The 72,089-nt window shown below is 35.0% G+C and overlaps 3 protein-coding genes and 1 long non-coding RNA gene across 4 annotated transcripts; 3 read left to right on the top strand and 1 right to left on the bottom strand.

Annotated features, from left to right (window-relative positions):
- Window positions 1-28,272: 28,272 nt before the first annotated feature.
- LOC139893488 (LOB domain-containing protein 21) lies at window positions 28,273-28,921 on the top strand. The gene has a single exon (XM_071876648.1). The coding sequence runs from the start codon at window positions 28,281-28,283 to the stop codon at window positions 28,767-28,769; it is 489 nt and encodes a 162-aa protein (XP_071732749.1). The 5' UTR covers window positions 28,273-28,280; the 3' UTR covers window positions 28,770-28,921.
- A 2,465-nt stretch (window positions 28,922-31,386) lies between these two features.
- On the top strand, window positions 31,387-32,343 carry LOC139893489 (large ribosomal subunit protein uL10c-like). The gene has a single exon (XM_071876649.1). The coding sequence runs from the start codon at window positions 31,487-31,489 to the stop codon at window positions 32,186-32,188; it is 702 nt and encodes a 233-aa protein (XP_071732750.1). The 5' UTR covers window positions 31,387-31,486; the 3' UTR covers window positions 32,189-32,343.
- Window positions 32,344-34,304: 1,961 nt separating this feature from the next.
- Window positions 34,305-44,960, bottom strand: LOC139893490 (clathrin heavy chain 2-like). Its single transcript, XM_071876650.1, has 30 exons — window positions 44,916-44,960; window positions 44,200-44,404; window positions 43,596-43,684; window positions 43,422-43,500; window positions 43,207-43,334; window positions 42,726-42,824; window positions 42,498-42,606; window positions 41,975-42,051; window positions 41,664-41,891; window positions 41,188-41,253; window positions 40,866-40,982; window positions 40,552-40,749; window positions 40,342-40,458; window positions 40,163-40,222; window positions 39,944-40,030; window positions 39,751-39,834; window positions 39,540-39,674; window positions 39,399-39,461; window positions 39,214-39,318; window positions 39,029-39,141; window positions 38,666-38,918; window positions 38,134-38,270; window positions 37,758-38,036; window positions 36,601-37,603; window positions 35,649-36,134; window positions 35,387-35,557; window positions 35,126-35,311; window positions 34,749-34,871; window positions 34,566-34,676; window positions 34,305-34,460 (listed from the first exon to the last, which is right to left on the bottom strand). The coding sequence occupies exons 1-30, from the start codon at window positions 44,958-44,960 to the stop codon at window positions 34,305-34,307; spliced, it is 5,109 nt and encodes a 1,702-aa protein (XP_071732751.1).
- A 1,388-nt stretch (window positions 44,961-46,348) lies between these two features.
- Window positions 46,349-46,768, top strand: LOC139894222 (uncharacterized). The gene is made up of 3 exons (XR_011774856.1): window positions 46,349-46,461; window positions 46,569-46,622; window positions 46,699-46,768. It is a non-coding gene; the product is annotated as an uncharacterized lncRNA (long non-coding RNA).
- The last annotated feature ends 25,321 nt before the right edge of the window (window positions 46,769-72,089 follow it).

Raw genomic sequence — 72,089 nt, forward strand, 5'->3', positions numbered from 1 at the left:
CCCAACGGTATAAGATACTTGTCTTGATTGTTTGCGGATCATAAATGGTGATTGTTTGAAGTTAGGTTCGTGCATAAAACTTAAAAACTGCTAGAATTCTCTGCACAGGTAATGGCGCGGCGCGCCATATACCCGCGCGGCGCGCCATTCTGGTCTGTCCAACTTGGTCAATTTTTGAATAATGTTTGCTATGCTACGCACCTCCGATTCACATGTAACTTGTCCTAACATGCTCATACATGATTAAAAACCTCAGAAAAATAGTTCGGGACACGACCCGAACGTGTTGACTTTTTCGTTGACTTTGACCGACCAAAGTTTGACTTTTTGTCAAACTTAACCAAATGATTATGTAACCTTCCTAACTTGTTTATATACTTGTATCTTGCATGAAACTTGACAATTTGATTTCACATGCTAAATAATCGAGTCGTAACGAGCCATAGGACTAATTGAACATCCTTGACTTATCGTGTTTACCGTTATTGATACGACCTATTTGTTTAGGTCAAGACTAGCACTATCCTTCGCACACGTTACTTTGTGAAGTACTTTTCATACGTGCACTCAAGGTGAGATCATAGTCCCACTTTTTACTCTTTTGAACTTACTTTTGGGATGAGAAAACATAAACGATTCTTTTGAACTAAGTGAACACAAGAACGGGAAAACAAACATTCTACATACGAGTTTAGAACAAAATCCTCAATTCGATTATCATTAGTTACACTTGCCGGGTGTAAGCGAGAACTTATGTTATATGGCCATATGGGTTTGACAGCCCTCATCCTTGACGGTTCGCTACCGTCTACGGATGAAATATATTTTCGAGAATCAGTGTTTGTTCTAGCACTATGGATGGGGTATACAATGGATGGAATGTTAAGCTTTGATAATTGGGTGCTCGTGAAACAAACTTTTGGAATGTATTACTATTATTTCATTGATGCAAATCTTGTGGTTCACTTGTACTTACTTACTTAAACCTATGATTTCACCAACGTTTTCGTTGACAGATTTCTATGTTTTTCTCAGGTCCTTGAACGATACATGATACATGCTTCCGCTCATTATTTTGATACTTGCATTGGATGTCGAGTATACATGCATACATGGAGCGTCTTTTGGATACTTTTAAATTGTGTCGCATAAGTTTCATTTGTACTTAAAACTTTGTATCGTAACTTGTGGTGGAACTATTCTTGTAAAACTTGAACAACCTTTACATTTGAAATGAATGCGACATATCTTTTGGTCAAACGTTGTTTTAAAGACTTATGACCACGTAACGGGACCTAAGTAGACGGCGCCATCAATGACGATTTGGTCGGGTCGCTACAGTATAGAATTAAATGATCGGGTAGCTAGTTTAACCGATCGATCTTTTATTAGATTTTTGTTAGGAGGTTCGATGCGCCACATGTCTTTACTAGACATGGCTCAGGCTTTACGTATATATACGCCTGAGGAGTTAGCATCTGTCGATTGTAGAGGGTTGATACTAAATGGTAGAAAGATAGATGAAAATTTTGATACACATGGTGTATGGAGTCAAATGACAAGCCATCACCGATTCAAAGGGGGAAATTACTCTTATTTGGATATAGATAGAGCTGAATTAAGAGTGATTCATAGGTTTTTAGCTAATTCGATTACACAAAGAGGTAAGAACAAGGAAAAGGTAAATGAACAGGATTTGTTTTACCATATGTGTATTCGAGACCCACAAAGCACTGTAAGTATACCTTATTGTGTGGGTTATTATTTATCAGCTATGGTTAGGGGGATGAGACCGCATAGCATAATAGGAGGTGGTATTTTTATTACTTTGATTGCTGAATATCTCGGTGTGGATATAAGTCGGGGGGGATTATTAGTCGAAGAACCAGAACCCCGTGATACAATAGGTTTAAATGTATACCATGGTGCGAAAGTTTTGAAGAGGCGAAATAACGCCGCAGTACAATACCATGGTAGACATCCACAGGTTGAGAGAAACCAACAGCAAGGTAATGTAGGAGGGGGAAATGAAATGCAAGAAATGCAAAGGTTTATAGCTTCACAGGAGTACGAAAATGCTAGACAGAGAGCATTTGAAGATTGGCAAGTTCATCAAAACCAAATCATAGCTCATTGCCAACGTATAGGTAGAAACTATATTCCTACTCCAAAACCCATATTCCCTCCCTGGTCTATAGAGATGCAACCACCGTATCCTACGTATAACCCAGCCGAAGCATTCTATAGCACCTATGGTTATGCATGGAACCCCTATTGGTATCAGTATCATCCCTAGTCTACTTAGTTTTATTTATTTTGTAATTTGTAATGTTGATACGTTTAATACTTATGTTAATATTGTAATAGTTTTTATAATTTTCTAACTTTTATTCTTAGATTTTAATAATTTTTGAATGTGGGGTAATATACCAAACTTCAAAAATATGTATATATGTTTGCAGTTTATCTTATGTACACAACAGGGTAAAACAACGCATTTTCAAAGACTGGCATTAAGTTCAGCAAAAGCAACTAATTTTGACGACAAGATGCAAAATATATGTGAAATAACAACAAGACGGAATGAACAAATGATGTGCACCATTTATCATTCAGCAAATAAACGCCAATATATTTGGAAACTTTGGTAAAATTTAATCATTTTCACACAAATCACCCTCAATAATTTAAATTGTTACTGATTTCTTGCAAATGAGGGCATTGCAAGATCTTAAGTGTGGGAAGGGGTTAAATTCTTTCGGATTTTAAAATTTTTATCTTAAACACTGGGTTACCATTAAAAATACTAGTAAAGCAGTAGTTGTATTAGAATCTAGTGTTCTCTGATAATAAAGAACAGCCCTAGTCTTATATACTGACTACCCAATTCTAGTAAAAATTTTCAAAATTTTCAATTAAATGAACTCAAAATCTTGTTTATACATATTTATGAACGATAAAACTAGGTTTTAACACCAAAATTATTGTAACCTCGGAAAGGACATAAATTGAGAAACAAACCAAAATGTTAAAATTCATTTAAAATGGAATAGAGGACAATAAAAAGGAAAATAAAATCCAAGTGTGGGAAAATTCTCCAAGTTATTCAAAACATATATCACATATTTTTGTACAAATAACTGAAAATACTTTTGCTTTGGACTAAACTAAAAAGTTTTACCTGATTTACTGTAAGAAAGATGGATCTACACGATGAATCAATTCCATCATTAAAAGTAAGTAAAGTCTTTCGAAAAAGACACGCGCTTCTTGATTTAGGTCAAGAAGTTGTCGTCCAGACCAGCTGTAGGTTGACGAAAAATCTAGAAAAGTCATCACTAAAATCAGCAGGAAATCCACGGACCACAGCATTAAACAGGGTCGCCAAGTGGTCAGATTTATCCTAACCATGAGAAGGATTTATCTCGTAAAATGGGGGGCACCATGCAAATTAGCTGGATAAGACTAATGAATCAGATCCCCAGAAAGGATAATCTCCTTAAAAGATCAAAAATCAGCTTTTAAGCCTGATATTACTCAATCCTTGAGATTGACCTTAAAGATTGAGAATTACAAACTCATGGAATTCAATGATATCTAAACTCGACCTTGAACGAGAAAATATTTTGATCAAAATTACAAACCGATTTGTTTTCTGAAAACCCTATTTTCAATGCGTTCATTACCATTGAACGTAAAATCCTAGGAATTCACCTGAAATTCATTAGGTCACCTGAACTAAATCGGGTGTCAACCGTAAGAACGGTGGTTGCATAGTGGTCAAAGACAGGACCTTGTACCAGACCGAAAAATCATAAGGGTGAGCTTTACTATTGCTCCTACCAAGGATAGTAATTGCGTCTGACACGTTATAGACCATAATTAAAAGCATGTCAGGGGACATTGCCTTAACAGTTGCTTGTTCAACGCTTTCCTTTACAACCGGACGGTAGTTTACCGAAAGGTAATATACGGGACAAGTAAACTGGACGTGTTGCTTTCCAAATACAAGGTTAGTAAGTGGGTGACACAAAACCGCAAGTTTTGAGCTAAAATTTTCAAATCTGAAACCCACCAAACCCACAAAAATATTTTGCAAACACCGGTAAAGGGTTATTCCGGAAAACTTATCTAGGGTAAAAACTAGATTTAATAATCAAAAGATCAAATGTTTTCATAAAGATCCAATTTCCTTAATGGATCTAAATTTTTATAGTCATGTGGGACTGTAAACCATATCGTTACTACCATTGTTTATACCGCCGTATAGAAATCACTGATGTAAAAAGTGTGAAGAATAAAGAAGTGATTCTAGTATTTCAAGACGATATTGCTTGAGGACAAGCAACGCTTAAGTGTGGGAATATTTGATAATGCTAAAAACGAACATATATTTCATAGCATTATTCCTCAAGAAAGACAAGCTTTTAGTTGCAATTGTTCTATTTACAAGTGATATTCGTTTAAATAATAAAAGGTGAAGACAAAAGACAGATTCGACGAATTGAAGACGCAAACGACCAAAAAGCTCAAAAGTACAAAAGACAATCAAAGAGGTTCCAATTATTGATAAGAAACGTCTCGAAATTACAAGAGTACAAGATTCAAAACGCAAAGTACAAGATATTAAATTGTACGCAAGGACATTCGAAAATCCGGAACCGGGACCAGAGTCAACTCTCAACGCTCGACGCAACGGACTAAAAATTACAAGTCAACTATGCACATGAATATAATATAATATATAAATAATTCTTAAAAATTATATATATATTATATTAATATTTATAAACCGTCGGTAAACAAAGAGCCAAAATGGAGTGAGCTGTATTTACAAACTCCGCGACTCGCAGAGTTTGAAGGCAAAAAGGGCCGCGAGTCGCGGAGCCCCAAATTCTGAAACTCCCTATAAAAGCAAACGAATTCTGATCGCAAAAACCAACATATATATCCATCCTCTCTATATCTATACGTAAATATTTATATTTATATTTTAATTTTAATTTTAATTTTAATTTTAATCCTAATAATAAGGGTATGTTAGCGAATATTGTAAGGGTGTAAGTCGAAATTTTGTCCGTGTAACGCTACGCTATTTTTAATCATTGTAAATTATGTTCAACCTTTTTAATTTAATGTCTCGTAGCTAAGTTATTATTATGCTTATTTAATCCGAAGTAATCATGATGTTGGGCTAATTACTAAAATTGGGTAATTGGGCTTTGTACCATAATTGAGGTTTGGACAAAAGAACGACACTTGTGGAAATTAGACTATGGGCTATTAATGGGCTTTATATTTGTTTAACTAAATGATAGTTTGTTAATGTTAATATAAAGATTTACAATTGGGCGTCCCTATAAATTACCATATACACTCAATCGGACACGATGGGCGGGGTATTTATATGTACGAATAATTGTTCATTTAACCGGACACGGGAATGGATTAATAGCCACTAGAATAATTAAAACAGGGGTGAAATTATGTACAAGGACACTTGGTATAATTGATAACAAAATATTAAAACCTTGGGTTACACTCAGTCGACATCCTGGTGTAATTATTAAACAAAGTATTAAAATCTTGTTACAGTTTAAGTCCCCAATTAGTTGGAATATTTAACTTCGGGTATAAGGATAATTTGACGAGGACACTCGCACTTTATATTTATGACTGATGGACTGTTATGGACAAAAACCATACGGATATTAAATAATCCAGGACAAAGGACAATTAACCCATGGGCATAAAACTAAAATCAACACGTCAAACATCATGATTACGGAAGTTTAAATAAGCATAATTCTTTTATTTCATATTTAATTTCCTTTATTTTATATTTAATTGCATTTCTAATTATAGCACTTTTATTTATTGTTATTATATTTAATTGCACTTTTAATTATCGTACTTTTTAATTATCGCAAGTTTATTTTATCGCACTTTTATTATTCGCAAATTCATTATCGTTATTTACTTTACGCTTTAAATTAAGTCTTGTATTAATTTATTATTTTACATTTGGTTTTAACTGCGACTAAAGTTTTAAAATCGACAAACCGGTCATTAAACGATAAAAACCCCCCTTTATAATAATAATATTACTTATATATATATTTGTATTTTTATAAAAGTAAACTAATATAGCGTTAAGCTTTGTTTAAAGATTTTCCCTGTGGAACGAACCGGACTTACTAAAAACTACACTACTGTACGATTAGGTACACTGCCTATAAGTGTTGTAGCAAGGTTTAAGTATATCCATTCTATAAATAAATAAATATCTTGTGTAAAATTGTATCGTATTTAATAGTATTTTCTTGTAAAATTTAATAGTATTTCGTACACCCCGCTGCACACATCAATATATAACTGCCGAAATAGAAATGCTGCGAGATTTCAAAATACCAATTGTTGATTCCGCCAAAGGGGTAACGAGTTGCTGGTACATCTGCTGATAATGTCGTGGAATATAAAAGTTCCCTGGTAACAAAAGGGTAATCGTATGTATTACAGGTTATAATAAGGCTACTTCGAATGGAAAGTCGAGGTTGACTTGCTGAAACTGTGACAAAATTTTCTATTTTGAAAAGGAATCGCAAAGTTAGTTTTTTTTAATAAATGCTAAAAGATTTAACGCGGATACGTGTTAAATTATGTCCTTGGTATCGAGAGCTTTTCAGGTGCAAGACTGCGGGTAATGTGTGGTTGAATCATCATCTCGATTGTCCATTATTTGAAGTGTCTTCAGGAATTTCGAAGGGTTTGATCATAGATTGTAATTGTTAATATACATATGATGTTTTAGGACTTTGAATGATACAAATATTTTTCTGGGTTCCAAGAATCGAATGATGTTCTAGCATAATTTTGAAGTCAAAGTATAGTTTTGAAAGATGTAAGAGTCCTAAGAGTGATGTCTTCTGTTAAGTCTTGACTTGGATTTCTTTTTGTCGTAATCAAATTTGGATGAGAATGGTTGTTTTGATTTCTATGAAAGAATGTATATTATTGTGAAGGTAGTGAGTATAGTTGATGATTGTTGAATCAGAGTCGAAGAATATAATCATATTAATTGTGAATTTATATATCTCTCGGGTATTACCTACCCGTTAAAAAAAATTCACAAGTAATGTTTTGTACCAGAGAATTTTATTACAATCTTTATGAAAATATATGTACATATATATCTTCTTCAGATGTAATCATGAATTTAATAAGTCAATATAATATTAGACTCATTTGATTTTCGGTTTGAGCTAGAATAAGTAATCTCTAAAACGATTAGGAACCACATATTCTTCACAGAATATTAATGAAGTTATGGATCAATACTTCATTATTTATTCTTATATATATTTCCTTAGTGAATCATGCTGATACTCATTGAACTCTTGCTAACTTCGCAAGATATGAATGTTGTTTCCCAGTAAGCTTCGAGTACATTGAAGATGAAAGTGTAAAATCAAACATATTATTGAATAATACACTTGGTTTATTATAAAACGAAATTCATTGAATTGAAACAGGGATTGTAGTTAATGATGATTAAGTTGCTGACGAAGGACGTACATCTTTGCATATTTGTAGTATGAATTTAAACGAGTAGTATCTACCCTTTTTCAATTCATACTTAATAGCTTAGTACGAAAAGATTTATTTTGGTTTCCGAATTCATATATATAAAATATTTATATAAATTCTTCAGAACTTCATAACTCGTTGATGCAATATACGCGTTATTGATGATGTCCAAGGTGATTCTTGAACTGGCGGAGCTTGTGATGTTAAAGTTGCTGACGATTCTAACGATGTTGACAGCACTGACTGTGTTGGTGAGGCTAAGGGTACTGCTGATGCTGTTGGTAAAACAAGTCTAGCTTGTACCTTACGCATCATTCTTGTCGGCGTTTCTACTCTTCCTTTTATCATTTCGGTCCACTCATCTGATTTATGGTTAAGGCAGAAATAGGTAATCTCTATGTCTTTAGAGATTACATAATCACCATAGAATGTTTCTCCGATGAAGTTATGAATCAATACTTCATCGTTTGTTGTTGTTGGTACTTCTTGGTATCTATGATGCGTGTGACGTTGATATCTGAGGTACGGATGGTGATATTGAGGCGTGTGATGCGGATGTGATTGTTGGTGGTGGTAATGATCATGTTGATGTTGATGATGGTGATAACGTTGATGCTGGTGATGCTGCTGCTGCTTAGGGTATTGAGGCTTGCGATGTTGATGTTATTGACGGTACTGGTTATGCTGCTGATGCTGCTGATGGTGTTTGTAACCTTCGTACCGTATTCTCCAAAGCCACTACCCGAGTGCGAAGCTCGTTGACTTCTTCTATTACACCGGGGTGATTGTCGGTTCGGACGAGTGGATAAATAAAATCTAGAATTTGATGTAGTATATAATCGTGACGAGATACTCTGGAAATGAGAGAGAAAATGGTTTCTCGAACAGGTTCGCCAGTAAGTGCTTCAGGTTCATCGTCAAGAGGGTAATTTGGTGGATGGAAGGGATCACCTTCTTCTTGTCTCCAATGACTGAGGAGGCTACGAACCCATCCCCAATCCATCCAAAATAGATGATGACTGATTGGTTGATCCATTCCGGTCACACTGCTTTCGAAGCTTGAGTGGTATTCCATATCGGAATCCGAGGGACTTCAACTAGTGACGAGTTCCATTTCGTATGATTGAATAAAGAATTTTTCGATATGAAATGATTTTCCGGCTATCGGGTGGTATTCTAATTATATAGAATATCCACATATATAGAACAAAAGATCTCATAGATTACGGAGGGATTTACGGAATATGTCAGACAAAGTTTATAGTAACAGATACGCGTAGATATGAATTAGCAAATACGCTAAGATATGAATTTTGTCTATACACCATTCATGCAATGAATGCTATAAGACGCGTTTAGACTTAAGATGATAAGCAGGTAATTTCCTACAGATGATAAGTAGATGATTTTCAACACAAAATGATAAGCAAAATTTTGACATGCAGACACGGTCGAAGTCCAGACTCACTAATGCAACCTAACAACTTATCAGTTAGACACACTAATGCAGACCTGGTTCGCTAAGACCACCGCTCTGATACCACATGAAACGACCCGACCCAATCCATAGGGACGAATACAATAACATATGAGTACATCGCGAGGCATTTGACCTCTATATGATACGTTTTATAAACATTGCATTCTTTTGAAAAGATATACCATAAATGAATACTTAAAATTCAATGTTTTCGACATCTGATAATTTCTACATATAGACAATCACCGTAAATAACAGTTTACAAGAATACTTTCGTTGACAATGCAGTCAAAATAAATACACGGTGATGATTTTGTGAATGCAATGCTTCCTTGAATAAAACATGTATGACTCCATGCACATGGTTTTTCTAACATATATTCAAACAGCGGAAGACTTCTAGGAACCTGAGAATAAACATGCTTTAAACGTCAATATAAAGTTGGTGAGATATAGGTTTAATGCTAGCAGCGTTATAAATATAGACCACGAGATTTCACATACATAAACGTTTTAATAAAAATATTCTAAGTGGTTGAGCACTTGATAACCATACTTAACATTTAATCAATGTCGCATATTCCCTTTATTATGAAATCTCACTACACTGTACCAAGTGTAGTCACTGAAACGAAGTACTGTGCAACCGTTGAATACTGGCCGTCCAGTCCGGTTGGGGTTGTCAGGCTCGATAGATCTATCAACAGGATTCGCGTTTACAATACCACATGTAAATAGTAGTTACCAAGCTACAGAGAAGTATGCCAGTGGTACAACTCAACGTAGAATATATATTTTTTTCACTTGTGTCCATAACGTAAATCATAAAATGCATGTATTCTCATCCCGAAATATTTAGAGTTTAAAAGTGGGACTATATACTCACTTTTGCCTTGAAGGTATTTAACTCGACTTGGTCTCCGATAGATATCACGAACCTAACCATATATATATAATATATCAACATATTTTCTTTTCAAGTAATCGTTACATATATATATATATATATATATATATATATATATATATATATATATATATATATATATATATATATATATATATATATATATATATATATATATACTTATAATACTTTTAATATTTTCTTAGTCCGTAGTTAGCAGTCCAATGTTAGTGGTCCACAATTAGTTGCTCAATAAAATAAATAAAGGCCCCATCGTATTCGTATTGATCAAAATTAATCTCGACCCATGGTACCATGTTGTCAAATGACGTGTTGCGTACATAAAGTACCGTGTTGTCAAATGACGTGTTGCGTACAATCATGAGGTCATATGATTAATCTTCTCGTGTTGTTTACGGGTGGTCCTGAAATATATAAAATCAAATCATAAGTAATTATATATAAAATATCATATTAATAAGAAAAGATATGATTAATTTACTTTTTCTCCAAATATTTTCGTAGCTAAACTAGCTTCGGATACCCAATCTTGTTTTAGTCGTAGTTTCTTCATTACAACTCCGTTTTTGTTGGTTCAACTTGCCACTTCCTTGGATCGAGTCAAATTTTAAGAATATGAACTGAAAATACCTTAGTTTGTATTCAAAATCACAGGTTATAGGTCAAACTTTGGTAAAACTTATGAAAGTGATCATTTTCCATCATAAAAACAACATTTAATGATCATTTTTTTAAAAATACTTACACTTTGAGTTAAACCATGAAATTTTTATGTGTTAACATATTCATAAGAAATATCATTTTTCCAGAACATGAACTTCTAATTCAAAGTTCAAGATGGTTTTTAATTATCCAACCCAAAACAGCCCCCGGTTGCACTCCGACGATGTAGATTCAGTTTTTAAGATGTTCTTTGTAAAACCAAGTTATATCTTGTTAAGTTAGGATATCATTATGATATATTACAGGTCTTGAAGTGTTTTAAAAGTTAAGTTAGAAGGATCTATTTAGTTTGCAAACAAGTTTGAAATCATTCAAACTATGTTCTTGTTGTTAAAATTTTACAACATAAAATAAGATAGCTATATAATTATGAATCGAACAAGATTATGAACAAGGTTAATACCTCAAGTTACTTGGACAAAGTTACTGTAAGAGATAATAAAAAATCTTGGAATCAAAGAGTGGTGGAGTTAGATCAAAAGGTTGGAAGTATACTTCTTCAAATGGGTGGTTATTTTGATATGTTCTTGAAAGAGTTTTCTTATGGTGTTTAAGGCTTGTAATTGAAGCTAAATGATGGGTAAAATGCTTGAAGATGATCAAGTATGAAGTTAGGAGTATTTTGAGAGAGAAATGAGGGTGTAGGTATGAGAAAATGGAGTAAAGAAATGGTGTTCATTCATAAAAATATTTTTAGTTTATAAAGAAAGAAAAGGATTCCTAATTTTGTTTTCTTACTAATAATTCATGCTACTTGACAAATCCTAGTTACCTCATATCTAGAGCAGTAATAATGTTGATTAGGATGTTTATTTGATGTGTATATACTAATAGTAAATACATATAGAAGCTGGGTATGATACGGGTACATATACCCTAGATATACGTATAGAAATCTTGAGGAAACGGAATGAGAATTCAAATATAGCTATCTTTTGTGAATATACTTATATTGTTTTATGTATTTAAGTCCTTAAAAAGTGATTAAATACATTATATATACGATACATGTATAAGCATTATAGGTTATAAGTATATATATCAAAGAATGTTACGTATAGTTATCGTTTTGAAAACTTAAGTTAGTAGTTTCAAAATATACCTATAACTCATTGTCATTAGTATACAATGAGATGTTAAACTATCCTTAGATCATGTTAAATATATATAAATACATATATATACACAAATGTATAATTATCGTATGTTATATAGTTCGTGATATCATCGGTCAAATTGGACGGTCAAACGTTGTGTAAAACTCTTTTCAAAAACACAAGTCTCAATAATTTGGATTGCTTATGATGTTGGTATGGTTTAATTTATGTAAATATTAATCTCATAAGTATAAAACGATTGAAAAAATCCGGGTCGTTACAAGGATGTTCGATAAGAAATAGATTATAGGATGTAGATTAGTACCCTGCAATACATAATTTACATATGCATATACAATACCAAAATCCCATAAGTTTTGGAGGAATCTACCGAAGTTGTCAGGAAAAGTTACAGTAACTGATACGCTAAGATATGAAGTAGCAGATACGCTAAGATATGAATTTTGTCTATACACTATTCATGCAGTTAATGCAGTAAAACGTGTCTAGACTAAGAATGATAAGTAAGTGATTCTCTAAGAATGATAAGCAGGTAATTTTTGACACAAAATGATAAGCAAAACTTTTGATATGCAGACACGGTCGAAGTCCAGACTCAATAATGCATCCTAACAACTTATCAGTTAGACACACTAATGCAGACATGGTTCACTAAGACCAGTGCTCTGATACCAACTGAAAGGAACCATCCTAATCCATCCAGATGAAGTCCATATCGATTATAAACGAATCACAACTGTTGATTACATCGCGAGGTACTTGACCTCTATATGATACATTTTACAAACATTGCATTCGTTTTTGAAGAGACAATCTTTCATTATATCGAAGGTTGACGTCATGCATACCATTTTATAATATATCTAACTATAATTAACTTAATAATAATCTTGATAAACTTGACGACTCGAATGCAACGTCTTTTGAATTATGTCATGAATGACTCCAAGTAATATCTTTAAAATGAGCAAATGCACAGCGGAATATTTCTTTCGTACCTGAGAATAAACATGCTTTCAAGTGTCAACCAAAAGGTTGGTGAGTTCATTAGTTTAGCATAAATAATTATTTCATAATTTTAATAGACCACAAGGTTTCATATTTCCATTTCTCATAAACATACGTCTCATGCATAGAGACAAAAATATCATTCATATGGATTGAACACCTGATAATCGACATTCACAATATACATATAAGAATATCCCCATCATTCCGGGATCCTCCTTCGGACATGATATAAATTTTGAAGTACTAAAGCATCTGGTACTTTGGATGGGGCTTGTTGGGCCCGATAGATCTATCTTTAGGATTCGCATCAATTAGGGTGTCTATTCCCTAATTCTTAGATTACCAGACTATATAGGGGCATATTCGATTCGATAATCCAACCATAGAATGTAATTTTCGAGTACTTGTGTCTATTTCGTAAAACAGTTATAAAAACAGCGCATGTATTCTCAGTCTCAAAAATATATATTGCAAAAGCATTTAAAAAGGGAATAATGAAACTCACCTAATGTATTTTGTAGTAAAAATACATATAACGACATTGAACAACTAAAAAATGCAAGGTTGGCCTTGGATTCATGAACCTATATCATTTATATATATTAACGCTTATAATTAATATGTAATAATAATCAAACTAGTTTATGTATATTACCTATTTAATTTTAGTAATATATTTGTTATTTCAAATGTTATATATATATATATATATATATATATATATATATATATATATATATATATATATATATATATATATATATATATATATATATATATATATATATATATATATTTTGTACATTATATTTATACATATAGTTATACTAATACATATATATCTATATAGTTAGTATTATGTTATTAAATCAAAATTTGTTATATGTAAATATTTTTGTAAATAATGTTATTATGTTTGTAGTAATAATAATACTGTAATAATAATAATAATATTAATGATATTAAAAATAATGTAAATAAAATTATATATAAAAATCATGTTTAATGAAAATAATAATAATGATAGTTTTGATAATAATGATAATAGTAATAATGATTATAATAATAATTATTATTATAATGATAAGAAAAATGTTAATACTTACCATAACATTAATAATGATACAATAATAATAATTCTAATGATAGTAATAATTTTACTTAACATGTTAATTTTAATGTTTATAACAATAATAATAATAATAATAATAATAATAATAATAATAATAATAATAATAATAATAATAATAATAATAATAATAATAATAATAATAATAATAATAATAATAATAATGATATATAAACTACCTTAAAAGCTTTCCCTAAAAAAAATGGCCTTGCGCCGGGCTCGAACCCAAGACCTCTCGTTCACACCCTAACATCCTTAACCATCGAAGTACTTCTGTTTTTCTGTTTTAATACCGTATCATAATTGTATAACCCGTATTATGTAGTTCTAATTACTTCAGTCCAACAGCAAATACATAAGCCCAATGTATTGAAGCCCAACAATCGTAATCAATTTTTGGATGACCCGTTAAATCGAACCCGTTACCAGATTAAATAAGATAACTGAAACAGAAACTTGTATACTCTACAGATGGGATTCTAGGGTTGGCATCAACCGGTTGTAATAGCAAGGAAGAATTAGCAATAACCAACGATAGTTCACATCAAGATCAAAAGGGATCGAAAGGTAGAAGGTTATATCAATAGTTGATTGTAAATAGCAGTAGATAGATGGGTTCGTTTGGATTTAATTCGAGCCACAGGAGAAGATTAAATGAAGAAGAAATCCATGGAATCATTCGCCTAGAACAACGATTAAATGTTTTCATGAAGCGAAATTGATCGAAACAAAAGTATTTTTCTGAATTCATCAAGGAACAGAACAGATCTTCGTGAGTTTAAAACTTGAATTCGAGGTTTGGTGTGTTGCAGGTGTTGGAAATCAACATAAACTCCTTCAGAAATCAGGTATCAAATTATCGTAAAGTAGATTGATCATCAAGAAATTTATAATTTGCACTAATTTGATCAATACAACTTTAGTTGACTTTTTATTCCTATAGCAGATAGTAATGTGCAATTTATACTAAGATTGGTTGATAACAGTTCGATATGATTATGATTATATGTAATCTGGGTCTAGCCAAAGTCAACAGTAGTTGCAAGTTTTGTTTGATGATAGGGTTTTGTTTAAGGTGGTCTGACCAAAATATCGAGCAGTTGCAGGTTTATGTTTGAAATCGATCATGAGCTAGAGGTGGCATTTGAACCAGGAATTATGAATCGCAGGTAGATGATGTTGTAGTGTTGAACGATGGTGACGGTGGTGGTTCAATGGGTTAGAGGTGGTAACGATTATAATGTTTTTGGTGAAGGTATTCTTGGTTGCCAACGATAGTGATGGAGTTCTTAACCGGGTCAGAAATAGACGAAGAATACATTTGCAGTAGCGTTTTATTCGATGGTTGTCTTCGGTGATGGTGACTCAAGATGGTAACTGTGATAGAATTGTACAGGCAATCAGCAACAATATTTGTTTTGTAACCTGGTTCGACAAGAAACTGAACATGAAATAAAAGAGAATGAAAATGAAGGAAACTTGGTGGTTTATTCGAAACCGATTAAAAAGGAAACGGCAATGGGGTGGCGTTTGTGTCATTGTTCAAGAGAGATAGAAAAGAAAGAAGAGAGAAAAGAGTTGGTGTTGTAGTCATATGATGGTAGAAAAGAAAAATGCAGGTGTGGTGAGAGTTCAATGGTGTTCAAGTAGAAACAGAAACATCAAAGTATAGCTGCAGTAGTAGCTCTAGTCGATAACTAAAGGAAAATAGAAGTGGGCCAACAGTTACAGATATAAACAAAAGATGGAAGAAAAAAATTATAACTTGATTATGATGGATAACAAGATTTGTTCTTATTGTCATTGATTTGTACTGTAATTCAATCAAATACAGTTACTTTGAATACAGAATTGATCCGTGATATATATATATATATATATATATATATATATATATATATATATATATATATATATATATATATATATATATATATATATATATATATATATATATATATTTATATTTATATTTTGGATATAATTAGTATTTTAAAACAAATAATTATATTATATTAAAAATAATAATAATAATAATAATATTAGTAACACTGATAATAATAATTATTAATGATAATGTTAATAATGATATAAAATGATAATAATCTTATTATTTATGTTAATAAGCATAAAATGTATTATTTTCTAATAATACATTTTAACAATTACATTAAAAGTTATTTTAATAATATTTATAATTATACTAGATAATAATAATAATAATAATGATATTAATAATAAAGATGGTAATAATCATATTATTCATACTACTAATAATATTACTAGCTATAACAACATTAATATTATTAATGATAATAATAATATACCAACTTATACATATCAGATTTTATATTTATCTTTATATCTTTATATTAGAATTTATAACATTAATAATACAAATATTAATATTAATATTAATATTAATATCAATAATAATAATGAATATATTGATAATAATATGACATTTATATTTTAACTTATAATTACATATAATATATTAACCTTATATTTCATTAATTACGTACTACTTATTTTATATATAATAACATATTTGAATATATATCATTTATATATATTCTATGTATTATAATATAATAATTATTAATAGCAACCAAATATATATGTATATGTATACGAATTCATTTTAAATTATACTTAATTATTTTATATCTTATCTTACATACTTAATTTTAATGTTTACATTATATTCTAAAATTTTAAATTATTATATATACTTACATTTATATGTATATATATATATATATATATACATATTTATTTATAAACAATTGTTCGTGAATCATCGGGAATAGTCATAGGTTAAATAAATCTATGTAAGTAGTTCAAAATTTTGAGACTCAACATTACAGACTTTTCTTATCGGGTCGGAAACATATAAAGATTAAGTTTAAATTTGGTCGGAAATTCTCGGGTCATCACACTTACCGCATTAAAATGAGCACAATCTTACATAATACGAAACATAAGACGCATACTAGAGTGTGCTTGCACACATACTCTCGCATTCATTGATTTGTAACATTATTTGACTGGTACTCGCAGATCCGAAGTATTCAAGTCGCAGCAAAGGCGACGAAAGATGGGGCCGACTCTTCTGGAGCTGGAAATGACAAGGGAGATGAGATTGCCGGCGTTGACTATGAGTACGAAGAACACAAGGACGAGAAGTTAAGGGAGAGAGCATGTGGGTACAGTTATGATCAAGGTGGATACAGCTATTACTGGTATTAGAAAGTTTGGAAGTTCTTAAGCGCACCCTGTTTAGCACGTATTTGAAATTTGTAATGATGACAATCTCTAAGCGCTTTACGCGCATTATCTATCTATGTTTAATTATTGTCTCCAAGTTATTGTCTGCTATAATCTTTGTGCCCTTTACATGCAAAGTAGTTCTATAACTTGAAAACGGTGCGCACAATTATGTAGGCAGCGTACTCCTGCCTTTGAAGGATTGCTTTCTCTAGCGCCCGTGCGGCAGAAGCTTGTTTGGCGACAAGCTAGTCTATTATAACCGGACGGTTAAGCGTTATTGGATTGACCTAACCAACCCGCGCAGAACTTGAGATCTGCAAGTGATGACTATAAACGATGGCGTTGGTCGCGTCTGACCTCAATCCTAAGTGTTGGCGCAATTAGAAGACTCCCGATGCGCACACACGGATGCTTAACTTAAGCATATATTGTGTGCACAACAATATATGTGATAAGTTAAATGTTAACATGCCTCAAGTATAATTACGATGAAAATCAACAAAAACTTAGCCAAAAGGAAACGTTTTAACAAATGATCTTACGCGCATGATCATATTATAACCATAAACAAAACCCATATACCTGGTCGCATGAATACTTAACAATCGTCACTTAGACAGAAACGTGCAAACCACAAAGGATAGAGTCGTATCTAGTGCACATATATCGTCTGTGACTAACAACGATAAAATATGCTTAAGTATAAATCGCTGACGCGCGCTTGTAAATTTAACGCATTACAACATACAAGTCATACACAATGGAGAGAAGTCAATAAGATAAAAATTTTATTCCCAAAAGAGTCATTACATTCTTAAGGAAAATTACAAATTACAATTGATTGTTTAACAAGCGATGAGCATCGGTAGTAGGGTCATTAGATAAAGCTACCAATGAGGGGACCATGATATTCACCAGTGTCGGCGCTACTTCCTTGCTCTTCTATGCCGCAAGAGAATTCACTTCCTTGGTGATGATAGCATCCAAAGCCTCAGAAGGTTGGACGTGAGGCTGGATCTTCTTCCAGAAAGCAAGCTTCTCCTCCTCCTTGAAAGCGAGAATGGCATCGACAATAAGATCGCTCACATATTTAGAATCGTAAGCGCGAGCAACAAGCGCGGGGAGACCCTTCTTTAAGGTCTCGAACTGACACCTTTCCGTATCACGATCAACCTCGCAAGTAGTTAAACGATCAGTCAAATCTTCACGCTCTTCTTCCAGAGAGCACTTTTCAGACTCAAGAGAGTTAACCTTTTCGATTAATCCCTCAACCTGAGAAGTTAAAGACGCCTTTTCAGCGGCTAATGCAGATGAAGCACTAACTACCTCCTCGCGCGCCTTTTCTAACTGCTCAAGATCTGAGTTCAGATGCACAATGTGGTCATGCATCTGTTCAGCAGTCAGTGCGCCCGGTGTCGAAGAGCCGGCACCGTCCAAATGAGCTTTTGCTTTCTTAAGGAAAAATTTAGAATGCATCAAGTTCAACATAGCCAATTGAACATCGAAGCGCCACGCTGCCTCGGGTGATAGGTGCCCAGAGTAATTGGGGAGTTTGATACTCTCCAAGTAGTTAAATTGAGAAGTCGCCGTCTTATCTGGTATTGACGGTAGGTCGTTCATACCATAAAACTGCAAGCGCGCCTCTGCGAGTAAACAGATAATCAATTAATAACATAATTAGTAGCGTGAGTATTCAAAACTTGGGCAAAAATGAAACTACCTTTTGCCTTCTTCTCGCGCTTACGCTTGTGCCCACTTTCAGTTGGGGCCTCAATCACCTCGGGTCTTTCAGTACCCACGTGCTGCTCGGAACCACCAGAGCCACTAGCGCCACCAGAGCTACTGGTGCCACCAAAATCGACGCCTTGAATATTAGGGTCAGCGCTTGAGTGTTGCTCACCCTCATTGACAGTTCCGGGTGTCTCGGTGTGAAAACCCTCGATATCACGAGAAGCAAGAAGCCTGTCTAGACGCATCTCTGCAAATTTAACAAGTTAAGTTAGACGAAAGTAATGAAAAGAAAACAAGTACAAAAATAACGCCCATCTGCCGCCTACCATTATCATTGGTGTCTTTGATAACTGGCAGGGCAGGCGGATAGGGGTACATATTAGCAATCAGTAAAATATCCGAGCTATATTGGCGGATGGGGAGTTCGCGGTTGTAGAAATGCTCGAGTCTCCACTGATCGTCTGGGGAAGGGGAGGCCTGACGTTTAACCGTGCATTTGTAGCTTCCGTGTGCCATTCGCAAATGTTTCTATACGCGAGAGGGATAAAAGAATCATCGATGAAGAAGAACGAGTTCTTCCACTTCTTGCGCACCCCGGCTTTCAGGCGCTTCGAAAAGTTAATCATGTCGTTAAAAGAGTACCAACTTTGTTGGTTTTTAAGGTACGAAAATACGTTCTTAAACAAATCCAGCGATAGAGGAAATTGATAGTGGCGGCAAATCATCTCAAAGAGGGTAACGCGACACGCGCTATAGGGGTGCAGCTAGCCAATACCAATATTGAAATGGCTAAGAACCTCCATGAAGAAAGAAGTGGGAGGATAGCGCACATTCCCTTCTAGCATGACCTGTCGATATACAGTGACCTTACCTTCAATAACATCATCTGCGCGCTGACCAGGTAGGGGCGCTATAGGATTCAAATCGGCCAAAGGTGGGTACCAGTCCACCAACAGCGCGATTTTGCGCCTTGTCATAACAGACCTAATAACCTCGCAGTCTGGAGGCTCAGAAGTAGACGAAGAAGATGCCATCTATTAACAAGTAATTTTAAAAATCGTAAGAAAAGAGACTAAACGTGCGCTAACCTGAAAAAGCTAAAAAGGCGAGGTCAAAGTAATAAGTTGAGAAGATTCGCGCAGGATTAGAGAGCACAGATGAAGTAAAAAACTGAAATAGATGATTATGAGGTATTTATAGGGGAGTAAAAACACGGAATAGGCCTCAAGAAAAGTTGAAAAAAGGGCGGTTAAAAATATGAAAGGCGGAGATGGAGCCACGTGTCAAAAGATGGAAAGAAAGAAGTACGAGGTAATCAAGGGCGGTGAAAATGGTGGAGTGACAACTATAGAAACTGACAAACGTCGCCTCGATTTCTTTACATTTAATGCAACAGGACAAAAGACTTTGTTAAAATATAAGTAGAAGAAAGTGGAGGCGCGTGGAAAAGAATGGATGAACGGTGGCTATAACTTGAGATCAACGGCATGCACAGTTCCTGCGCATACCATTGAACTGGGGGGACTTAATGATACGCATACCCGATCAGCTCGTGTTACGCATCAAACAGCATTGCCATAAGGATTTACAAGAGCGCACGTTAAGGCGCATAGTGCTATCATGTCAATCATGGTGCCAATCCCATCCGCGCGCATTGGCAGCATCCACATTGAAATGTCCCGTTCATATTGATTATAAATGTTCCATATTAATTGATTTCGTCGCGAGGTTTTGACCTCTATATGAGACATTTTTCAAAGACTGCATTCATTTTTAAAACAACCATAACCTTTATTTTATCGATAAAGGTTTAAAAAGCATTACGTAGATTATCAAATAATGATAATCTAAAATATACCGTTTACACATAACCATTACATAATGGTTTACAATAAGAATATATTACATCAAAAATAAGTTTCTTGAATGCAGTTTTTACATAATATCATACAAGCATGGACTCCAAATCTTGTCCTTATTTTAGTATGCAACAGCGGAAGCTCTTAATAATCACCCGAGAATAAACATGCTTAAAACGTCAACAAAAATGTTGGTGAGTTATAGGTTTAACCTATATATTATCAAATCATAATAATAGACCACAAGATTTCATATTTCAATATACATCCCATACATAGAGATAAAATTCATTCATATGGTGAACACCTGGTAACCGACATTAACAAGATGTATATAAGAATATCCCCTATCATTCCGGGAAATCCTTCGGACATGATATAAATGAATTTGAAGTACTAAAGCATTCGGTACTTTGGATGGGGTTCGTTAGGCCCAATAGATCTATCTTTAGGATTCGCGTCAATTAGTAGATTGGTTTACTAATTCTTAGGTTACAAAGCAAAAGGGGCATATTCGGCTTCGATCATTCACCCATATAATGTAGTTTCAATTACTTGTGTCTATTTCGTAAAACATTTATAAAACGGCATGTATTCTCATCCCAAAATATTAGATTTTTAAAAGTGGGACTATAACTCACTTTCGCAGATTTTTACTTCGTCGGGAAGTAAGACTTGACCACTGGTCGATTCACGAACCTATAACAAATATGTACATATATATCAAAGTATGTTCAAAATATATTTACAACATTTTTGATACGTTTTACTGTTTTAAATTTATTAAGTCAACTGTCCTCGTTAGTAACCTACAACTAGTTGTCCACAGTTAGATGTACAGAAATAAATCGATATATATTATCTTGAATCAATCCACGACCCAGTGTATACACGTCTCAGGCTAGATCACAACTCAAAGTATATATATTTTTGGAATCAACCTCAACCCTGTATAGCTAACTCCAACATTACTGCATATAGAGTGTCTATGGTTGTTCTAAATAATATATATACATGGGTCGATATAATATGTCAAAACATTTGCATACGTGTCTATGGTATCCCAAGATTACATTAGAATACATGTATAATACAATATAAGTTAGCTAGGATATGATTTGTATAGACTTGTTACAATATTTCCCGTAGCTACAACAATCAAAAAATATCCAATCTTGTTTTACCCATAACTTCTTCGTTTTAAATCCGTTTGAGTGAATCAAATTACTATGGTTTCATATTGAACTCTATTTTATGAATCTAAATAGAAAAAGTATAGGTTTATAGTCGGAAAAATAAGTTACAAGTCGTTTTTGTAAAGGTAGTCATTTCAGTCGAAAGAACGACGTCTAGATGACCATTTTGGAAAACATACTTCCACTTTGAGTTTAACCACGATTTTTGGATATAGTTTCATGTTCATAAGAAAAATTATTTTCCCAGAAGAACAACTTTTAAATCAAAGTTTATCATAGTTTTTAATTAACTAACCCAAAACAGCCCGCGGTGTTACTACGCCGGCGTATATCCGGTTTTACGGTGTTTTTCGTGTTTTTTGATTTTAAATCATTAAGTTAGCATATCATATAGATATAGAACATGTGTTTAGTTGATTTTAAAAGTCAAATTAGAAGGATTAACTTTTGTTTGCGAACAAGTTTAGAATTAACTAAACTATGTTCTAGTGATTACATGTTCAAATCTTCGAATAAGATAGTTTTATATGTATGAATCGAATGATGTTATGAACATCATTACTACCTCAAGTTTAGTAGGTAAACCTACTGGAAGTGACAAGAAATGATCTAGCTTCAAAGGATCTTGGATGGCTTGAAAGTTCTTGAAGTAGAATCATAACACGAAAACAAGTTCAAGTAAGATTATCACTCGAATTAAGATAGTTATAGTTATAGGAATTGAATCAAAGTTTGTATATGAGTATTACCTTGATTTAGAATGATATCTTACTTTAAACAACAAGGATTTCTTGAGGTTGGATGATCACTTTACAAGATTGGAAGTGAGCTAGTAAACTTGGAAGTATTCTTGATTTTATGAAACTAGAACTTGTAGAATTTATGAAGAACACTTAGAACTTGAAGATGGAACTTGAGAGATATCAATTAGATGAAGAAAATTGAAGAATGAAAGTGTTTGTAGGTGTTTTTAGTCGTTGGTATATGGATTAGATATAAAGGATATGTAATTTTGTTTTCATGTAAATAAGTCATGAATGATTACTAATATTTTTGTAATTTTATGAGATATTTCATGTTAGTTGCCAAATGATGGTTCCCACATGTGTTAGGTGACTCACATGGGCTGCTAAGAGCTGATCATTGGAGTGTATATACCAATATTACATACATTTAGAAGCTGTGTATTATACGAGTACGAATACGGGTGCATACGAGTAGAATTGTTGATGAAACTGAACGAGGATGTAATTGTAAGTATTTTTGTTAAGTAGAAGTATTTTGATAAGTGTCTTGAAGTCTTTCAAAAGTGTATGAATACATATTAAAACACTACATGTATATACATTTTAACTGAGTCGTTAAGTCATCGTTAGTCGTTACATGTAAATGTTGTTTTGAAACCTTTAGGTTAACGATCTTGTTAAATGTTGTTAACCTATTGTTTATTATATCTAAAGAGATGTTAAATTATTACATTATCATGATATTATGATATATTAATATATCTTAGTATGATATATATACAGTTAAATGTTGTTACAACGATAATCGTTACATATATGTCTCGTTTCGAAATTCTTAAGTTAGTAGTCTTGTTTTACATATGTAGTTCATTGTTAATATACATAATGACATGTTTACTTATAATTTATTATGATTAAACATAGTGTAACAATATCTTAATATGATTCATATGTAATTAGTATGACGTTGTTATAACGATAATCGTTATATATATCGTTTCGAGTTTCTTAATTCAATAAACACAATTTTATGTATATAACTCATTGTTAAAATACCTAATGAGATACTTACTTATCATAATATCATGTTAATTATATATATAATCATATATATGTCATCATATAGTTTTTACAAGTTTTAACGTTCGTGAATCACCGGTCAACTTGGGTGGTCAATTGTCTATATGAAACCTATTTCAATTAATCAAGTCTTAACAAGTTTGATTGCTTAACATGTTGGAAACACTTAATCATGTAAATATCAATTTCATTTAATATATATAAACATGAAAAAGTTCGGGTCACTACACACATGTCAGACTATGATATAGTTGGCAGAGGACGCCTGGCAGACAAAAAGCATGGTCCGACAAGAACACTTTTTGATTTTGTCGGATCAGCCTACTCAAAGATGTACTAATGGCAGGCCACGATCCTTTTAACCTTATTACGTGGCGATAGAAGACAAGAAGAATTGCCCTATAAATACAGGACTTCGTCCACAGCATAGGGGATCCAGAATTTACTTTACACACACATACTCTAAGAACAGCAGCGCATAGCGTAATTGTACCCACGCTACCGGACGTAAAGCATTTCACTAGACATTCTTGATATACAGGTAACGTTCCATGAACACAAACCGTACAACTTAGCGCAAGCCATCGCTGACCGGACTACCCGCCGATGGTGGGTCTATGTTTAACCACCCCTGTCGAGATCCTCATCTCGCGAGGGGTTATTCACGGTACTTCGGACCGGAGAGTTAAACCCAATTGACCCTTAAATCCCCCTTCATTGATGTCAAGCATGGACCGAACCCGATCAGATTATTCTATGCTTGATCAATATGGTTGAAGTTCCTAAGGAGGAATGGCTAGGTGATTTTGTAGGTGTTAAAAGTCCTAGCATGCTAATGATTTCTGGCATTGTTAAGAGGTCTTGTTTGAGTGGGAGCTCAAAGGAAGTTGAAGCTAGTGGAAATTCGGTTCGAATTGGGTATACTGGAGCTTTCGTCACTTCGAATAGATCTTCTCCAATGGCAACTTTGTTGTTATCGGCCGAGGAAGATAAACAAGAGATTTTCTTGAGAGTCACTGTTAGAGATACATCCGTACAGTGGGAGTTGGCTCGGGATGAAAAATCGGGTTTGTCAAAACACGTGCGCACGTATGTGGTCGGTGTTCCAATGGTGAAAGCAAAGGCTGTTATGTGGAAGAGATCATGGGTGTGACTGCGTTCTCACACGGCTGCCTTGATGATGTTATCCACATATTCGTTCTACCAGCGGGTTTATTATTTATTGGAAAGATAAATCGGGTGGATGGAGTTTTGTACGGGTGGATCGCTTGGGCGATGGGGTTGATTGGGTCGGGTTGGGCTCAAACGATCCGTTATCTCCGAAACTAAGGAGATAGGTGCCGTATCTAAAGAGAGATTTTTGGTCCCAAGCTAGTAGCATAGATCGAATTATAGCTCAGCGGTATTTGTTGGTGTCGAAAGACTTCACTTACTCGTAGGTTAACGAGTGAAGTGCGGCATGATTCTCATGTCTCATCCGGCGATATCAAAAGGAGTCGTAATCAGCGGGTTAAATATTACTGTGGGAGTATTACAGGTAGAAGACGGGTTTGTTTAAAATCTCCTTCAAGTGGGAGATTGTTAGCTTTGAAGAAGAGTTTTAAACAAAAAAATTGAGAGTGGTCACATTTGGTGACTTGAAGTCACCATTGGTGACATGATGTACTAAAGTTGAAAAGTGAAACAAATAATTCAAATGCTTCATACGTGAGAGAGAGGCTCATAACGTGATTAAATGGATCGAGCACTTTGAAGATGATGAAAGTTTAAAGGTCACGTTTGGGGACTTAGGATCACCAAATGTGAGGTCTTTCACATACATGAATTGTTGTACAAGTTTCACGTCCAGAATTAGTCCAAGAATATTCTAGAATTCGTTTGTTATGTTTTAACCCTAATTCATCATACACTATAAATACAACCCTCATGTAACATGTAAATCATCACCTAAAAATTTTAATGAGAATTTCTCTTTGGTTGACCGTGGATTAAACCGATTAAACCGATAGCAATATTGGATATAACCACGTTATATTCTTGTGTTTATTTACGTTCTTTCAATTTATTTTCTTTATTCACTTAAATTATTTGTTTATTGTTCGTTGGTTGATAACTTGAAGTTATCAAGTTTTTTGAGGACTCACTAAAAATTCCTAACATATATTAGATGTTTAATGTTAGTGGTCTTATTTTTGCTGGGTCCAACAAGTGAATGTAGGCTTCCAAACCAATGCTTGTGTAGGCTTACTTCTTGTGGATGCATTTCAACTTTATATATTGTGGATTTCCTCTTTGGTTGTGAAAACTCTTTTCTTCAGTCAATTCAAATATCACAATCTCAATGTGAATCTACTTTTATATATTTGTTTTTAGTGATAATGATGATGATGATGATGATGAACAACTACATGACCCATCTAATCTTGTGAGGCCACAATATTGTCTCATCCACTCCTTTGTGGACATGAACCATCATATGTTAATATCCCCATTTAACCGCAACATCATTTACGTAATCATCAATTTAAATTAAAAAATGACTTGTGTTTGGAACTTTTTAGGTAAAATTAGTCAACTTTTCACTAAACACGCATGATATGAATAACGACTATAAACAAAGGGAGAATCAAATATAAGGTAGACATAGTGTTTGAACTCACGTTAAGTGTTTTGTGAATGGATTGGTACTAGGATTAACATTTATGGTTTATTTGTTTCATTTAGTTAGTACTCATCTATATATATATCAAAGAAAATAATCCTAATGTCATGAAGCTAATTCATCTTCTTCTTAGATTATTTCTCTTGCTTACAAGCTTTGGTTTTATTACTTTTCATGTCAGCGATTTCACATAGAATTTGCAGTCAACTATTCAAAAAATACTACTCCATATTATTTTTTTGACAACGGGATCACCCAGGAAACTTAATCACCTACGCGTTCATCTCTCGCAGTTACATAACCCGCCCCCAACTGCTACCAGGAGGAAACCCGGCACGATCCGATGGCATGTACGGTAAAACCCCCTTCCCTACTCCCCCGCAACGCGATGTGCGAAAGCAAGGACGGATCTACTTTAGGCCCAGTGGTTGCACGGGACACCACTGAAATACGCGATATAGTGGAATTTTTTTTAGTGTACATTTTTTTAGTGACACCATTGAAATAAGACATGTAGTAGAAATTTTTTTGAGGTTTTAACCTGTGACACCAGTGACTGCCAATTCTAGATCCGGCACTGTGCGGAAGGCACCCTTGGAATTCAATGGTAAATGGGCAACCTTGTGTGCAATGTTGCACCCCATAGGAGTCGAACTCCTTACTTTTCGCTAAGATAGGCATACCACTATTACATGAGTTACAACACAAAGTTTATTCAGTAACATACAACTTCCCAATTATAATTTTAAGGAAAATAATCTAAAGCATTTTTAAATAATACTCCGTAACATTTATACCATTTAGTTTTTTCACAAAACACATTCTCTTTATTAGTAATAAACATAAATTCTAGTAAATAAATGTATCATTATATAGCCTACAAAATATAATAATATACATACCCTACAAAATATAACAATATACATACCCTACAAAATATAATAATACAAAACATTTTGTGTACGAAATACTTGATATAAGTAACCGTTAACCGTATGCTGTAATTTTTTTTTCAGTAAAATCGTTTTATCGCTTGTCAATAAGCTTGTCGTTGTTAATTGTATATAACTTTGTAAGTGGTAAATGAAAACTAATTGCTTTTGTCAAGTTTCTTAAACGATAAATTTTTCTAGATGTAACGATTCATATATATTTCTATACAAAGTCCTCTTTTCGTTCTCGTCTTTCTTTTTATTTTTACTTTATTGGCAGGGTCAAGGCCTTTTTCTCGTAATATACTGGTTCTACTATAATCTACATAATCTTTTATAAGAGGCGACGTTCATAAACATATAATTTAAGGGTTATCCTTAAAAGAATCTTAGAACTTGTGATGGAATCAAAGCCCTACAAATCTACTCCCCCGTTCTAGAAAAGTTGTTCTTTAACAATCTTTGTTTGATTTAAGAGAAATTTAGTAAATATCAGTTTTATCTTTATATTTATCACGAATTTATTGAAACTAATTTAAAATAAACAATTTAGAATATTATAGTAATTATAGTAAAAAGTGAAAGTTTATTGATTGTTATAATTCATTTTTATGCAAATTGGACAATTAATGCATTATTTTGTATATATATTTATATAGAAAAAATAATTTTGACTAAACAAAATATTTGCAAGTGGACAATTAAAGCAACACTAAATATTTGTTGGGTGGAAGTATTCACTAAACAAAGTCCATTTCAAACGCTATATAAATAGTTAGCGAAGAAAGGGGAATGTTACAAAAGCTAGCTAGCCAAACTTAACCCATGAAAAGCCAAGAACCTCGTTCAAGCTCTTCTTGTGCAGCTTGCAAGTTCATGAAAAGAAGGTGCACCCCTCACTGTCTCTTTGCACCTTATTTCCTAGCCGACGAGCCCAAAAAGTTCGCCAAAGTTCACAAAGTCTTTGGTGCAAGCAATGTCACCAAGATCCTAAACGAAGTCCCCGAACCCCAAAGACAAGATGCAGTTAATTCTCTTGTGTTTGAGGCCGAAGAACGGCTCAAAGACCCCGTATATGGATGCATTGGTGCAATAGCTTCTTTACAAGATAAAATGTTCCAACTTCAACATGATCTAGCCGTGGCTAGAGCTAGACTTGCTCGATGTTCATCTAAAACATCTTATGTGGCTTCTTGTTCCAACACCTCCCCGTTGTTGATGTTGGATGGTGAATTTGGTTTGGCGTCTTTTGATGATTTTGTAGTGGATCAGTATGGTCTGACGAATGAATTCCGTCAGCACCCTTTTCCTTGAAACGGATCAAACTCGAGCATTTGTCCCCCTAGTTCTTGTAGCTAGTATCACGAATTTAGAAATTCATAAAGTTATGATCTCCTAGATTTGTGTTTTAAGAAGCTCTACTAGGCTAATTGTTTAGTTAGTCAAGCTGTCTCTTAATTACGTGTTATGTGAATAAATTCATCATAAAATTTTAACTTTATGTGCATTAGAAGCAATTAGGTTTTTGTTGTAATTATTGAATCTTGAAAAAAAGAGATGCATATTCTTCTTGCTTTTTATTTTGTCTCCCTAGGATTTTTTTGACCGGGACAAAAAAAAAAAATTTAACCGTAGCAATTTTTTTGGACAAAATTTGAAGATTTTGGGGCAAAAGTTGGAGAATTTGGGGCAAAATTTGAAGGTTTTGGGGCAAAATATGTAGGTTTGGGGGCAAAAAAAAAAATCCACCCGGGACAAAGTCGAAAAACTCAAAATTTTTACACTGAAAAAAAAAATCCACTGGGAGCGCTCGGCCCCCTGCCCCATACCATTTTCGCCTCTGCTTTCATGTGCTTTGCAAATGCATACTCATCTATGCTTTAAGCAATCAACATTTGAAATGGCTAAAATGCATGCTTCTAACATTTTGTTTTCATTCAGTAATTTATCAATTAGAGTTCTCCAAGTGAGCTTTATATTATTATATAGTTACTATAATACATGTAAAAACAACAAATGACGTGTGAATAATATTTAATGTTCACAGTCAAAATCACAAAATGCATATATGTTCATGCAAACAGAGTTAAGCTACGGACAACTATTGTCGAACTTTGTAAAAAATAAAACTATATAAAATATCATTAGCCATCAAAACAAAAATCGGAAAGTTAAAAAAAATAATAATAATTTCAAGAAAGAAAAAGGGGTTCGAGTTATGGACACCCAAAAAGTTTTTGAAACAATCAAATAAAAATAAATAAATAAATAAATAAAAAATAAATAAATAAAAAGTAGCTTAACTCGCCTTTTACACATCTACGTCGACAAAGAACTTTAGCTGGGTGTCAACAACGCTGACGTCTTGGTGTTCTTGAGCATGAACGGTGTGAATAACGTTATGACTCCGTGTCCTCGTGTGATGTACATTTACAATTTGAGAACATTTGAAGAACATCATGTATGAAAAAACTTTATGATATGTAGCGAACAAAAAAATCTTTATTCAATTTTATTTACTAATTGTTGGACACTCGTTATGAAAATCGTAGTTGGGAGCTCATTTAGAAACATGTGTTTGATGAGGGTGGATCCATTGATTGTGCGTGTTCAGAGGAAATTTTGCAATTACGATTTTTTAAAGACATTATTAAACACTTCCGAAAATGAGAGCATTTTGATCAATTTCCCATTATGGAAGTAGCTTGATAAGACATGAAATTGACCTATAGATACTTTAATAAAAAAATACACTTCCTGATAAAACTTGATCAAAATATACTATTTGTCGGCACATACTTTCGTTATGATTCGTTCAAACTCCTCATGACTTGTTTTTCTCTAACATCACCGGCTAACACAATTACGTACCCATTCAACAAATCTAAACACGTCCGAAGTTCCGAACTAAAATATGTGTGGAAGCATATCATATATGTACATGCCTGAACCCAAACATGTTTAAATCCAGCGAGAAATAAGTTTTGATGATCGAAAAAAAAAATTACAACACAGTGTAACATGTTCGAACGAATCACTTGTGCAAATTCAAAAGATATTTACTCGTAATATTTAATTTGAACTATAGTTAAAACTTAAAGATATATTATAAACATAAATCATAAAGTATAAAAAATAATTACAAATTTTTTATCAAATGAGTTGTAGGCTTATAGCAATGAATATGAATCGTAACAATTATAATTTATTTTTTTTATAAAATTTGTATAAATATATCAAATATTTTTATTAAAAAGTGAATCAAGTGTGTATAAACCATTTTTTTTACCTGCGTATTCAACATATTTTTTAACTGACTAATTCCAGGGTAACTATCCGCTTTGCGAATAAATCGAAGTTATTGCAAGCGAACCTCCGTGACCATGAGCGAGAATAACTCTGTGGTTGCATGAAATTGAATCCTTGACATTCGCATTGGAAGGACATAGTCTTACCACTTCACCAACACCTCATGGTGTATAAACCATTTTATTATTATTTGGTTGTGAATTAAAGCTTAAAGGTTGTTTTAAATAATCTAAATCAGATAATTAATTGTAGTAAAATGTGTTATAAATTAATAATGTTTAAATTTAATTATTTTGTTTGATAGCACTGAAATTAAATTCTCAGTTTTTGGTTGATCAATCACATCATTTGATAATTTAACAAGTATTTAAGGAAAAATATGTGAACATATCACTATTTATTGTAGTAAAAACTAATTTACTTTTTTATTTTTATTTTCATGTTATGTATATGTCATGTCATAATAAATTTACTTTTAAATTTAATTTTAGTAAGTACTACTGTATTAGATTAGATAATTATTTAAAATTTGATTTGATAACGTCATAAGTAAATAATCATAATCATATTTTAAATACGAAAACACTCCTTAACCGTTTACTAAATTCAATTTGGATTAAAATCAATAAAAAGGGGTTTCAACCTATCCACCTTATCTTCCCCCAAAATCCATTCACACTCAAAAGAGATAAGGTCTTAAACACAACCAATCCAAACAAACAATGGAATCCACTCTTTCCACCCTCCCATCTTCATCATTCCGACCACCGTCAACCACCGCTATCTCCCTCAAATCCCACTTCCACAACCCTTTTCTCCACCACTCCACCACCACCACAATCCACCGTACCACCACCAAACGAAACCTCACAATTCGTTCCGCAATCAGCCGTTCAAAAAAAGAAGAAACAATCGAAACAGTCAAAACACAACTCGAAAACTGCCACCTCATCGCCGGAATCAAATACAAAGGCTTCACCGTCTCCCAATTCCAACAACTCCGTACCACATTCCCTGAATCAACCACACTCATCGTCGCTAAAAACACACTTGTTTTCAAAGCAATTGAAGGTACAAAATGGGAAGCTTTGAAACCGTGTATGAAAGGTATGAATGCCTGGTTATTTGTTCATAGTGAAGAAATACCTGCTGCTATTAAACCGTACCGAACATTTCAAAAAGAAAAGAAATTGGATGATAATGATTTCAGTGGAGCTGTTTTTGAAGGCAAGTATTACGCGCCTGATGAGTTTAAGGTTCTTGAAAACATGCCGACACGTGCCGAGGTTTATGCTAAGCTGTTGGGTGGGTTGAAAGCTCCGGCTACATCGGTTGTTGGGACGTTGCAAGCGCCTGCTAGGAATTTGGTTTTAACTTTGAAAGCTTTTGTTAAGAAACTTGAAGATGAGCAGAATAATGCGTAGATGGATAATGTAAGTTTTTTTTATGTGTAAGCTGAATTAAATTGAATTGAATTTCGGTGTTGTTTTGTGAATGTTGTATAATTTTGTAATGAAAAGATGGAATTTTTTGTTACAATCTTTGTGGCGTTATATTGTTAGTTTAGAAGCTTTGTTTACTTATGAAAGTTACAAGCCTAAGCTTTTAAGTTTATAAACTGTTGAAACTTAGGTTAGGCAAACAACCCCAAGATTGGTACCCTGCTTTGAAAAAGTTGAAGTAAGCATATGGCTGAATGATGGTAACTATTCTATAGCATATTCACTTAACCATGGATCTGTTCCTCTATCATGATAGAGTGCACACACGCAAATAAGACGTTTTCTGTTCTTAACCAGTGAAAATAATGCCTGTGTTAGATGTCGGTTTATTGCAATAGGTTTATATGTCAGAACAAGTAAATTCACTTAATAGTACTCCGTATAAGTTTCTAGATTTTAGAAGTTGACTTCCAAAGTCAACATACCTCTCTATATGATGAACTGGAGTGATGTCAGATTGATCGTTATTATACCTCTCTACAACTCCACAACACCATAATATTGGTGTATACCACAACACCATAACATTGGTGTTTACCACAACAAATGGTCTAGGGTAAAGCCCTACAATGCTTATAGTACAAAATTTCAAGCTACAATGTTGGTTTTTATATAATTAGCTCTACAATCGTTAGTAGTGTAGGTTTTCAATCGTATTGAACGTATTATGAAATTTAGACTTGGTCCAACTTGTCCCATCTTTCTATTTTACTACCTCTTCTTGGTAGTAGCAGAAACTGAACAAGATTACAGGACTCACTTGGAGCCTAATGCCTAATACCCAAGTTCGATGAGAAAAGCTATAGCTATCTACAATCCAATTGTGATTGTCTTGTATGTATTTCCTCATTCTGGAATGTTGGCATAGACCGGACCTCTATCACCTAAATGCACATAAGATTTTCACCATGGGTTTCTGAGGAACCCATTCAGTTACCTTTGAGTTCAAAAACACTAAATGTGTGTCATAAAACTGAAACAATTTATATTCAAGACATAAAGGAAAATTGTAACTTAGAAATGTATAGATATAAGCATATGATTTATGATGGACTTATGAACAATGAGTGCTAACAGTAAATGAGAATTTGGTATCAATGAAATAGAGGTTAGAATAAAACTCTAACCTCAAGCTTTGGCATTAATGATAAGCATCTTTGCACTTGGGGAAATGATGCAGCTAGTGAGTTAATAACCGGGCACGTCAATTGCTAGCTGTAACAGTCAATTGCTAGCTGTAACAGTGGCGAATCCAGAATGAAAATCCTATGGGATCCCATTTTTTTTTTCCAAAGCTAATTATATTTTAAGGGTACTGTAGTGGTTATTTACCTCCAAAAAATGCTAGATTTTAAAATTATATGGGGTCCTATAGGACAATTTAGTGGTGTCCTATACAATTTGAACTGTATATTGTATAAAAAGAATTTAAAATAGCGGGGTCATTGGACCCCACAGTCCAAAGGCTAGAGTTGCCCCTGAGCTGTAATCGAGAATTTCTTAAGGGGTGGTGTAACTCCACAATTCCTCAGTTAATCTAGTTTTTACCACTCTTGTTGCTGTTAAAATAATCCAAAGCAAACTGAAAGTTGTTGCTATATCTACCCCCCACGTCCATATTTACAGTATCAACAACTTAACTGAATAAAGTTTTGAACTATTTATACAAATTTCAGTAATATTAAGGTTCATCCGTTCAAGGATACGAAAGTGGAAATCTCTGCCAAGCGATCCGCCAAATTAGAGGAATGAAAAGTAAATTCAATGAAAATGGATGCTAAAAGTCTTTGATTTAAAAAAAAAGCGTGCAGATGTTGAGAGCATACAAAAAGTAGCATATACATCCCATACTCATCAACAGCTGCAAAAAAATGCCTCAGCTACGGCTACCCAAAGAATAATACCAAAACAAAACCACAAAACTGTAAAAACGTATCAATCTTTCGTTAGTTCTTTAACCTGAAGAAACCCCCCTCCCCCCAGATAAATGCCAAGTGGAACCCATGTCAAAGTTTACTTGTATCCCCATGAAAGCTTATCAGTAGGTGCCCATTGGTTGCATTCCAAATGGAGGCATTGGTGGCATTCCCATTCCAAATCCAGCCATTGGTGGTGGTGGTCCTGGTTGACCATATCCACTACCCATAACGGGTGGTGCAGGGAGAGCAAGTGGTAGTAGTTGAGCATACATATTCTGCAACCCAAAAAAGCAAAGTCATCAATCCAGATCTTATATCTTATCTTATTTATATTTTAAATGACAAAGTAATAATTAATTCATTAAAAAATAACAAAATACCTGTTGCTTGATGACATCCTGCTCGTCATTCTCCTTGGCTTTATTTTCCTTCACTGCTTCTATTTTGTCTTTAATTAGTTCATCAACCTTGCCGGTGTATTCACGCATAAACTGCAAGAACACAACCATTGAGACTTTAATATCTGGTTGCAGATGTAAAGAGTAAATAAGTCATTTATTTACCTGAAGCAGATATGGGAAGGCAAAATCTATCATATTGTTGAACCAGGCAAGCTCAAGTGCAACATCGGGGCAGATTAGATCATAACAAACAAAGAGGCATGCAGCAAAGCATTCTTTCTTCCCCTGCACATGCAAGTAAAACAGATGCATTACTGGTTTACTCAATAACTACAACAGTATGATCAATAATCAGAAAACGGGTACAGCACGAAACAAAAAAAATAATAATATACAATTCATTATAGATAGATCCAAATCATATAATTTTAACCCCCAACCGAACACCAGATACTAATCATTAATGATAAATTAAGAGTTCAAATGCAATAAGATATTAGCTATCACTTTATAATTAATATTTAGTAAAATAGATGTACCTGCTCAATAAAGTAGACAAGTAATTCCTCTGCAAGTTCACGATAACCAGACTGCGAGGCAGTCTCCATGGCATCTTTGTACACCTTATCTTTCTTAGACAACGCAATCGACTGTTTCCATCTTCCTCCTTTTTTGTATATATATGCAGCAACACGTCTCATCTCAAGTAGCTCATGTTTCTCAATCTGCCAAAACAAGAGAATCAAATGAAAAATACAAATAAGGTAGTAAATAAGTTCGGGAAATAAACTTCAATCAACCTTCTGTGCAAGGCCTATCTGGTCAAAGTTATCATGTAAATCAATAGATTCACGCAGTCTATCATAGTCTTCCTCCTCAACATATATTTCATTCAATGCCTCGTTTACAGCACACACATTATTGCTTTGAACTGCAACCATGTAGGGTTTAACAAGATGAAGGTGCCCTGCCTGTATACGCGAAATCAATAACACATAATCAGAAACCTCAATTTGAATAACTGTAAAAATTATAGATAAAAAATGGAGGCTCAGCACAAACCTTACGCATCAAGTCAACCACACGTGTATGATCAACGCGTAACGCAAGGACATTAAGAACATCATTGATAAGATCCGGATGCTCTTGCAGGTAAAAGTGAACAGCCTTGTAATAAAGCTCCACATTCGCTACTTTAACTACAATATCTTTAAACTGCATATGATCCCAAGCATCTGGAGAATGATTCATGACAGTAGTTGCAGCATTATCAAACTCATCGTATTGAATATACAAATAGGTCAGTTCTTTCCAGTGATGTTGTTCATCACAAGCACGTATGAGTTTTGGGATGTTGAGACGTGTTGAGAAGAGTTTTATATGTTCCATTAGCTTCTCGTGACGGTATCGGGCGTAAAGTACACCCAACTCGGTAAAGATACCCATGTGAGCACGTTCTAAGCCTAAACCGCTCTCCATTAGAGATATTAGTTCATTGAAGCATCCTCGGTTTTGATAGTATTCACTCACCTCCTCCAGGTCATCCACCTACATATCTCAAGAAATTAAGATTTACACTTCCACTAATTTCAAAAGGAGATATACAGTATATATATACACACACACACACATACATCAAAACAAACATGTTTCAAAATACATCTAAAGACTGAAACATGGTGAGGTATTGAAATTTATATACTTATGATTAATGGGCAGTAGCAACCTTACTGTAGTCATATTTGATGCATTTTGACTAAAAAATTCAAATAACTGAAAGAAAATAATATATGGGTCAACCCCCCCAAAAAAAAAGTCATTTCAATCAAAGTCACTGGTTCAAAATATTGATTAATCATGATCAATTTTATTTACAATAATCTATCTACAAACCTTGCACAAAGAGGGGTACCCCCACCCACTGGACCCTTACAAAGGTTACCCATTTTGATTCTTTTGCACACTCACACGACCCACCCATTTTGTCACCTCTACAGTAGGATAAAAATATAACCTGTACAAAAATATTCAGACCGCAAATCTGAGCTAGGCGAAACTCCTCGGCATCAACACAAGAAAAGCAGACTTCTTTCCATGTCTTTGCACTATTGGCTTTACGAGCAGAATCAACAGCACCTTGAAACTGTTGCAGCCTTACAAGTGTGACAGCAAGCTTAGCCCAGTTTGAGATAAAAGCATATATTATCTTAGCAGCTTCATACAAAGCTTCATCAAATAAAAGATCACCAACATTATGAAGGTTTGCAACATTAGGCATGAGAATGAATTCCTCAATGTCACTCAATCTATCAATCTTTGCATATGCATAGATGAGCTCGTTATCCACCTTGGGCTCCTTGGTCTTTTGTCTAACCATTAGTAAATATTTCACCAAATCATGGTAACATTCAGTGTTTTGAGCAGCACGAATAACATCCAAGAATTGAGTAGAATCATCGGCTCTAATGAAAGATTCTATGGCCTCACTGACTAATCCTTTCCTGAGTTGGGCGGACCCCACCTGGCTCCAAACAGCACCATCTTCAACATGGAAAGCAAACTCTTCAGCACGTGGGATACTTTGGATGTTATCCAATAGAACGTTGACAGCTGGCACATTTAAGTTGAACTTCTTGAATATTGCAAATGCTTCTTCAAATAGTTGTGCTTCTACAGCCACCTCACCAACAGCAGGCCCATCAAAGTCGTCTAATCGGTTGATGTAGTCCATGACTCTTGATGAATCAACCTTAATTGCAGTAAGAATAAGCAGGTTTTGGAGGTTGAAGTTTCCACTGAAAGGAGAGTTTTGAAGGACAATTTTCTCAAGTAGCTCGATTAGCTCATGTAGAAGTTTGGCAATAGTAAAAGCCTTGACAGCAGCAGAAACCTGCTCAGGGATTTTGCTTTCAGGCAAAGCAGTAGAGATAACTTGATCAATGAGCTGTCGTCTGTATTCATTCTCGGGGTTAAGAACCTTACCCCAGAGATTAGAATCCATCCTCTCTACAACATACCTATAAGAAAAACAGATTTAAGTTAAAAAGTGCCAAGAAATACCAAATGAATATTTTTCATATGAGATCAAACATGGTCCAAATCAATACATTCATAAATACATGGGTTAAAAATGCCACCTTTAGGAAATAAAATTCAAGGGAAGTCAGGTACCTTGCTTGCAACTTGAAAAGAGAATTCTTGTTTGTTACGTTGACAAGTTCCTCGTCACATTGGCCTCTGCGGTATGCAACAACGGCAAGTGTAGGATCACGCTTCTCACAATACTTACCCACAACACGTGAATCATAATAGGGGTTGGTGGTAAGGAAGTGTTCTGGATTGTTGTTGCTATCTATGATGATTTTACCCAAAGCATTGTGTACATGAGGATCTTGGCTTCCTTCACTCACAAGGTGCTCCAAAAACTGAGTCAGTAACTGAAGTCGATTCCTGAAATACCATCCATAAAATAAATAATGTAAAAGTGTAAATTAACATAATGAAGCAATGGAACATATAGAAGACAATAGTTAAAGAGAGATCATACCTCTTTTCACACTCATCCACAAGAGGCTCAACTGGAAGCAGAGAACGAACAGATAGAATCAATCCTTTAATGAAATCTTCCGGACACTCATCATCTAACAGCTGTCCTACAACTAATGGAGTGTTCCCTGGGTTGACCTATATACATATATTCCAAAAGCACTCAGTCAGATACAAGGGCCTTTAAACCATTACAGATAGGCATAGATATTTCAACCTAGGTACTTATGAATGACTAGATTCAGGTTATAATTTATCTTATAAGAGTCAAATATAAAAGGTGAAAAAGGATAACTGGAAGTCACTAGGGTGTATTTTGTCCATACAACCTTTTGAATCATTTAGTTAAAAGGAAAAAGGATGACATAAATATATGTAAATCATATATTCATATACTGCTGTAACAGGGTGTTATGGGTCAACAAAATGATAAAATCCAGCCCTCCCCGGTCGACAAAATCCTACCGGCCAACACACGTAAATATGCTACACATACTTACAAAGAAGCATCAAGTCTCTAATAGGGACTATACATTCTGAACATAACCTTCAATATAGCTGAGCATATTGTTTGTATACAAGTAGTGAGTAAGATCTGGGACGAAGCCAAAGCGATCGCACACATTGATCAATGGCCTTGCATCAGGAAGCTTGGCTTCCATTAGAAAGTTTTTGGCCTTCTCAGCATCATAAAAGTTTGATTCTCTTGTCAGGCGCTCAACCTCTTTGATTTGTCCTGTCTTTGCAGCTGCCTCAATATACTTAAATTGGATATCAGGATCCTCGCTGTCATAACAAGCTTCAGTTAATTTAATGCTAGTACATACCACATACAATAAATCCAAATTGAGGTAAACTTCTAAAATATATAGTGACATTTATTATAACCAGCCTACCTGGAACTCAAATATGACCCCAAAAAGAAGTATAGACCTTCGTATGATTTAAATTGCTCGAAAAGTTTGATGCATGCTTCAACACCCAGCTGCTCATTATATTCTTTGGCAACCTACAGAGTTCATACAATGATCAATTGGTTTGAGTAATTACCCTTTAAACAGAACTTAGATTTCTCATTTACCTGCACAATTATCTGAAGGTTTCCCCTTAGATTGACCAACAGAAGACCCTTCATGCACTCAAGGGCCCACTCCTTTGATAGTGTCCCAAAAAATTCTACAAGAGACTGATAAATAGAAAAGGTTAGGTGATAGTGCAAATAAACCTCCGACGATGTGAAGTACACAAGTCCAGAAATATATGAACCTGTGGCTCAATAGCACGCGTGTTCACAATGACACGCTTGATATCAGGTAATTCGTTGTAATGCTGCATAAAACAAAAGGTTTCAATCAAAAACGCGAGGTATCTTAACAAAAACAGATGAGTTTCTAAACATTAACAAACCTGAAGAGCGCGGACGAAAAGACCCGCTTGCTCGCAAAGTTGGGCAATGCGAGGACGATCATAGTGGCTAAACATGCCGTTCGCTAATATGGCATCAGCGACATTAGGGAACGTAACAAGATTGATTTCAAGAACCTGTTTAGAGTAGACATGTTGAGATTGAATCCACATTTAGATGGCTAAATATTCATTTGCATTAGGTGATATGTACCTTGGTTTGCAGGTGAGCATGTTCTGGTAGGTTGGGCTTAAGGACATCCAAGAGAAAAGCAGTTGCTTCCCGAATCAAATTTCTCTGAAAAGATTTAAATTGTTTAAGAATATATGATGCATACAACTTTATGTGTCATAAAAGTTGTATTATAATAAAAACACTCGATCATATGTGTGTATGATAAACGCACCTGGAGAAAAAGATCAGTTATTGTGTTGTAATCAACTGGAGAACCTCCCTCCATTTGGGACATCATCAAAGCAAAATTAACAGCACCCTGCAAAATGCAGCACAAGTCAAATAAGCATATTTGAACGAATACTAATTATAATTCTCAACAAAACCAAGTACACACTTTGAACAGGAAAAGTAACACGTATGTATAAATTTAATGTTCAAGGTGTAGTACCTGAGGATTTGATCGAAGAATCGTTTGCAGAAGAAACAAGTAATCAGGTGTATACCCAACCTGCACCAGTTATAAAAGCGATTACAGGATACTTATTGGAACACAAAATTTATGGATACCCACTTCAAGTAAAGTTAAACTAGAACACCGACAGTTACTGCAAAGATAACTACACCCACCTGCTGGGAGTAAATTAGAATTTTGTCGAACTCTCTCCGCTCTGCAAAAATTGCAACAACTTTCGGTGTTGCTCTTGCTTTGATGTAAATTTTCAAAGCAAGATCATCGTCCACGGTCTACAGGTAAACAAGGAAACCAAGTTTTAAACAAGGCATAAAACTGTGAATAGAAGGAGAGCAATTGGTTACTGAAAACTTTATAGTGCATACCTTCACAAGATCACCAAGCTCCTCACTACATTCCAGCTTGTCCTGAGCCAACCAATTCTCCAACAAATTCGTCCTGTTCTGATTGACAACAAGACGAGATAGCTCCAACGATTCAAAGGCATTCAGGTTTCTTTTAGTTAAAAGTGTACCAAAATACTGCAACAGAGGTGGTGTTTGTCCAGCTTGCACAGGCACACTCTGCAATGACATATACATATGTTCAGTAAAGCTCAAACAGGAATATAACTTTCTAATTACCGAATTGACCTTCATAAGCAACATCCGATGATATTAAAATTTGTAGAGGTATACACCTGAAATATTGCAACTGTGTCTTGTGTGCGAAGAATGCCTTGAGGGGACTCTGCAGCAAGTTCAGCAGCTTCTTTGTATTTGGTTTGAGCAAACAGTTCTTGAAATCGTTGAACAACCTGATTAGCAGTAATCAATCAGTCAAACATGAAACACCTTGTGCTAGCATGTCTTTTCAATATACATCCAAAAGTGATCAAATAAACAGAAAAGGATTATAGACATGAAATGATTTGTGCTAGTGTATCTTTACAAACAACTTCCAAATTGATCAAATAAAAAAAAAAGGTCACTTGAAAGACGAGAAACTATAGATTCAATTACCAGATGCTCTGCACCAGGAAGGTTTCCTCTTGTTGCAAGACTGGCCGCAAGTTCCGGGTTGTTCAACTACATTGACATATTGGTTTAATTTAGAATATAAAGAAATGATGAGGATCAAGATACGTTGGAAGACAAACGCTCTTCGCAACGAAACAATTAAATACACACACGGTGTTCTTAATACGAAAATACGTACACGAGAGTTACGTAAATATGAAAAAGTGTATCAAACTCAAACACTGTTATTAATTAAAGATAGATTGATTGTTTTGTTTACATGGCCGACTATATATAATCTAAAAAGAAACATAAGCTAGCTAGGACATCGTAATCTGACTAGGAGTTCAACTCCTACACCAATTCTAGTTAAGTAAACAAATAATTATTAAAACTAATAACAAATAAATAAATAAAATTGATATCTTCCTTTGCCAGCAAGCAATCTCGACTTCAAGCCCGATCCATTATACACTTACCTGTCCACTAACAAAAGGCACGATTGTTGACTCATTTACAGTGGCAAGTAACACCTGCCCACGTCTGTTAACAGCATAGAAGCCGCCAACGGATAAAGCTTCAGATGTAAGGAAAATAGGATCTGTGCTAATCCTATTCCTATAAACTGCAGTAGCTGTTTCAAGATCATACACGAATAGAAGCCCCAGCTTTGTAATAACATAAATCAGGCTATATCTGTGTGATATCTGCAGAAACAGAGGTTATATATAAGTTACTAATGAAGCTTGAAGCTCCCTATTTGATATATTAAAAATCACAGCCAAAGTACCTGCATAGCAACTGGAAAATCATCTGCAAATTCAGGAGGGAAGAAAAGGTCTGCTTGTTTCTTAAATGAGGCTCTTCCTGCATATGTAACAATGAGAAGCATACATGCTAAAAAACCCAAAAGAACAAAATGAATATAAATTTAAAAGAATAGTGGTAAAATGCAGTGCACAATTTAATAAGCATGTGATTAAGCAGAAAAGGCCAATGACAAGGCTGATTATGCATCTTGTGATTGATATTCAACAACACCATAACTTAAGCATAGAAGTTCCCACATACTGACATACAAGTGTGACACAGAACACATGTTTAAATGTTGACAAGAGCTTATAAGTTAATATGGGCCACGTTTTAAACATCTCCTTTGTTTTCTTTATATTTTTTTGAAGTTAAAGGTTCCAATACTAATTACACATCTTTGTGTAATTAGTATACACGGGACAGAAAGCACAAGCTAATGAGTATGTCAACAAAAAAACAAGCAGATGCTGAATGATTATAGCATGTATTAAAAATAAAACCTGGCTGGGCACCAAGCTCAATGACATGAAGCTTCGAAGTAATTTGTCCAGCATTGAAGCTTTTTGTTGCAAAAGAAATAAGAATCGAAGGGTCCTCATTGCCTGGAACCTGCAAAAGGCATATAAATATGTGACCATTAGCAATGCAGCTGACTTTGAATTGAAGGAAATAGCAACGAAATAAAACTCTTTTAACTATAGTACTAAAAGAAGGTATAACATATTTACTGTGAAAGACACAAATGATGCTGCATGTGCTTCAAGAGCTTGACTACGCTGCTGATCAACAGAAAAAAGCTGCATGTTTCCTTTTGCTAGCTGAGGTCTCTGTTTGCACCAGAATGGCAGAAAGGTTATAAATCTCAGCTATTTTACATGAATAGTTTCTATGATACAGAATTTATGGTAAAATTGCACAAAATACTTCATTAATAGAGTAGTAATATTGATTTAAATCAAAAATCAGATTGGTCTAGATACTGTTTCCACAAAAACTAGTAACAAGAACAAGGTAAAGCAGATGTAAAACCACATGATTGAATATTACACAATATTCATACAGGAGTAAAGTTGAACATGGTGCTCATATTAGAGTTGATCAAACTCCAACCTTCGCATACAAAGTGATCTAATGCAAGAAGATTGATAAAGTTGAAGTGCAAGGAAATGTACTTTTTCAAGTAACATGAATTACAGAATAGCAACAAACCTCTGATGAGCCAGGGGCAATCCCAATCAACACCGACCATTTCTCAGATGGATCGCATCTGTAGTTAATAATCTGATTGTTGGCTAAATTGGCAGTTCTATCAAACATCTTTGTAGGTTCAGAATCACCTGTACCAAACAAATGTCACACCATTTTTAAATTTTATCTTTTAGAAAATAAGCAAACAGTATCAATCCAAAAAAAATGATACATACCCTCAATCGACCAATGATACACCGAGGTCTGAGTTACCAGGCCCAACATCTTCGGAGAAATCCACTTCCAAAAGATGACCTACAGAGGGATGTATGATAAGATCAGATTAACTCAAAAGTAGCAAACACAATGAAAAGACCATAAACCATTGACATACAAAATATTGTTTTTACCTGCTCGGGCATCTGATGGGACTTCAATTTAGCTCTCATTTCAATATTAAATATCTGTAAGTGGTCTTGAGTAGTTCCAGGGAGTTGAGCTGGAACAATATAAGACAATTCATTAGATATAGAAATAGTAACAAAACTTATTGTTTCTCTAAGAAACTTCATATGAGTTTTAAGCTTTATTGCTACATTATGTAGCATAATTATATATCATGTGACTTGACATGGATATTAAAGAAAAATAATAGATGTCTAAATAGTGTTAACTCTTGTAACACCATGACTCTCAGCAGGAATTTCAAATCTGCAAGTTTTTGTTCCATTTCAGACTAATACAACAGGATGAAACATCTATGTATATGAATGTTAATGCTCCAAATATATAAACAAATAGCTTAACAGATACATTGTTGTATCACAAGCATGAGAGGACATGAGCAATGTGCACTGAACTGCAGACCAAGTTTACCTGGAATCTTTTAACTAAGACAGCCTCTTTATTTTCAATATGAACAGCTAAGCTATTTTATATGCTTGACTGATGGTCGACCAATATCGACAAGCATAAAGAGTTAATTGTGCCAAACTCTAACCACTGAACGATTACCTTTTAGAGCCAATATCTTGGAAACTGGATTCATGATAGCCGAGTCAGCAGTAATTGGCCTCCTCAGAGGCTGCAATGGCATACTCATATCGATAATTACCACACTATTCTGAGAAGATGTTTCACGCACACATATAAACTTATCGGACTCCATTGTGACATTTGAAAACGTAATAAACTGCTGATTGATCCCTACGCTTTGTAACTGCAACATCATATAATCAATCAACGAGCAGATAATCAAAAATCAATAGCTACATCAATCAATTTCCCAAACAGGCCGGAAATATGAATACAAACAAAACTGCTTATCATACAAATCAAGGTCATACAGGAATATACACACACATATGTAACCTAGCAAAGTTGATCACCTCACATAAAATCAACACCGATGAAAACTCAATAAGTAATTACCAAAACAATGATAATATGATATATCGTAAACTGAGCTACATTTAACCTACTCTTATAAGATGATACTAGGGCTAGAAGTAACATAGTAAGCGCATATCCACTGATGTATGAAATCTACAATATATGATAACACATATGCTCCGATTTTCAATTATACAGTTCAGTTAACCTTAAATAACTATAAACCAAAACGAAAACAATAAAATGCGCAGATTCCGCTCGGTTATGAACAATATAAGTGCGATATATCCACCTATGTAAGTATGATATAATTAAGGTTTACGGTGATATTAACATACCGTGAGTGCCTCATGCATAGTAATCGGAGCGTTAGTAGCCGTCATGATGACGCCAAAATTGATCGAAACAACAGCAGATCAAATGTAGATATGATCAATGCGAGCGTCGCCGGTTAAGAATTCTGGCCGGGCGGACAAATAACTGGTCGGCGATATCTCGGAGCGGGATATATATAGAGCAAGGAGGTGGTGTGTGATGGTTGAGATTTATCAAATCGGATGAAATTGTAAAAATACTTATAGTGGTAACGGGTTTTAATTGCAGTAATACTTTGTTGTTAAATGTAGTAATTCTAGGAGTAATACTTTGTGGTTAAGTTACAAAAAAAATTTTGTTTTTAAGTTACAAAAATTAACACGAAATTGTTACCCCTATAACAAAATACTAAATATTGTGCAACAATATAAAAACCGTTACTTTCAACCTCTTATATAATTTTATACTCCCGTATTAGATTAGATATACAATATAAATATAACTATCTTTAATAACCCGTATATTGCACGGTTACTTTAAAACTCGATATCACGAAATAACGTTATGTTTACTGATGCATGTAATATTTACATTGTTAATGAAATAAATTAACAATCTATTTAATGTAAACGTTTGCGATTGAAAAAAGTTTGAAAAGAGTGTAGGTACGTTTCAAATTCCTCCTTTAGTATGTAATTACCTGATAACTTGTTTTGAATGTAGTGTCTTCCGTCTTCAATAGATCATAGTTTGATTTGAAATAATATCAATGATCTGCAACTACTGAAAGTGACCTGAAAATAGTTATTTAAAACATTAGTTGTAGTCTCTTTAATGTTTATAGTATAACTAATGATTTTTGATAACAATAAACTAATTTTGTTGCACAGTCAAGAAAACCTCGCTCTGGTGGTGTTGAAAGATTGAGACTTTCAATAACTTATAAGTTTCGTTGTAAGATTTACCCTGATGCTACGATCACGGGTAAGTCAAAGATTGCGGGTTTGTTAATCGATATTGTTCCTTTAGCGAACACGAAGGTTTCAAGTTTTTTGATCGAATGCAATGCCCAGGTGTCTCATATTATAAAATTTTGCCGCTGGTCAACGGTAAGCTTAAAAAAGTGGCTCCTTAGGTCCTTGGTGCTTTGGTAGTGGTGCTTTGGGCTCGTTTAATTTATTTTGTTCTATAACCGGGTTTTTGATTTGCACGTTTTGTGGTTTTGGTGTTTATTTTTCTATAGTTCATAGGTTCGTTCAGTTGCGTTTTTTTACGGTTGAGGCTCGGTTATAGATAGTGTTTGGTTGTTTCGTTGTAGCTTTCCAGGTTTGAGCCTCATCCTATTCCGTCCCCCTTTATACTTCTGAGTTGCTGACGTTTTCATTACGAAAACGTTTTCGCTTATATATAGCTTCGTATTTGTAAAAAAAAAAAAAAAATATTGACGGGCTGAGACGTTTGGGTTAAAGCATACCACATTCCCAAAATTCGAATTCCCCAAATTTCCTTTGGTACTATTCCCGCCTTCATTTATTTTTTTCGATTTGAACAACCATACCGTTGTTGCAGGTAAGTCCAAAACCATACAAGTTAAGATCTAGGGTTTGTATATCGCATTACTGATGTCGTCTTCCTTGATTATCTAAAATTAATCGGTGAATCTGTTCAATTCTCAGTTTCAAATGGAGGCACTGTACTCAAAGCTGTATGATAAGTACACCTTACTCAAGGTGCGCACCAGTAATTGTATCAATTGATCTGGATTTCATTATTTTCGACTCATTTGCATGTTTGATTGCTTTACAGGCTAAAAAATTCGCTGAATTAGAACACTTAAATTTTGATCAAGAAGTCAAATTCACAACCTATGTCTCTTGTAAGTATTTTATGCTTATCCATAGGTTAATTTTGTATTAATTGTTTCCCAGATTTTAATTAACTGCCCTTTAGATGTTAGAATACGTTCATAGCCAGTTGAAAATTAGGATTCGGTGTCCCGAGTTAACTCTAGGGTTTGTTACAGGTACTACTATAGTACTATTAAGTAGGCAAAGTCGTGTTTGGGTTTTGAATGGATGCGTTGTGGAATTTTGGTTAGCTTAGTGAAGGACTAACATTAGCTAACATTTTATATATTATTTGTGGTTAGGTTTAACGATTAACATCAGTTAACATTCGTTTCTTGCGCTGTTCAAAGATTGTTTGTTACTACCACGGCACACTATGGCATTAGAACATAGTACTATAGTAGGGCAATTAGCCCACTATTAACTTTATAAATTCATGCATCATAACCAAAACAATATTAAACTTTATAAGAAAGAGTGGTTGAATTTAGTTGAGCTGAAAAACATTTCTAAAGAAAATGTTTTAAAGTCATAAAGCAAGTAATAAAAATAATCACCGACTTCAATTGGAATAAATGTTGCAAATTTAAACCACTTTTTGGTATTACAAGAAGTGCTAATCTGATCAAATGAGTCCATTTTGGGATTATGGACAGAAGTGTTTGTTTAGTTGAGATTTTTCACGTCTCAGATGCCACCACAGTGTCAAAAAGTGACAAACAAATATAACTTCTCTTCCTTTGTAATAACCTCGTCTGAGTATGATTAATAGTGCTGAGTATTGTGATGGACTAACGGTATGCTGAGGAATGAATTCTAAATTTTCAGTTTCTTACTGTTGATGTATTTGGTTGAGTTAGGGTAGTCATTATGATCTCATTATGTTACAATACGACATGTGCGTGTATATAGTATATCCTTAAGGTGAAGTTATAAGCTCTAGCAATATTACCTAATCAAAGGTTGGAAGTTTTGTTCACTTAATCATCACTTTGCTGCAGGTTCTTACACCTGTTTCTTTCCAACCATTACATCTTGATTGATCTCTTTTTCATCTAGGACTACTTTATCGATTTCCATTTCATTGTCTGAGTTGTTAAAAAAACATGGATGGCTCATACATCTCAGCTCAGCACAAATAGTGCGTGACTGCATGTTATTGTCAATAGAGAATTTTTAAATATGGAAGGAAAAAAACAATCAATATACAAGCACTTTAATTGGGAGCTACATGAACCCATACAAAAATGTAAACTTTTATTTTAAAAGTTCAAAAGAATAAAAAACAATACAAAGACAGTAGTCGCTGTCTACCACCATGCTACAAGTCCAAACAGCTAGGCAATACAAACACAATCACAAAGACAGTAGTCACCTGTCTACCACCATGCTACATGAACCCATACAAAAATGTAAACTTTTATCTGGCGTTTAACATGAGTCGAAAATGAAGTATTTTTTTTGTTTTCCTAATGCAGCTGCAGACGAGTTGATTGCCCATTTAACAAGCGAAAAGGACAAGCTGTACACCCAAGTAGCTGATTTGAGAAAGGAACTCTTCACAATCAGGCAAGGAATTTGCTAGTGGCGGTAACATAATTTTTTGATAATTTTGCCAATAATTTAATTTCACTAATAATTTAAATTTGCAGATCGTCTATGAATGAAGAGCAAGAGAAGTATGAAAAGATGTTACTGGAGGAGAAACAGAAAAGTAACACATACTCCATATTCTCCTGAATTTCAACTAACTAATTATACTCATTTTTCACCTTAATAATTTCATCCAAATGTGTTATTTATTGACACATTGGTGTCTTACTGATCAACTCAATGATACATATAATTACTACTTATGATGTATGTTTTCACTTATCAATTAGTTAGCCAAGGAGGAGGTTTACAGTTTTACAATGTTATGCATGCTAATGATTAGCTGCTGCTTAAAACTTACCGTGTTACACCGTAACCCGACCCGTCCAATTTGCCTGCTTTAGTAATCAGGAACTTATACCTCGTAATCATAAACACAGATAAATGAATCATTTAAGTTTTTTATTCTTAATCCATTTATTCCTATATTATGTTGATATCAGATATTTTTAATTACCTGTCTTGATTTTTGTAGACAAAGAACTTTCAGAAGAAATTGAGAAGCTGCGTAAAAAAGAATTTGTTTCAGGCTCTCCGGTTTCTTCAGACAGAGCCAACAACTCAACAAAGAGAAAGCGGCGTAGGAATTCGATAAACGATAACGAAGTCGAGGTTGCTTTGGTTATCAATGGTCAACATGATCATGCATCACCAGGCGAATCTGAAACTGCTGGAGATAAAGAAAACATGTTCTCTAGCGCTTTTCATAATGATAATCAGGTACAGCTTGTGTGATCTGTAAGACTGTAATTGTAAGGCTTTTTGATTTTAGTTTTAGTTATGTATACTGACTGTAGTAATGTAATTGCAGTCCAAATGCTGTCATCAGAGGCTTGGGAATTCAGGTACATACAAAACTGAAACTTGCTGTTATCTTTCATCTCTAATGGGTCAAACATATATGGAAGTAACTAAAAAGGAAATGGGTCAAATGAGTGGGAACTCACCCAAAGTGTTTTTACTGCATAAACCTTTCTACAAGACAGTTTTTATTTTTTTTAAAAAGTTGAATTGTTATAATAATAGTGTGTTTGCAATTATCTATGGCACATAGTAAGTAAAAAAGAATAAAAATTCAATTGCAACAAAAAATAATTTATATGGGTCCAGTTTCAACAGGTACAAATTGTTAAAATGCAATGCAAATTTGGTATTATAAAATAATATGGAATTTGTAGATGTATATATGTAAAATATTTAGATATTAATATGTATAAGAAAATATCTAGATATTAGAAAATAAAAGAAAAATCTAGAAAAGAAAAATCTAGAAAAGAAAAATATAGATATTTGTATAGAAATATCTAGATATTTATTCATGGAAATATCTAGTTTCTAGAATGTTCCATGGGGTAGTATAAATAAGGGTGTGAGTAAGTTGCAAGAGTGAAGTAGAGAAGTGAGAGTTGTGAGGAAGTAAGAAGAGTGTGAGTTAGAGAAGAGAAAACTTATAAGTAAGTAATATTGTAATTGTATTTTGTATTAATAAAAGTGTTCTTTGTTAAGTTTCCCGGTTAAGCCTGAGTTCGTGTTTAAGTTCTTAGTGCACTTGTGTTATTTTTATTATATGGTCGGCTCTGCCGCCTAAGTGATATATGGTCGGTTATACCGTCTGAATGATATATGGTCGGCACTGTCGCCTAAGTATTATTGTGTACTAAGGATTCATATAATTAAAGGCTAACCAACGTCAAAGTGTTGGTGTAGTGAGTGAGTAAAACCTAGGTCCTCTATAGTGGGTGTGTTGGGCTCGTCGAAGCATCCAACAATTGGTATCAGAGCGGGTCGTTCGGGACCATTGCTAGTGGAGGAAAACATCGGTAAACGTTGGACGTTTACATCGACTTGTTTTCACCAAGGCTCTAAGGGAGATTCTGTCGGAGCACAGTTAGGAACTGTGAAATCTCATCGGTCAGGGACCAAGCTTATTGGACGTTGGACGTCATGATGGCAGATCTTGCAAATACGAGCAGTGGAATCAAGAGTCTCAATAACCACAACTATGGTTATTGGCGGACTTGCATAGAATCCTACCTACAAGGACAGGATCTATGGGAAATAGTTGCTGGCAGTGACACAACGCCTCCACCAAAAGAAAATGCTGAAGCCTTGAGAAAATGGAACATCAAGGCTGGAAAGGCTTTATTTATACTGAAGACTACAATCGAGGAGGATCTATTGGAGCACATCCGTGACGAGAAAACACCAAAGGCAGCTTGGGAAACTTTTGAAAAATTATTTTCAAAGAAGAATGAAGCACGATTCCAGCTCTTGGAAAATGAACTCGCGGGTATCTCACAAGGAAGTCTATCTATTTCTCAGTATTTCACCAAGGTGAAATCTATTTGCCGTGAGATATCTCAACTTGCCCCTGAAGAGAAAGTAAGTGATGCAAGGATGAAGAGAATTATCATCCACGGTTTAAGATCCGAGTATAATGGATTTATAGCCGCTGTGAGAGGATGGCCTACTCAACCATCATTAATAGAGCTGGAGAATTTATTGGCTAACCAAGAAGCCTTAGCCAAGCAGCTGAGTGAAGCAAACATAAAAGGCGAAGAAGAGGCACTTTTCACCAATAAGAAGAAAGCAACATCTCGAAGACAAGAAGTGACGAAAGAAAGGCAGACATATGGATGCAAGGGTCGTCTAAAATCAAAAAGCAACGCTTCAGGGGGAGCTCAAGAAGGAAGAAAATATCATCGCCAACAATATGGAGAAAATGATAAGATAAAGAATGGTGAATGCTTCAATTGTGGCAAGAAGGGTCATTTTGCTCGAGATTGTAGATTCCCCAGAAGGCAAACTTTCGAAGGAAATGTGGCCGCCACAAGAGATGAGAAGAAAGAGGTCACATTCGAAGCAACCATTAATGAGGAAACATGGGATGCAGAAGCTGGACTCTCTGTTGAAGCTGACATAGATGATCAAGCTCTTACAACAACTTTAAAGTCAAAAATAAACTACAAAGATGATTGGATCATCGATTCTGGGTGCTCAAATCATATGACCAACGATGGGACGAAGCTGAAAGAAATGGAGGATTACAAAAGAAAGAGAGTCGTGTTGACAGCCGACAATTCAAGGTTATCTATTTCTCACATTGGAAAGACAATAATTCCAAATGAAGGCGGCTCTCATAAGCTCCAACTTGAGAAGGTGTATCTTGTCCCTGGCCTAAAGAAGAATTTACTGTCAGTACCACAATTGACAGCAGAAGGGAATTATGTGCTCTTTGGACCAGAAGATGTGTCCGTATTCAAGAGAGTGAAGGTGGTTGGCAATCCAATTATGCAAGGAAGAAGAATAGAGTCGGTCTATGTACTATATGCTGAAACGGCATATGTCGATAAGACTCGAAAGAATGAGACGGCTAATCTTTGGCATGAACGTCTTGGGCATGTGGGCTACAACAAGTTAAAGGAGATGATGGTGAAACACATAGTAAATGGCCTTCCTCAAATTGATATCAGAACAAATACAATATGTGCTGGATGTCAATTTGGAAAAGCTCACCAATTGCCATTCAAGAAGTTACAACATCAGTCCAAGACACCACTAGAGCTCATACACTCAGACGTCTTTGGCCCAGTGAAACAAACATCACTTGGAGGAATGAAGTATATGGTGACATTCATTGATGACTTCTCAAGGTATGTGTGGGTTTACTTCATGAAGGAAAAGTCGGAGACTTTTCAGAAGTTTAAAGAGTTTAAGAAGAAGATAGAAAGTGAGCTCAATAATAAGATTAGGTGCTTACGCACAGATAATGGAGGAGAATATTTATCGACCGAGTTCAATATCTATCTTGAGAAGCACAAGATTAGAAGACAATTAACTTGTCCCAATACTCCACAACAGAATGGAGTCGCAAAACGCAAGAATCGTCACCTTGTCGAAACTTGTAGAAGTATGCTTCATGGTAAGAATGTACCGGGAAGATTTTGGGCCGAATGTATGAGGACGGCATCATACGTGATTAATAGGCTTCCACAAACAAAGTTGGGGTATATTTCACCATATGAAAGATTATGGAAGATCAAGCCAACCGTCAACCATCTCAAGGTTTTTGGATGTGTATGCTACGTCTTCGTGCCAGATCATTTACAAAGCAAATTTGATAAGAAGGCAATTCGGTGCATTTTTGTCGGTTATGATGAATCAAGAAAAGGATGGAGATGTTGTGATCCAAATACCGGAAAGTGTCATACTTCAAGAAATGTGGTATTTAATGAAGCTTCTTCATGGTGGTCACCTCAAAAGATAGAGCTTCCAGAATCTCATGGATTAGAAGAAGGTCCAGAAGAAAAAGAAGAGCCTAAAGAGCAGATATTGGATCCAATAAAAGAAGGAGAAGGGTCGTACTCTAAGGAAAAGTGTCCATGTAAAATTAGTGTACATCAATCTATATTCGAGGAGGTTCGTCTAAGCCAAAAGGAAGTCGAGTAGCATGCACAAGAATTAAGGAGATCAACAAGGCCGAGACAACCTAATCCAAAGTATGCCAATGCTGCTCATGTGGATGAATCAATACCTATTGAGCCTTCTACTTATGAAGAAGCAGCGCAAAGTCGATACATGAGCAATCCGAAGAAGCCTCACATTGATGTTGTACGACGCATCTTAAGGTATGTTAAAGGCACTATTAACTTTGGCATTTTATACAGGAAAACAAAAGAATGTCATGTGATTGGATATTGTGATGCCGATTATGCTGGAGACTATGATACACGACGGTCAACAACTGGATACATGTTTAGTCTTGGATCGGGAGTAATATCATGGTGCAGCAAGAGACAACCAACAGTATCCTTATCAAGCATTGAAGCAGAATATCGATCGGCGGCATCAGCAACACAAGAAATTATGTGGTTGAAGCAACTAATGGAAGATCTACATCAATCAGCAGATTATCAAGTAAAGCTTTTCTGCGATAACCTATCAGCTATACGTCTAGCAGAAAATCCAGTCTTTCATGCGAGAACAAAACATATAGAAGTGCACTATCACTATGTTCGCGAAAAGGTTCTTGAAGGGGAGATCAAGATGGTGCCAACAAAGACAGATGAACAAGTTGCAGATATATTCACCAAGAGCCTAAGTAAACCAAAGTTTGAAAAATTCAGAGAAGCACTTGGAATGATCTGCAAGTCATCAACGGAAGAAAATTTGCATTGAGGGAGAGTGTTAAAATGCAATGCAAATTTGGTATTATAAAATAATATGGAATTTGTAGATGTATATATGTAAAATATCTAGATATTAATATGTATAAGAAAATATCTAGATATTAGAAAAGAAAAATATAGATATTTGTATAGAAATATCTAGATATTTATCCATGAAAATATCTAGTTTCTAGAATGTTCCATGGGGTAGTATAAATAAGGGTGTGAGTAAGTTGCAAGAGTGAAGTAGAGAAGTGAGAGTTGTGAGGAAGTAAGAAGAGTGTGAGTTAGAGAAGAGAAAACTTATAAGTAAGTAATATTGTAATTGTATTTTGTATTAATAAAAGTGTTCTTTGTTAAGTTTTCCGGTTAAGCCTTAGTTCGTGTTTAAGTTCTTAGTGCACTTGTGTTATTTTTATTATATGGTCGGCTCTGCCGCCTAAGTGATATATGGTCGGTTATACCGCCTGAATGATATATGGTCGACACTGTCGCCTAAGTATTATTGTGCACTAAGGATTCATATAATTAAAGGCTAACCAACGTCAAAGTGTTGGTGTAGTGAGTGAGTAAAACCTAGGTCCTCTATAGTGGGTGTGTTGGGCTCGTCGAAGCATCCAACACAAATAGTTGCATGTTTTGACTCATTAGTCAACCCACATGTTTTGCCATCTTTGGTGTAGTGAATGCCCTTGTGCTCATACCATTTGCGTGTTTATATATGAATATTTACATCTGACTTAATTTATTTCTGGTGTAGTTAATGCTTCTGCTCATACCGGTTGCATGTTTCAAGAACTTGTTGAGCACCTACTCGATCTGAAATTTGGAGTTGCAACCCAAAGTGATCAAAATATGCAAATAACTGCAGTGCATGAATCAAGTGGTAATTTTCTTTTTCATTTATCATTTTATTTACAAAGATGGTACCTTATCTTAGTCTTACGTACTAATATGTTTTTCTATTAGATGTTCCCCTATCTGAAGTTATTTCTTTTTTTTTTTCTTCTGCATTTGAAAAAAATGTTCTTTGTTTCTTTTTTTCTTCATAAATATAACTCATTTAAGGGTTATTATAAGTTAGTATCTGAATATTAAAAATAATTACCCATCTTTCTCAGTATTTTTCTTCGCCCGTTCGTTATACCCAAAAATAAGGTTTCTCAATTGTTGATACAAGTTCATCTAGTTGATGAATTGTATAGTTAAGTCTATTCCTATCAAGGTTGCAGGGAACTCAGGGTAATCTCGGTCGTACATTTTTGGGGAGATCTTGGATGTTGACTTATGTTGACAATTTAGTTTTTTTTTAATTAATATAAAAGTGTAAAATAATTTGAAACTTAAAGACGTGTGTTATCTTTCATATAGGCGTTTGAAACCAAAAATGTAATGTAATGTTTCATGCCGGCATGTGTTTTTTATAATTGGAGTTGCAGGATATACATTTAGTTTGGGATGGGTGAAAATCGGGTCTGGAGAAGAGGAGGAGCTGATGTACAACGTGTCTTCATTAGGAACGTTTGACAGAGTAGCACCTGAGTGGATGCGGGATGTGATGGTATTTAGTAAGAGCATGTGTCGTATCTTCTTCAAACGATTATCCACCGTTCTCCATATTCAAGATTGATATGTTCTTTCTTCGTCTTACATTCGAGCCGTTACTTATTTCTGAAATGTATGTTAGTGTTCATGTTTTGGTTATATATATGGATTGTAGTTTTGTGGCTAACGATCTATGTGTGTGTTAAATCTTGTGAATATAGATTTTAGAGTCGGAGTTGCATATGATCTTGATTTTGATTTCACAGGACGTCGATCCAATTGGGTATGCTTAGATTAAATGTGTTGACTTTGTTTAATGCAAAGATTATGCTTTGATCGGCTAATTAGCTAGTAAAAGCTACAAATGTTTACTGTTTAGCTGAATACATTTGATTTCAACTAAGTCAACAGCTGTGCATAACTGATGTGAGGTTAGTGTTCATGTTTATGTCATGTATTTGGCATTTTGGCTCAGTATTTAATCTCACAAGGGTCTCTGCAGATTTTTCCAGCTTATTGGATTGTAATTTTTGGCTAACGCTGTGTGTGTGTGTGTTAATTATAGAACTTGTGAAAATAGATTTAGAGTCGGAGTTGCTTAGATAAATGTGTTGACTTTGTTTAATGCAGAGATAATGCTTTGATCGGCTAATTGGCATGTAAACGCTAAATAACTTTTGTTTTCAAAACTTCAACTACCATTAATCAAGCTTTTAGCTTTTGTTAAAAAAAACTCATATTTAATAAAAAAACTCTGTTTAGTTGAAAGAGCTTAAAGCTTTTAGAAGAAAAAAAAAAACCAAAATTTAAAAGCTACTTAAACAAGCGTTTAGTTTCTAGTTTTTTTGTCATTGGACTTCTGTATTTTTAAAAGATTGAGCTACACTCCCAAAAACATATTTATATTTTAAAAGCTACCAGCTACGAGCATGTTTTGCCAAACATACCGTATGTGTAGTGATGACAATGGATCGGATATGGATCGGATGATGTCGTATCCATATCCATATTCATTTAGTTTTTGTTCATCCATATCCATATCCATTTAGTTTCAGATCATCCATCCATATGACCATATCCATATCATGTGGATTAAGCGGGTTAATGGATACCCAATGGATATTAAAAGAATGTTATAATATTTTCTAATATGCGATTAAAATAATAACGTAGTATATCAAAAATAAATATAACAAGACATAATTTTAAAATTTATCAATAATAATGTGTAATCTTTGTCGAAAATATAACAAAATTTGTTAAATTTACTATAAACCATAGATTATAAAAAATTAAATATGAAATTTGTAAGTTTATTTTGTTAGATATACGTGTTTTATTGTAATATATTATAGTTCTTTCATTGTAAGGTTCAAAGCATAATGTAAAAGTAACGGTAAATAAATTTGTAATAGTAAATATGTACCTATATATCTATATTTTTGTATTTATATATGTATTTCGGGTGGTAATGGATATATCCATGGATGAACTTTTCATCCATATCCATGTCCATATCCATATCCATATACATTTACCTTCATCCATATCCGTATCCATATCCAATTAGGTTCATTCATATCCATCACAAAAGCGGGTGAATCGGGTGGATATCCAAGTATCGGGTGGCCATTGCCATCCCTACCTATGTATATCTCCAACAATCCTCTTATCAAAATAATAATAGCGTTCACGAGCTGTTGATTACGCGTTTTTAATTCTTTGATTAACTCATATTCTTAATTTTTTAACATAGATATGCAATTATGTAAACAAAACATAAACATAGTTAATGAAAAAACTCACTTGTTTGTCACATGTAAAAGTGATTTCAGTTGCAAGAAAGAGATATATATTCTGAACTGAAAACCAATAACTTTTGAGTTAGGGGTATATATTTTGAATGGATTTACAAAATAGCATTTCGCATGCAAAATTTACAAAAGTAGTATTAACAAATCTCGTGAATACCGATTTTGTACAACTCAAGCTAAAGCGGTTTTGCCAACACCTGTATAGTGTAACGTGGTGGTCCAGGCATGAATTCAGTCAAAACCGGCATTGCCTACATCCAGAGACGAAGCCAGAAATTCAAGATAAGGGGGCTAGAATTATTTATAAATCGTAGCTTATAACAAAGGGAATATGGTCACATCTTTTGAATGATAGTGCCGATAAATATTATATGTTAATGAATAAAAGAAACAAAATCATAACAATTACAGAGTATTTTTTTCAAACTACGAGTATTTTCTAACATTAAATCTGTTAGACATTATCATAGCCCATGTATTTAGTAGTTGGGCCTAGCCCATTTATATTGTTAGGGTTTAACCCTTTATATATTAATGTATCATGTACTGTTAAATCATTCAGAAACAATACTAGTCATATTGGATTTAACATGGTAATCAGTGTTTAGGTAAAAAAAAAAAAAAAAACTGCCGCTGCACAAGGGCCATCACCACCGCCGCTATCAATCTTCACCATCAAAAGTTGTATGCTCAGCCGCAATTTTTTTTGCAATAATCCTTTATTTTTTTCCTTCTCCACTCAGGTACAAAATCTCCTAAATAAATATAATACTGTTATAATTTAGTAGGCTTATAATTACCTTTAGTGGTTTGATGTTATAATTCAGTAGGCTTATAACTACTTTTAGTGGTTTGATTCTTGATTAAGAATACTAATAAAATTATAAGAGGAGCAAAGAGAGTATATGAGAAGAGTATATATTATAAAGTCATCATACTGCAACATTACATGGTTCATATTTATAGTGCAACATTTACTGTTCAATTATCACGCTATATGCATCAAGTTGGATTGGATTTGTTGAAATTGTCGGCCACCATTTTTGGCATTATCATAACACTCCCCCTTGGATGACAATTTATTTTAAATAGATATCAACTAGTACTGCCTCATTAAAAACTTGCTAAAGAAAAATCCAGTGGGATAAAAACTTTAGCCAAGGAAAAAAGAGTGCAGCATAGAGTTGACTCCCCCTCAAGTAGACATCGCTGAACTGTTACATCTTTTGAACATGCCTCATGTCAATATTGTGAACGTGTGTTCTGAAAATAGCAGTTGGGAGTGCTTTGGTGAAAAGATCAGCAGAGTTTTTGCTGGATTGAACATATCTCATTTCAATCTGGTTGTCCTGAATGAGATCTTGAGTGTATGAGAAGAATCTAGGAGGTATGTGTTTTGTTCGGTCACTTTTGATATACCCTTCTTTCATATGTGCTATGCAAGCTACATTATATATATATATATATATATATATATATATATATATATATATATATATATATATATATATATATATATATATATATATTGGACTTTTATCGCGTTCTAGTCCACAAGAATCAGTAATGAGTTATGTCATTGATCTCAACCAAAAATATTCCCGAGTAGCTTCATGTAATGCAATCACTTCGGAATGATTTGATGATGTTGCAACAAGTGTTTGTTTTCGAGAACGCCATGATATTTCGGTACCTCCATTTAGGAATACATATCTAGTTTGAGATTTAGCTTTATGTAGATCAGATAAATAACCTGCATATGTATAACCAACCAAATCTTGTTTTGAATCGTTAGAGTAAAATAATCATAAATCAGTAGTTCCTCAAGGGTATGAAACATGTGTTTGATCCTATTCCAGTGTCTTTTTGGAAGGAATTGAGCTGAACCTTGTTAACAAATTAGCTGCAAAAAAAATGTCAGTTCTTGTATAATTTGTAAGATACATAAGAGCCCCAATTCACTAAGATATGAAACTTCTGATCCAATAAGATCTTCATGATCTTCACATGGACGAAATGGATCAACTTCAACATTGAGTGATCTAACAACCATAGGAGTACTTAATGGTTTTGCCTTGTTCATATTGAAACGTTTCAAAATCTTTTCAGTATATGTTGTTTGATGTACAAGTAAACCATTAGGCATATGCTCAATTTGTAAACCAAGGCAATACTTGATTTTTCCGAGATCTTTCATTTCAAATTCTTTCTTTAGAAGTTGAATGGCTTTATGGATCTCTTTATTTGTACATATGATGTTAAGATCATCGATATAGACAGCTATGATCACATATCCAGATGTTTTTTTTAATGAATACACATGGACAAATAATATTATTTGTATTCCTTTTGCTTATCAAGTAATCACTTAATCGTTTATACCATTGTACAACCCATATAAAATTCTTTGTGATTTAATGAAATATATTTCCTTGTGTTTTGCATTAGATGCTTCTGATACCTTAAACCCTTCAAGTATCTTCATATATATCACTATCAAATGATCCATATAGATAATCAGTAACAACATCCATTAGAAGTATTTTTAAATTTTTAGAAACTGCCAGGCTCATTAAGTATCTAAAAGTAATTGCATCTATAACATGAGAATAAGTTTTCCTCATAATCCATTCATGGTTTTTGAGAGAAATCTTGAGTTACAAGTCTAGCTTTATCTTGTAACTTCATTTTTTTCTCATTTCTTTTTCGTATAAAAATTCATTTTTATCTCATACGTTTTACATCTTTAAAAGTGATAACGATTGATCCGAAAACTTTTCTTTTATTGAGCGATTCTAATTCAGCTCGTATTGCTCCTATCCATTGCGTCCAATCATGTCTATTTTGACATGTAATGACAGATTTTGGTTCCAGATCATCATCTTTATTCATGATGTCATTGTAAGATTATATGAAAAATCAATATTTGTTATTTTGTTTCGGTTCCATAATATTGCATAATTTATTGCAATTTATGTATTTACATCGTCAACATCCTCTGCAGAAGGAATATTGATTTGTGGTTCTTCTTGAACACCTTTTTACCTCATTATCAGCTGATTTTTTTTTTCGAGGATTTTTATCTTTGGAACCAATTGGTCTTCCACGTTTCTGGCGTGACAAAGACTCAAGAGTGACATTATTGTCAGCTTTTGGAATTTCAATTCGAGCTGAAAAATTTGCTGCTGGTATATATGATTTAGTAACTCTTTTTGTATCTGTAAATGCATCGGGCAATTTATTCGCAAGTTCTTGCATATGCATTATTTTTGAACTTTCGTTTCGCATTCTTTTGTGCGAGTATCAAGATACCTTAATTGATGTTCACATCATGAAACATCATTTTATTTATTTTTTCATTTCTCTCCCTAATCTAGGGAACAATTTTTTATTAGAATGACAATCAGCAAAAACGTGCTGTAAAAGCATCACCCGTCATGGATTCAATATATCTTATGATTGAAAATGTTTCATATCCAATATATATTTCAATCCTTCTTTGAGGAACCATTTGTTGTGGTGGTGCAATTAAAAATACACTGCACAACCAAATGTTCTAAGATGGAAAATATTCGGCTCTCGACCAAAATTAAGTTGGTAATGGAGAATATTTATGACTTGCACTTGGTTTAATGTGAATTAATGTCGCATCATGTAAATTTACATGTCCCCATATAAATATTGAGAGTTTTGTACTCATTACCAATTGTCTAGTTATTAGCTGCAAGCGTTTATCTATTGATTCAGCTAAACCAATTTTGTGTATGCACATTCAATAACAATCCATGTAGACATATAATAATCATTAAATGCTTGAGATGTTAACTCACCAGCATTATCAAGTCTCATCCTTTTAATGGTGTAATTAGAATAATGTGTTCTCAATTTAATAATTTATGCAAGAAACTTTGCAAATGCCATATTACGGCTTGATAACACACAAACATGAGACCATCCGCTAGATACGTCTATATTTAGAACCATGAAATATCAAAATGGTTCACATGATGGATGAATTGGTCCATATATATCCCCTTGAATTCTTTCAAGAAACATTGGTGATTCTTTCTCAATGTGCTTTTCATTAATCACCATATGTGCTTTTCATTAATCACCATATGTGCTTTCATTAATCACCATATGTGCTTTTCATTAATCACAATATGTGCTTTTCATTAATCACCATATGTGCTTTTCATTAATCACCATATGCGCTTTTCATTAATCACCATATGCGCTTTTCATCATATATCCTTTTCACCATATGCGCTTTTAATCATATGCGCTGCGCTTTTTATCATATGCACTTTTCATCATATGCGCTTTTAATCATATGCGCTGCGCTTTTAATCATATGCGATGCGTTTTTCATCATATGTGCTTTTCAGTGCTACATAGGTATTTCTCATTTTCGGTTATCATTGACTGATAATCATATCCATTATGATATATATCAGAGAAAATTAACAAATTTCTCTTTGATTTGGGAGAAAACAAAGCATTGTTTATCAGAAAATTCGTACCATTTGGTAATATGAATTTTTGCCTTTTTAGTTCCTTATATCAAGTTTGCAAGACCTGATATAGTATTTATAATTCCTTCATTTGATTTAAATCAATGAAATATTTCTTAGATTTGATCATAGTGTGTATGTTACCACTATCTACAATATATAGGTCTTTATCATTTAATTGATGATGTATTTCAGCAAGATTCATACTAAAACTTCAAATAAGATAAGCAAATAATGAGTAATATTTCAGCCAGATAATCAAATTATATTACCTGCAAACAAGTTACAATCCGAAGTACATAAAAAAAAATAACACCTAATAAACATATATATATTATGGTCTAAAATCATTTACTTAGGAGTGATACATAACAAGCTAGGCATCTTAGAAAATTCAGGTCATTTAAGTCTGAATGTAGCTCAGGTGTAACATCCCGTTTTTCCCGTACGTGACTAAAGGTACATATTTAACCATTTGTACGTTATGATTCGGAAGCTTATGCGGAATTGTATAGATAAACGTATATATATAATTTATTGTGTGCTAGTTAACATGTGCGTATATAAGTGTACAAATGAGCTTGTGTAGTGTTAGGTCTCGTGAGACTTAGATGTGAGGCTTAGACGTGTATTGGGAACGAGAATGAAGGAATTAGTTGTGGAAACCTTGGAAATTTGACTAACTAGTCGAAGTGGCCAGACCCAGGCGTATGTCGCGCCGCGACCCATCAAGCGTTTCCAGATCAGAACAGGACATAAGCATGGTGAATTTTACTTTGATTCGTCGCGCCGCGACGTTTAGTGCCGCGCCGCGGCAGGCCTGCTGGCCAGGTTCCGGTTTTAGGTTAAATTAAGAGATTTTGAGGGGCAAAATGGTAAATGGACGTATAGATCAGATGGGTGCATTAAATCTGGTCCACTAGTTCATTTATTTCATTTTCCTTTTTCATTTTCTTTCAATTTCTCTCCCAAAACTCTAACACCCATTTGGATTCAAAGTGAGATTGAGAGAGGAAGGATTTAGGGTTGATCCTTGGAGCAAGTATTAAAGTTGTTCCTTGTGACTCTAGCTACGTGGTGATAGTCTCGGTAAGTTCTAACTCTAAGTTTCGAGTTTTAATTGATTATGGCTAGGGTTTTGGTTAATAGAAGCTTGTATGACCCATTTGGGAGTAAAATGGGTGAATTTGGGTTAGGTTGTTGTAATGAAACCCTAATGGCCATAATCTAGGGTTTTGGTCTTGTAATTGTGAGTTTGAAAGTGTTAATGGTATTGTAAGCATTAAACACTTGTTAGAATTGAAAGAGATGTCATTTGGGTCAAGAATGTACTAGTTGACCTAGTTTGGGTAAAATGGGTGTAAATTACCCTAGGTGGATGTCAATTGAGGCTAGTAGACTTTAATGCACTAATGTTGGTAATTAAAATCGAGTCTTGGCCATTAAGAGGGCGGTTGTGGTGTGGTTGGGTCATTTAATGCAAAATTGAGTCATTAAATGCCCAAGTAAATGTAATGTGGTTAATTCCACTAGTTTATGTATTGAATTGGTACTTAATGTATTAGGTACTTGGCTTTGAAGTTTGGAAGCGATTATTCATCATCCTTGCGTCAAGGTGAGTGGAATAATTATGCGTGAACATATATAAAGTATTTATTTGTGTGGTATGAATGTGGAAGTGCCGCGGTGTTCAAGACACCACATTCTAGGTAACGAGTAGTATTGTCGCGGTGCTTAAGACACTACTCCTTGTATAATTGACTTGTGGGATTGTCGCGGTGTTTAAGACACCACAATGTCGTGAGAGTGGAAGTGTCGCGGTGTTCAAGACACCACTCATTGTATTGAATGAAGTGTGGATTCGTCGCGGTGTTTAAGATGCCACATTGTTGTAAGGGTGAGTTAGTCGCGGTGTTCAAGACATCACCCGGGGGACTAGTGATTACGCGGTGTATAAGTAACACTAGTGGATGTTATGAACTCCAACGGACTTACATGTACCGTTCTCTTGTATACTTGGTTAACCATGGTTGTGCGAATTGTACTTAGCATATTATATTGTGAACTATATGCTATTATTGTTGCTAGTGTAATGTGGAACGTGGATAGTAGTTTATGCATGATGGATTGCATGTTTGTTGAATTGCTAGCTCGTATGTGGTATTGTGTAAGTGTATGCAAGTAAGTAGGTTATATATGATCATGTATAATTATTGCATTCACTAAGCGTTAGCTTACCCCTCTCGTTGTTTATCTTTTAGTTGCAGGTGAGGATAAAGGGAAGGGGATTGTCGGGCACTAGATGCCCTTGATGATGTGCTTGTAGGAGCTTTTGGAAGTTGGCCACCTTTTGGGTAGTTTAGTCCCAAACCATGCTCGTCGGGTCGTTTAGTTAATAAACTACCATTGTATTCGGTCAAACTTGTATTAACTTAATTAACGGCCATTGTGCCTTTTGTAAACATTGGTAATGGTTGTACGGTTTAATGAAACTTGTGAGTTGGTCTACATATTTAATTGGCGCATAAATGTGTATATTATAAAAAAAAAATTTTATAGCGTACGGAGTACGGGTTGGGTTGTTTCAAGTGGTATCAGAGCATGGTCTAAGGGATTTAAGCGACTTGAGATAGGTGCCTAGACTTAGACTTTTATGTGTATGCGCTTTTAGGCGGGACTTGTACGACTTCGGGTCGAATCGGGAATTGTAGTGCGTAGGTTTATATGAACTAACCATGCACTAATTGATTTGTGTTGTAGATGGAATCATCGAGCGAGACAGACGTTGTACTAGCAAGTTAATGCGACGTGCTCGTGTAGCAATGACTAGCTACCCTTGCTACGGGTGCAAATCTTGTCAAACGAGCGATGTATGATGATTGTTGAGCGAGATGGGGTGGTATGGTATATATGTGTCATGTCTTTGGTTTCGTTGTTTAATCTTTCCTGTTTTATAGAATGAAGATGAGAAACGGACACGACACCGATAATGGGGGCACGAGCGAGGACCCCGAGTTCACGGCCAAGGTTGAGGCCATCTTTCAACACCAAAGGGCGGATTTTCTTGTTGATATTAAGAAGATGTTTCTAGACACTATTGAAGAACAAGTCGTCGATATGGTTAAGGAACAAATTTAAATTGTTCTTCAAGAAGAGAATGTGGGGAGGCGAGACTTTTTCTTTAAGAACTTCAAGGATGCTCAACCTCCTACCTTTGATGGTGAACGGGACCCACTTAAGAGTGCCCGGTTTATCTCCGATATGGAGGGGGCTTTTCGTACATGTGAGTGCCCTAACGATAAAAAGACAAGGTATGGTTGTAGCATGCTAAGAGGTGATGCCAAGCTATGGTGGGATGCAAAGATTCAAGTCTATGGCGAAGAACAATGCATGGACTTTTCTTGGGATGAGTTTAAGGTGGAATTTTTCGAAGAATACCGAACTTCGGCTGATCTCACTAGGCTAAAGGACGAGTTACGTTCCTTGAGGCAAGGGTCGATGGACTTGAACACTCTCAAATCCGTGTTTTTGTCTAAAACTCAATTTTGCCCGGAGTATGTCGGGAACGACAAGATGTTAAAGGAAGATTTTTATCGGATCTTGAATGATAGTTATCAAGAGAAGATAAGTGTGAATGTGGTGAAAAGCTTTGACGAATTGTTTAACATGGCCAAGGGTTTCGAGGCGCTTGTGATGAGGAAGAATAGCCTTACCTTGGGCAAGAAAAAATTTGAAGCTACTAGTCAATCTAATTTTTCTAGCAAGAAGTTTAAGAAAGGCTCCGAGAGTGTGGGGAGTGTGAAGAAAGGTGCTTCGGGGGATTTCCCCTATTCTTGTCATAATTGTGGGCGAAGGGGACATATGGCCCGTGATTGCACCAAACCATCCTCTACTACAAAATTCACTTGTTACAATTGTGGGAAAGAAGGACACAAGAAGACCGAGTGTCCCGAGTTGGTTAATGATCATGTCAAGCGGTTAGAGAAGGTGGAGGGTACGGGCCGGGGTCTAAATTATTTGATGACTAATGATGAAGCTAAGCAATCGAACGAGGTTGTCTCAGGTACTTTCTTGGTTAACTCTAAACCGGCCAAGATATTATTTGATAGCGGTGCTAATTTGTCTTTTGTGTCGCCTCGATTTGTATCTAAGTTAAATAAACCGCTAGTTAAGTTGAGTCGTCCGGTTGAAGTCGAAATAGCGGATGGCAAGACGGCGCTGGTGGTTGATGCTTGTAAGAATTATGATGTTGTGTTTGGTACCGAAACCTTTAAAATTGACCTCATTCCGATGACCTTGGGTGAGTTCGATATTGTTGTTGGTATGGATTGGCTCGATCGTTATAGAGCCGATATTGCATGCCATGATAAGTTCATTCGTGTTAGGACCCCAAGTGGGGGAGAGTTGATTATTCATGGCGATAGACGGAGGAGACTCGTACCATTGTGCACGTATGCAAGGGCACGACGTTTTCTCAAGAGCGGTGCCTTGTTTTATCTTGCTCACGTAGTTGATACTCGTGATGAGCCACCACCTATTCGTAAGATTCCGGTGGTTAACGAATTTGAAGATGTCTTTCCGGATGAATTACCGGGTGTTCCGGAGGAAAGACAAGTCGAATTTCGTATCGAGTTGGTTCCGGGAGCTACTCCCATTGCTAAAACCCCTTATCGTTTAGCGCCGACAGAGATGCAAGAATTGCTTAATCAAACCCAAGAGTTGCTTGAGAAGGGTTTCATTCGACCAAGCTCCTCGCCGTGGGGTGCTCCGGTTTTGTTTGTGAAAAAGAAAGATGGAAGCATGCGAATGTGCATCGACTATAGGGAGTTGAATAAAGTGACGATCAAGAATCGTTATCCATTACCTCGGATCGACGATTTATTTGATGAACTCCAAGGTGCTACGTATTTTTCTAAGATCGATTTACGGTCCGGCTATCATCAAGTGCGGGTCCGTGAGGAAGACATCGAGAAAACGGCCTTTCGGACGCGTTACGGGCATTATGAGTTTGTGGTTATGCCTTTTGGTCTCACGAATGCACCGGCGGCATTCATGGATTTAATGAACCGAGTGTGCCAACCTATGTTGGACAAGTCGGTAATCGTGTTCATTGATGACATACTCGTTTATTCCAAGAGTATGAAGGAACATGAACACCATTTACGTGAAGTGTTGAAGACGTTGCGAAGGGAGAAATTGTATGCTAAGTTCTCCAAATGTGAATTTTGGCTAAGGGAAGTTCAATTCCTTGGTCATATTGTGAATCAAGAAGGTATTATGGTAGACCCGGGGAAGATCGAAACGGTGAAAAGTTGGAGTCGACCGACTACGCCTACGGAAATCCGAAGTTTTCTCGGATTGGCCGGTTATTATCGGCGGTTTATTCAAGACTTTTCTAAGATTGCTTCTCCTTTGACGAAGTTGACGAGGAAGAATGTTAAATTTAATTGGGAAAATGAACAAGAAGTCGCCTTTCAATTGTTTAAAGAGAAGTTATGTCAAGCTCCGGTGTTGGTGTTACCGGAAGGGATTGAAGACATGGTGGTTTATTGTGATGCTTCGTTGAATGAACTCGGGTGTGTTCTGATGCAAAGAGGTAAAGTCATCGCTTATGCCTCTCGACAATTAAAAGAACACGAGACGAGGTACCCGACTCATGATTTAGAGATGGCGGCGGTTGTGCATGCGTTGAAAATTTGGCGCCATTACTTGTATGGTGTCAAGTGTACGATATATTCGGATCACAAGAATTTGAAACATCTCTTTACTCAACGAGATTTGAATTATCGTCAACGTAGGTGGATGGATGTAGTGAAAGATTATGATTGCGTGATACTTTATCATCCGGGTAAGGCGAATGTTGTTGCGGACGCCTTGAGTCGAAAGAGTACACATCCGGTGATAAAGGTGGGATCGTTACGTTTGATTATCACTAATGACTTTCTTGAAAAGATGGGTGAAGATCAAATAGAGGCTTATGTTCACAATAAGCACACGGAACGAATCGTTGGCCAATCGGAGTTCATTACAATGGGCTCGCGTGGCTTGTTGTCCTTTCAAGGAAGGGTGTGGGTACCCAAGATGGGGGATTACTGGCGAATGCTACTTGATGAAGCACATAAGTCCAAGTATTCCATTCATCCGGGTGCAACGAAAATGTACTATGATTTGAAGAAAGATTATTGGTGGCCCGGCATGAAACGTGATGTGGTTAAGTATGTTGAACAATGCGTCACGTGCTTGCAAGTCAAAGCCGAACACCAAAAGCCTTACGGTAAGTTACAACCATTGGAAGTCCCGAAATGGAAATGGGAGCACATTACCATGGACTTTATTACCAAGTTACCGAAGACGGCGCGAACCCAATACGATACGATTTGGGTGATTGTTGATAGATTGACGAAGAGTGCCTTGTTTCTTCCCATTCGGGAAACGATATCATCGGAGACTTTAGCTAAGTTGTTTATAAAGGAGGTGATATCAAGACATGGGGTTCCGGTATCTATTGTTTCAGATCGAGATACTCGCTTTACATCTCGGTTTTGGAACAAGTTTCATGAAGATATGGGTACTCAATTGAAAATGAGCACGGCGTATCATCCTCAAACGGACGGTCAAACCGAGCGTACTAACCAAACGCTAGAGGATATGTTAAGGGCGTGTATTATTGATTTTGGTGGAAGTTGGGACGAGCACTTACCCTTGGTGGAATTCTCGTACAATAATAGTTATCATACTAGTATCGGGATGCCACCGTATGAAATGCTTTATGGGCGAAGATGTCGAACTCCAATTTGTTGGGGTGAAGTGGGTCAAAAGGAAATCGGGAGTATCGATTTGGTTTTGGAGATGAATAGTAAAATTGAAATGATTCGGGCTCGACTTAAAGCAGCGCAAGATAGACAAAAGTCTTATGCCGATAAAGGTAGAAGAACGATTGAGTTTCAAGAAGGTGATATGGTGATGCTTAAGGTTTCTCCATGGAAGGGTGTGATTCGGTTTAGAAAGCGAGGAAAGTTAGCTCCTCGGTTTATTGGTCCTTTCAAGGTATTGGCACGTGTTGGTGAGGTTGCTTATCGATTAGAGTTACCCTAAGAACTTGCGGGAATTCATAATACGTTCCATGTTTCCCATCTTCGCAAGTGTCTTGTGGATGACTCGACTTGGGTGCCATTGGATGAGATTACTTTGAATAACAAGTTAGAGTATGCGGAAGAACCGGTTGCAATCCTTGATGAAAAGGTTAAGATGTTGCGGAACAAGGAAGTTAGAACCTTCAAAGTGCAATGGCGACATCGAAAGGGTTCCGAGTTTACATGGGAATCCGAAGAGTTTGCTTTGGTTTATCTTCCGGCTTGTCATGCGGCTTGGATCGCGAGGACGCGCTCCGATCTAAGTGGGGGAGAGTTGTAACATCCCGTTTTTCCCGTACGTGACTAAAGGTACATATTTAACCATTTGTACGTTATGATTCGGAAGCTTATGCGGAATTGTATAGATAAACGTATATATATAATTTATTGTGTGCTAGTTAACATGTGCGTATATAAGTGTACAAATGAGCTTGTGTAGTGTTAGGTCTCGTGAGACTTAGATGTGAGGCTTAGACGTGTATTGGGAACGAGAATGAAGGAATTAGTTGTGGAAACCTTGGAAATTTGACTAACTAGTCGAAGTGGCCAGACCCAGGCGTATGTCGCGCCGCGACCCATCAAGCGTTTCCAGATCAGAACAGGACATAAGCATGGTGAATTTTACTTTGATTCGTCGCGCCGCGACGTTTAGTGCCGCGCCGCGGCAGGCCTGCTGGCCAGGTTCCGGTTTTAGGTTAAATTAAGAGATTTTGAGGGGCAAAATGGTAAATGGACGTATAGATCAGATGGGTGCATTAAATCTGGTCCACTAGTTCATTTATTTCATTTTCCTTTTTCATTTTCTTTCAATTTCTCTCCCAAAACTCTAACACCTATTTGGATTCAAAGTGAGATTGAGAGAGGAAGGATTTAGGGTTGATCCTTGGAGCAAGTATTAAAGTTGTTCCTTGTGACTCTAGCTACGTGGTGATAGTCTCGGTAAGTTCTAACTCTAAGTTTCGAGTTTTAATTGATTATGGCTAGGGTTTTGGTTAATAGAAGCTTGTATGACCCATTTGGGAGTAAAATGGGTGAATTTGGGTTAGGTTGTTGTAATGAAACCCTAATGGCCATAATCTAGGGTTTTGGTCTTGTAATTGTGAGTTTGAAAGTGTTAATGGTATTGTAAGCATTAAACACTTGTTAGAATTGAAAGAGATGTCATTTGGGTCAAGAATGTACTAGTTGATCTAGTTTGGGTAAAATGGGTGTAAATTACCCTAGGTGGATGTCAATTGAGGCTAGTAGACTTTAATGCACTAATGTTGGTAATTAAAGTCGAGTCTTGGCCATTAAGAGGGCGGTTGTGGTGTGGTTGGGTCATTTAATGCAAAATTGAGTCATTAAATGCCCAAGTAAATGTAATGTGGTTAATTCCACTAGTTTATGTATTGAATTGGTACTTAATGTATTAGGTACTTGGCTTTGAAGTTTGGAAGCGATTATTCATCATCCTTGCGTCAAGGTGAGTGGAATAATTATGCGTGAACGTATATAATGTATTTATTTGTGTGGTATGAATGTGGAAGTGCCGCGGTGTTCAAGACACCACATTCTAGGTAACGAGTAGTATTGTCGCGGTGCTTAAGACACTACTCCTTGTGTAATTGACTTGTGGGATTGTCGCGGTGTTTAAGACACCACAATGTCGTGAGAGTGGAAGTGTCGCGGTGTTCAAGACACCACTCATTGTATTGAATGAAGTGTGGATTCGTCGCGGTGTTTAAGACGCCACATTGTTGTAAGGGTGAGTTAGTCGCGGTGTTCAAGACATCACCCGGGGGACTAGTGATTACGCGGTGTATAAGTAACACTAGTGGATGTTATGAACTCCAACGGACTTACATGTACCGTTCTCTTGTATACTTGGTTAACCATGGTTGTGCGAATTGTACTTAGCATATTATATTGTGAACTATATGCTATTATTGTTGCTAGCGTAATGTGGAACGTGGATAGTAGTTTATGCATGATGGATTGCATGTTTGTTGAATTGCTAGCTCGTATGTGGTATTGTGTAAGTGTATGCAAGTAAGTAGGTTATATATGATCATGTATAATTATTGCATTCACTAAGCGTTAGCTTACCCCTCTCGTTGTTTATCTTTTAGTTGCAGGTGAGGATAAAGGGAAGGGGATTGTCGGGCACTAGATGCCCTTGATGATGTGCTTGTAGGAGCTTTTTGAAGTTGGCCACCTTTTGGGTAGTTTAGTCCCAAACCATGCTCGTCGGGTCGTTTGGTTAATAAACTACCATTGTATTCGGTCAAACTTGTATTAACTTAATTAACGGCCATTGTGCCTTTTGTAAACATTGGTAATGGTTGTACGGTTTAATGAAACTTGTGAGTTGGTCTACATATTTAATTGGCGCATAAATGTGTATATTATAAAAAAAAAATTTATAGCGTACGGAGTACGGGTTGGGTTGTTTCACCAGGGTTTACTTAATTAAGATTTTTCAACAGATTCACTCTCGTTTTCTTTTCTTTTGGGACTTATTTGTAGAGCTAAACAAGATGTTCATGTATTCAAGAAATACTAGACTGATGATCCATGTTACCAGATCATTAATAAGAATCTCTGGGATTCTTATATGAGCGTCTACTAACATCTTCAATTTTATTTGTTCATAGATCACGATTATTTCTGAATAATTAATATCATATCTATCTTTGAGTGCTTTCCATAATACACTTGGATCTTTAATAATACAATATACAGATTCTAAGACTCGTCAATATGTTTGCTAAGAAAAATACTTGATATTGCTTTCTCTTGTTCGGAACAATTGTTATTTTCATTCATGGTTTCATAAATACCGATTGATTCGAGATGTTTTTCTACATTCATAACTCATGTTAAGTAGTTGTTCTCACTTGATTCTAAAGGAGCAAATTTAAGCCTTTTCAAAATCGACATTTTCTATTATCAAAAAGATGAACAACATAAATCATAATCATAATCAACTTCTATTCATTGACAAATAATAAAATGAAATTAGAATCATTTTAAATTTATAAGTAGCAAACAACAGAATAATGGCATGATTACAAATGATAAAACCACAAGAGCAAGATAGAATATAGGTTCAACCGGTGGTACATTAGCAACAATGATGATAGTTAGTATGACCAATACAATAGGAAAAATCATCCTTGCGTGAATCATCCTTACAAAAAAACTTTTTGATAGTGGTAATCTGAGAAAATGAAGATTGATTTGTGAAAATGTGAAAACGGAGATTTTTATTTTATATTTGAAAAATATAGTCGTTGTAACGTCGTCAGTTGACGTTAACAACCGTTATGTATATATGACCGTTGTAACGTCGTTAGTTGACGTTAACGACTGTTATGTACTCGTTGTATTAATAATAATTTTAATAAAAGAATTTTATTGGTACAAATACGGTTACTATAAATACATTTAGTATAAATACGAGGATTAAGAGAATAAACATATTATGCATAAATAATAAATTTTAAGAATAAACATTAGTATGCATGAAATAAATAATGAT

The sequence above is a fragment of the Rutidosis leptorrhynchoides genome, chromosome 2 (genome assembly GCF_046630445.1).
Source record: "Rutidosis leptorrhynchoides isolate AG116_Rl617_1_P2 chromosome 2, CSIRO_AGI_Rlap_v1, whole genome shotgun sequence".
In the NCBI taxonomy this organism is placed as follows: domain Eukaryota; kingdom Viridiplantae; phylum Streptophyta; class Magnoliopsida; order Asterales; family Asteraceae; genus Rutidosis; species Rutidosis leptorrhynchoides.

Bases quoted from the DNA above. Each gene is read 5' to 3' on its own strand.
- LOC139893489 (XM_071876649.1), top strand. From the start codon at position 31,487: ATGGAATCCACTCTTTCCACCCTCCCATCTTCATCATTCCGACCACCG.
- LOC139893490 (XM_071876650.1), bottom strand. From the start codon at position 44,960: ATGACGGCTACTAACGCTCCGATTACTATGCATGAGGCACTCACG. The intron at 44,405-44,915 runs GTATGTTAATAT...ATGATGTTGCAG, and splicing joins CTATGCATGAGGCACTCACG to TTACAAAGCGTAGGGATCAA. The intron at 40,223-40,341 runs GTGGGTGTAGTT...TAACTGGTGCAG, and splicing joins TTCTAATTTACTCCCAGCAG to GTTGGGTATACACCTGATTA.
- LOC139893488 (XM_071876648.1), top strand. From the start codon at position 28,281: ATGAAAAGCCAAGAACCTCGTTCAAGCTCTTCTTGTGCAGCTTGCAAG.